The sequence below is a fragment of the Lepus europaeus genome, chromosome 11 (genome assembly GCF_033115175.1).
Source record: "Lepus europaeus isolate LE1 chromosome 11, mLepTim1.pri, whole genome shotgun sequence".
Lineage (NCBI taxonomy): Eukaryota > Metazoa > Chordata > Mammalia > Lagomorpha > Leporidae > Lepus > Lepus europaeus.
The window spans coordinates 6,264,896-6,335,243 of NC_084837.1; the positions used below are offsets into that span (position 1 = coordinate 6,264,896).

At 48.0% G+C, this 70,348-nt stretch overlaps 2 protein-coding genes and 1 long non-coding RNA gene across 3 annotated transcripts; 1 reads left to right on the forward strand and 2 right to left on the reverse strand.

Annotated features, from left to right (window-relative positions):
• Nucleotides 1-1,071: 1,071 nt before the first annotated feature.
• On the reverse strand, nt 1,072-47,580 carry LOC133769757 (uncharacterized). The gene is made up of 5 exons (XR_009867235.1): nt 47,221-47,580; nt 35,457-35,540; nt 6,807-6,890; nt 1,243-1,402; nt 1,072-1,152 (listed from the first exon to the last, which is right to left on the reverse strand). It is a non-coding gene; the product is annotated as an uncharacterized LOC133769757 (long non-coding RNA).
• Nucleotides 47,581-52,390: 4,810 nt separating this feature from the next.
• On the forward strand, nt 52,391-59,260 carry NR2F2 (nuclear receptor subfamily 2 group F member 2). Its single transcript, XM_062204935.1, has 3 exons — nt 52,391-52,867; nt 54,467-54,994; nt 57,798-59,260. Exons 1-3 carry the CDS (start codon nt 52,426-52,428, stop codon nt 58,070-58,072), a joined length of 1,245 nt encoding a protein of 414 aa, XP_062060919.1. The 5' UTR covers nt 52,391-52,425; the 3' UTR covers nt 58,073-59,260.
• Nucleotides 59,261-59,747: 487 nt separating this feature from the next.
• LOC133769738 (uncharacterized) lies at nt 59,748-64,669 on the reverse strand. Its single transcript, XM_062204900.1, has 7 exons — nt 64,447-64,669; nt 63,916-64,015; nt 63,487-63,689; nt 62,760-62,851; nt 62,004-62,403; nt 61,157-61,418; nt 59,748-59,901 (listed from the first exon to the last, which is right to left on the reverse strand). Exons 1-7 carry the CDS (start codon nt 64,667-64,669, stop codon nt 59,748-59,750), a joined length of 1,434 nt encoding a protein of 477 aa, XP_062060884.1.
• Nucleotides 64,670-70,348: the final 5,679 nt, after the last annotated feature.

A 70,348-nucleotide genomic window follows, 5' to 3' on the forward strand; every position in this document is an offset into this window, starting at 1 on the left:
GGTGTGGGGCAAATTAGAAGATTTGGTGACAGCAGTGACAGTACATGTTTTAAGCATTTTTTAATGCTCATAATATTTGATCCAATCATGCAATCTATAGGCATTTATCTCAAGAAATAATCATGCACAAATACTTGACAGTAGAGACGTTCATTGCATTCTATTAATCAGGTTGTTACATGAGCAATAACAGAGAAGTACCTTCATGATTACAAATAGAAGGTAAAATCTACTGCCCACTTACTTGTGTGACAGACAATGTGCTGGTACACAACGTCATTTAATTTATTGTTATGCTCACCTTGCAGATGAGGGAACTGAGACAGTATGTTTAATTGACCCAATCACACAGAAAATGAGTGTCAGGGCAGTCATTTGATCTCCAAGCCACTTAGCAATAACGATCTCAAATTTCTCCTACAAACTGCACTTCTTCTCTAAGCATTGAGAAATCTACAGCCACCATTGCAGTCACCAGAATCATAATCTAGATGAGTATGTGATGATACAGAAAACACTGGTGCATCATTCAGTGAAAACAGCAAGCTAAAAAAAAAAAGCACAGTTATCTTGCACAAATTGTTGGATACAAATATCAGATTGCCATGGATGTTGCTCCAATGGAGCAGTTCCTGCAGGACTTAGTGGGAGGGAGGATGTCAGGAGTCTCTGCCCCTGGAATTCAGTCACCACTTTGTCTGCTTTTCTCTGCTTCCTCTACTTGTCTTTTGAAAACCATCTTCTCCAGCAAAGCTTTAGGACTCAAGGTGCAAACTCTAATCCCACCTCGGTGTGATAATGTAGTCCCAGACCCAGAGAACATCACATTTACTCCCAAGGAAAGAACAGGAACTAACCCAGGCCATACAACAGCCCTGTTCCAATCAACTGGGATCAGGGACAAAAGTTACAGAAAACCTGTTCTACGAAACAGTAAGTGGTTTGGAGGTCAAATGGATTACCTAAGTAGTGATGCTACTTTTTTACATAAAATAATCATAAACATAGAGAAAAAAGATGAGAACGATCCGCATCTAGGCATTACTTACATGTTTATCTTCAGTGCTTCTTTTCTATTTCTCTATGTGCTAGAAATTTGTCTATAGCAGACACACATTTCTTTTGTAGTAAGAGGAGAAGTAGGGCCTAAATCTGAATGGGAAATGAAAAAGGGCTGTCAACTGAGGGCTCAGGTGAAGAGAAGAGCAGTTCCAGGGATAACGCAATGTAGAAAACACTTACCAGAAAGAGCTGAGCATCTGATCAGCAAACTCAACCTGAAAGTCCCCGGGCTGCAGCAGATCTCACCACAAAGAGGTGAATGGTGTCCCTGGTGGAGATTCTAGGCATGGTGGGTCATGCCTTCAGTCCTGTGGTGCTGTGCTGGGCGCTGGCTCCTAGGCTGAGACAAGTCAGGGCAGAGAAGAAGGGCAGGAGTCACATGACATGTGAGCGATGACTTGAGAGGGCACAGGAACACTTACTGCAAACAAGCAACTGAGGAATGAAACAAGGAAGGGCAGAGGGAAATTCACCTTTGTGGCAAAAATGGCCATGGAGTAGCAAATAAGTAGGGAAGGGGAAAAGAAGGTCAGACCATTTCCTTCGTAGAAAGGACAAAGACACGGCCAATGACATTAAGGGAAGGAGAAGAGTTTTAGAGCCACAGCAGAAAAATGTAACCGAAAGCAAGGACAAGTGGCAGGACCCTGGTGAGACAAGGGAAGAGAAGACAGGTAGTGAAAAATGTAAGTTAGCAGGAACAAACTCATGGACTTACAACAAGCAGTAAGCAGGCAAGATCACTCTCTCCAAGGTCAAGGAATGTTGACCACTGTTGTCCTATGTATCTCTGATGCTCTCCAAATGATACGTGGCCACAGGTCTTCCTGACTGTCTCCTGCCTGTGACCTCACACACGCAGGTAGACACTCGTCCATCTCCTCACTCACCTGGCAAACGGCTACTGCATTAGTTATCACTGAATACTTAATTGACTTGGATTACTTCAGGGTGATTAGGAGGTCGGGAGCAGCTGACACAGGATGGGCCATGGTGGCACTCCTCGCATCCAGAAGAGCTTCAGTGACCCACAGAGCATGTGACTCAGCTGGGACAAAACAGAAAATTCAGCTTCTACCTTGTTCTCTTCGGAGACTCATCTTTGGTGTCCTGAGTGGCCATGTAAGGAGCATGAGGATGAGACGCTGTGTGGAAGACCCTGAGCAGGTGTTCCAGCTGACAGCCTCTGCTAAGGTTGCCACGATGCCAGCATCAGCCATCAGACATGTGATCAAGGAGGCTTTAGAGAGGGCTCCAGCCTCGGCCACCACCAACCCCATGGTGGTGAAAGACCAGCTGCATGAGAACCAGCCAGTCCCCACTCAGAGCCCTGAGAGATAAAGATAAAATGCTTGCTGTGGCTTTATGGTAGTAAATTTTAGAGTTATTTATCAGGCAGAAATGGATAACTGGATCAGACATCATTGGTTCTCAATAAATATCCATAAAGTTTGCTCAAACAGCAGATAAGAGAAGGCAACATTGTCTCTTGATCTTTCTCTCCCTTTTTATCATAACTTCTAGTCCGAGCTCGCTCTCTCTCTCTCTCTCTTTCTCTCCCCAAATCCAGAATGCTCCCATTTTTCTATGGCTAGGGGAATTGTAGAAGAGAGCTACCATCCAGAGAGTCTGGGAGCTCCCCACTCCTATAAAAGGCCTCTGTTTTCTCTCTTTGGACATAAAGAAACCCAATTCCTTTTTTTTTTTTCAAAAGCAGTTATCATTTTTTCCACTCTTTCCTGACCTTAGTCTTTCTTCCTGAGTGATCTTCCAGTCTCTGCACCCTTTCTAGGTTGTAAAAGGAAGAACAAGATCCCCTACCCAGTGATGATCTTGGCTCTAATCACCCTCATCTGGAGAGCACTGTTATTTTTGGCCACCTTCAGGTCTTCTTGTAGCTGTTCCGCCCATCTGCTGCAGGAGCTCCCACTCACTTGCCTGGCCAGCACAGGGGTCTGCAGACGGCAGCTGTGTCAGGAGCCTGAGTGGGAAGGCAGCGAGCAGGGTGGCCAGAGGAATCACAGTGAGGGTGCAGCTTCAGTCGAGGCAGTGTAGGTGGGAATGCTGAGACCCTGGGGCCTGCAGATCACCCAGCTCAGAGAGGGGGTGACTCAGAGGGCCGTTGCTGAGCAACTGACAGAGCTCAGAGGAGCAGGGACCTGCAGTCGCCAGACCAGCCGTTTCCCCCACCCTCTGTGTGGAAGGGCATAATCCATCTGTGTTGCCCCTCGAGGTGGCCTGGAACATTACCATGGAATGTCAGCCTGGGACAAGCCCAGGTGGGTGCATGTCAACAGATCCTTGACCTTGCACAAACGCACAGAATTCTGGGTGAGCAGAGTGCTGCTGGGCAGAGGAATGAAGAAGCCACCCCCCAGGAATGGCAAGCACGTTGCTAAAAGGATTGGCTGGCCACACCAGCAGCAGGCAGAGCAGTATCATCTCAGGTCAAGGAGAAAGCCCCACAGCCAAAAATAGCCACCCTTCCAGTTGCCACCGTTCTAAAATTATATCATTGAAGATTTATTCTGTGCGTCTCACCTTTGCTGGAGGCAGGTCTGGAGAGGACCCACGATATGTCCTCACGTGAAGGGGCAAAAGCTCTGACATCTTCACAGTGCTTTCCGGGGATGGGAAAGGAGGGAGGTGTTGAAAGGGCAGGAACAAGGCAGAGGAAGTGCTGGTGAGGCCTGGCAAAAGGCAGCTTCTCCAATTTCAGAGTTTTACCCAGAAGAAGCCTGGCTGGCAGCAACATCATAAAACCAAGGCCTACACAAGTGCCAATAAATTGGAGCCATGCATGTAAACAATCCTGATAATTTATGCCTTGAAATGTCTTTACAATACATCATTATGCAGAGCTGCACACGCCTCTGCTCCAAATGGCCTAAACAGGAAAAAAGGTGCATGATGGGGCAATTAAAAGGAAGAGCAAGAGGCAGTGTCAGGAAATAGTATGCACCCACTGCACCACAGTGCGGTACTCAGGCCGGCTCAGCCAGGCCTCCGGGTCTGGGAAGTGCAGGCGAGGACTTTGTCTTTATGGGTAGAGGTTAGCCTGACCCCAGGAGATTTAGCAATCCACAAAATCAAAGCAAACCATCACTGCTTGAAAACCACTTCCAGCTCCTATATCACAAAGCAACAGTTCTGCATGATTCCATTTTTAAGGTCCTTAAGAAACACACAAGAATTTCAGCAAGGTAAATCCACTCAGCTTAAGCCACCTCTGTGGCAACGAGTACAGTACCTTGGCTGCCAATGTGGGCTTTAGAAAGGAATAAAGTAGCAATCAGAGAAAGTAAGGGAGGACAAGAGGAAAGCGTGAAAGACCAAAGCATGCTGATTCCTACAGGAATGACCAACATCTCTACACCATTTGACAGTTTATAGAGAACTTCTACGTAACTTTGCCTCTGATCTCCAAAACCTTCACAACAAGGAAACTTGGCTCTCATTCTAAAAAGGCCACTCTGAATGATATCCCAAGGTCACCTAGCTGGTTAGTTGGATACAAGTTCAGGTCTTGAAACTCAAGTCTTACTAGTTGCCTAAATCCTCTGCTTTTCTTACTCCAGGAGTCTTTTTTTTTTAAGATTTATTATTTATTTATTTGAAAGTCAGAGTTACACACAGAAGGAAAGGCAGAGAGAGAGAGAGAGAGAGAGAGAGAGAGAGAGAGGTCTTCCATCCTCTGATTCACTCCCCAATTGGCTGCAACTGCCGGAGCTGCTTGGATCTGAAGCCAGGCGTGAAGAGTTCCTCTGGGTCTCCCATGCGGGTGCAGGGGCCCAAGGACTTGGGCCATCTTCTACTGCTTTCCCAGGCCATAGCATAGAGCTCGATTGGAAGTAGAGCAGCCAGGTCTCGAACCGGCACCCATATGGAATGCCGGCACTGCAGGCGGCAGCTTTACCCACTACACCACAGCACCAGCCCCACTCCAGGAGTCTTTGGACAAATTTCTCCTGGATCAACTGAGTCACTCACTGTGTGATTCTCAATGCTGATTCAGCCACACGCTGAACACATAGGAGTGAGCCTTGACTACTGTGGGCATTATTCTGCAAGCAGGAGTTCACCTTCACAGAAGTTTCACATAACTGACCCCTTAGCCACCAATCACAGCTGTCACCTTTTAGGAGGGCCACTTCTGCCCATGCAATCTCAAGCGGCTCCTGCCGTCCTGTCCTGGTCACTCTTAATACTCAATACCATCTGAAATTCCATTGTTCGGGTGTGTATTTATCCTTTTATTGCCTGCTTCTCTCTCCACATATTAGGCTTTCAAAACAAAAACCTAGTCTCATTCAAGATTGGCTTTCCAGATTTAGAACATAGTAGGTGTCCAATAAATAAGCACATAATAAGTATTATCTGTCCAATAAATGACATTGAATATCAAGTACAGCTTTTTTCCCCAAGCCTACTGTTGTTTGAAATAGTATGAGAACGCGTACTTCAATCATCTCACTTAGTCAAAATCACAGGTTCCTTCCATGATTTGCGTGCAGTTTGTCCCTAATGGATTCACGTATTCGGAAGTTTGGTCCTCAGTGTGGTGGTATTAAGAGATGGTGCAACTTTTAAGAAGTGAGACTTGATGCAAGGTCATTGGAAATGCTGTTCTCAGAAGAAATTAGTGCAATTCTCCTGGAACCCTGGTTAGTTCTCTCAAGAGGGTCTGCACGAGAGAGCAGATTGGTCCCTCCTCCTTCTGACTTCCTGTCTCACGTGTGGCCTCTCTCTCATGTACTTGTCCCTGCTGTGGTACCAGCTGTCACGAGGTGACCCAGCCAAGGAAGGTTCTCACCAGAGTGGAGCTGACCAATCTTGGGCTTTGGTCCACCAAGACGGACCCAGCCTCTGGGACTGATCCACTGCCAGGATACCCAATCGATGAAGAAAACTGGGATGAAACAATAGTGAAGAAAGTGACTGGGAGAAGGAAAGTTCAGTCTGAAGTGGCTGTTTCTTGTGCCACTCAATGCAAGAACAAGGGCCATCTTGTGATGTTAAAAGGCAACAAATTTAAAACAAATAAAAGGAAATACTTCTTAAAGCAGCATATAATCTACCTGTGGAATTCATTGCCGCAGGATATTATTGAGGCAAATAGTCTAGCTAGATTCAAGAAAGGATTAGACATTTATATGAATAGGAATAATATTGGCAGTTGCACTAACTAGGTTAAAAAGTTACAAGGCATGTCCGTCCTGAGCTCCAGGGCATACGTGTTCACCAGCTGAGGTGAAGGAGGAATTTCCCCCTGTGACTGGGCATTGCATAATTGGCCAGATGCATGAAGGCCCGTAGTTCTGCCGTCTCCTGTAACTCAGGAAGGGACCGCTGCTGGGGAGTAGTTCCTGGGGTAAACGGACCAACGACCTCTAACATGGTGTTTCCATCTTCCGTGGCCCAGTCCTGAAGAGGAGGTACAGAATGTGCAAAATTGAAGTTTTCAGTTTTGGAAAGCAGAAATGGAAAAAATAACTTCCCTCTTCCTGATGAGGAAAATATTTCACAGAAGGAGATCATGCCGTGGCTGTAATCTTGTTAGCAGCCTGGCTGACAGTGGCAAGAGGATGTCCGAGTTCTTCCAAACATCAGCATGTAAGAGTCCTCGTGGAATCTCCCCCAAGGGCATCATCCACCCATTTCTCATGTCCACCTAACACATGTGTTTCCTGAGAGCACATCCGTGCCACGTGGAAGGAGGAGCCATTCATAATGCTGCCACTCACCTTGTGAAGGTTTCCTCTTTGCTGTAGATTCAGGCACAACCTTTGAGTCCTGGTAATGTGTACTGCGCATTTGTTCACTCTAACCTGGAAAACCGAAAAGGCAACTGTTAGCCATGTATCTGAATACAAGTGTTCATAATGTACAGTGTCATATGAAAGCCCTGAAACCAAATAGCTGCTCTCCTCGACAAGCAAGTCTTAGTTATTCGGGCGTGGACAACACTCAAGCAACCGTGTCAGGACCAGCGCTGTGGTGTAGCAGGTAAAGCTGCTACCTGCAGTGCCTGCATCCCATACAGGCTCTGGTTCGAGTCCTAGCTGCTTCACTTCCCATCCAGCTCTCTGCTATGGCCTGTGAAAGCAGTAGAAGATGGCCCAAGTCCTTGGGCCCCTGCACTCATGTGGGAGACCTGGAAGAAGCTCCTGGCTCCTGGCTTTGGAATGCTCCAGCTCCAGTCGTTGCGATCTTTTAGGGAGTAAACCAGAGGATGAAAGACACTCTCTCTCTCTCTCTCTCTCTCTCTCTCTCTCTCTCTCTCTCTCTCTCTGCCTCACTGTAAACTTTCCCTTTCAAATAAATAAAATAAAGACTTTTAAAAGAAAGAAAGAAATTGTGTCAATGTTTGAAATACAGGAAAAGGGTGTCCCTCAACTGAGGTACATTAAAAAAAAAATCTGCAAGTCCAAACAGAAAACGCAGTTTTAAACCTTCAATACAGCAATGAGCCTAGAACATTTCAAAGATCCCTGGATAAAAGTAAACAAATACTCAGCAAAATGTTGTTAATGCATGTGCATTTCGAGCGAGAGGAAGGGACGACAGATTCCATTCATACTTTCAGCTATGTTCTTACACAATATACATGAAGACACACCGGTCTAGGCCCCAAGAAAAGTCTCATGTGAATTCAGATAAAGCTATCTCAAAGTATTTTGCAAATACAGGCAAGACTTGTTCTCTTGCACCATCCATAAAAGTCAACAGAATAACATTAACTGGATTCTCTTAGTAAAAGATTCTCATATGGGGTCTCGTTCCGATCTAGAGGAAAGACCTTCCAAAGTGTAGGTGTTGTTTCAGATAGCTGCCTGTCATTTTACTAACAGGATGCATACAAGCCTTTGCGAGTTTGGTATTTTCTCTCGGCCTAAGCTTTCCTGTTTACTTTTTTCATGTGGTTATTATGGGAGTATAGCTTGTCTGAACTTTGTTCCTTGGTGTAGAGGGACTTCAGTTGTTAATGTTTGTTTATCACTTATATTGAACCACACATTATGAGAAAAACAAGTAATTATAGGTGAACAGTGCAAGCTCCGCAGTCAGAATGGGGCCAAAATCTCAATTTATCTTCCTGTGCCTCTCTTTTCTCATCTGCAGAACGGAGATATAATAATAATAGTCTCTGCAACACAGAGCTCACCCACGGGGCCTGTCATACATTAAGTGGACAGATGCAACCTATCATTACGACCATGCAGATTCGCCTATGTACTCGCAAGCATGAGAAGTGCATATCCCATTTCCCTATGATTGCACAGCTCTCATAAACGTTTCATGGCCCTTGGTACGCACTGCCCAATGAGTTTCCCGAAGGGTCTTGCCAACATACTCTCCCAGCAATGTGAGCCTGTTGGTTTCACCACTGCTTACAGTACAAACATTAACTGGGAATTTTTTAAAAAGTGAAAAAAGACAATGGGGAGAAAAGGGAAGAAAGAGAGGCAGGAAAGGGGAAAAAATTAAATAACAACAACAACAAGAAAACTTTTGTGCAAGCAAGCTACTGTGTTTCCAAATGTAGGGAAATAAGCTTTCCATGAATACTGTCAACCGTGGCATCAGCCAGTCTCCCTTATGCAAATTATGAATGCATCCTAACACACCTCTCAGAGCCCTCAGCCCGCAGTCACGGGCCTTGTGGCCTCCTGGCTCAGAGAAGTAGCAGGAGGAAGAGCAGTGTCCTAGTTTTCCGCCACCAGGGCCAGGGATTCATGGCTCACCCTGGGCAGGGAGCCGGTGCAGGCAGGCCCACTCTTTGGAGACCCGGGGAAGCCAGTTGATAAATATTTTCTCACGGGGTGGAAAACAGCACCGAGTGGCACAGCCCAGGTCCGGACGCAAGTCAGGGAAGGTGTAACTCAATGAGGCATGTCACCTGAGCTCGGAGGGGATCTCTCTGGAGGGCCAGTTGGTTCGTGCAGCTTTTGAAGAGACCAAAGAATAACTGGGAAGAGAGGAACAAAGAAAAGCAGGAGAGAAAGGGAAACTTTGGCCTCTGGGAGTGAATTTATGGCCTGGGCAAGCACTGGGAGACTGACAAAGCTGAAATCGAAATTTTCTAACTTGAGGAGCCCAGCTGGAGACTTCTCACTTTTTCCTGCCCTCTGGGTCTCTTGTAAAGCTTGTGAGGAGGAGTCCCTATGGGTGATGGTTTTTTGTTTTTTTTTTTTTTGACAGGCAGAGTTAGACAGTGAGAGAGAGAGACAGAGAGAAAGGTCTCCCTTTTCCGTTGGTTCACCCCCCAAATGGCTGCTACAGCCGGTGCTGCACTGATCCGAAGCCAGGAGCCAGGTGCTTCCTCCTGGTCTCCCATGCGGGTGCAGGGCCCAAGGACCTGGGCCATCCTCCACTGCCTTCCCAGGCCACAGCAGAGAGCTGGACTGAAAGAGGAGCAACCGGGACAGAATCCGGCTCCCCGACCGGGACTAGAACCCGGGGTGCCAGCGCCGCAGGCAGAGGATTAGCCTAGTGAGCCGCAGCGCCAGCCAGGGTGGTGCTTTCAGACGCCAGGTCTGACCTCCCAACTCATCCCACACCCTCTGAGGACTTAGCAGGTCCTGGCTCCCGGACAGTGGAGGACACATGGAAAAGGCTGCAATCGTGGTCATGCCCTTTCCCCATGTGTGGCATTGCTGTTGACTCAGATCTGGTGCTGGCTGAATGTCTGGAAGGCATCCATTGCTCCGAAGCAGGGAGCTTGGCATGGCGTTCTGCCCTGACTCCCCTGACACCCCCCCACCCTGGTATGAAGCACACCTAGAAGACTCATTCTGCAACACTTACCACCATGTAACCCCATGAAGGGAATTAACCTCTCCAGACCTCAGTTGCCTGGCCAGTTAAGCCTTGCAGAGGCTTAAAACAAAACAAAACAAAACAAATGTTTTATTTGTTAATTTCTACTTGAAAAGTAGAGCCACTGAGAGGGAAGGAGATGGAGAGATAGAGAAAGAAAGAGAGACCGGGGCTGGTGCTGTGGCACAGCTGGTTAACGCCCTGGCCTGAAGTGCCAGCATCTTATATGGGCACCAGTTCTAGTCCTGGCTGCTCCACTTCTGATCCAGCTCTCTGCTATGGCCTGGGAAAGCAGTAGAGGATGGCCCAAGTCCTTGAGCCCCTGCACCCATGTGGGAGACCCAGAAGAAGCTCCTGGCTCCTGGCTTTGGATCAGTGCAGCTCTGACCATTGCGGCCATTTGGGGAGTGAACCAGCGGATGGAGGACCTCTCTCTCTCTCTGACTCTACCTCTCTCTGTAACTCTACCTTTTAAATAAATAAAATAAATCTAAATAAGTAAAAAAGAAAGAAAGAGAGATCTTCTGCTTGCTGGTTCACTCCCCCAAGTGACCACAACAGCCAGGGTTGGCTCAGGCTGAAGCCAGGAGCTGGGGACTTCATCTTGGATTTCCCATGTTGGGGGCAGGGGCCCGAGACCTGAGCCATTATCTGCTGCTTCCTGGGATGCATTAGCAAGAAGTTGGATCAGAAGCAGAGCAGTCAGGACTCAAACCTGCATTCCAATAGGAGATGTGGGCATTCTAAGTTGTGACTTAACCTGATGAGCCACAAGCCCTGCCCCAGGCTTTTTTAAACACACCTCATTTTTGTGCAATTGAATGTTTGAAAATCAATTACTCCTCTCCATGTTTATAGCTCACATGATGACTTTTGAAAAATCAAGAAAGAAAGAGATTTCTTTTTTCCTCTCCAACAAAAAAAGGCAATTAAACATCAAATATTAACTGTTCCTGGGAGTAAATTTTTTTAATGGGTTAAAGACGTGGCCATTATAGACCTCCAATATGTAATTTTTAAGAAAGGACCAGGTAATATATGTTTTTAAATTAAATGGAAGATAAAATGCTAGAACCAGTGTATCTATTCAGAAAGCACTTTTTTTTTTATCCATTTTCAGTAGCTTCCCAATTGCATCATGCCTGTTAAGTGGCTCAATTTGTTTAACAGCACTTTATTTTAAACCTTCACTTGTGAAAAGCATTGATTTATGATAGGGCTGATGAAAGCAATGGTGTCTTAAGCAATAATGATTTCAATTACAGGACTTCCACCAATGTGCATTATTCTGATTTGGCTTCCATTCTTTCCACATTTTTATTCACTAAGGAAGGGGCATGGATAGGTGATGTAATTTTGAAAAGTCCCTGGACAAATTTAGTATCAGAAAAGAATGTATAGACAGATGGACTGATGAGCCTTTTTTGATTATGGGAATGTATTGTATTTTAATATGCTCTGACAAACTCCCAAACAGCTCCCCAAAGAGTTCCTACTTGATGTCATTAGGGTTATTTAGTGCCTGGATCCTGCTCAATTCCCGCTGGAGCCACACTGAAGAGGTGGGAATGTGCAGTGCAGTCACCGCAGGCCTAGTGCTCAGAGCTTCGCTGCCTCTTTCCACGGGGCCGGAGAAAACAAAAGCTCGCACTTAGCTCCTCAACTCATTCCTACCGAGCAATGACAGAAACGCACGCCGAACCCTGAGGCTGCACCTCCGTCAATAAGACAGTGGACTCAGCCTGCAGTCAAACGCAAGGGGCTCGTCCATCTCGTGCAGAACGCAGCCGAACGCCAGGGCCCTCCTGTCCTGCTTCCTCCTGGTGGCAGATTCTGAAGGAGCCCAGTCTGACGGGATAGCTACTAATTGCCACCACATGCGGTCATGGGCCAAGCAGTGCCACAGCTTCAGATGTCTGAAAGCAATCGAGAACTTCCTATCATTGTGTGAAATTGAAGTGTCTCAGGTTTTAAAAGTCAAATGAACACTGGCCAGATCCAGCCTGGACCAACTCTCTCAGGCGCCTCGGTGGTACCCAAGGGGCAAATCCATCTGGACCCGGAGAGGTGATGGCACAGCAGGGCCAAAGTTCACCAACAATGGTTTCCAGATTCCCAATGTGCATTGGTTCTGCTATTTCATAGACACTTTATGGAAATCTATTATCTGCTAGGAGTCATGGGATGACCATTGGAAACCCCCTACAAAAAGGAAGAATACCCATCATCTTCCCTCAAGAAGCTAAGAGTCTAACACCACACATACAACATGTGAACGATTCCGGGTATAAACAGGGAAGGAGAAACACAATGAGATCTTGAACTTCAATCTGTCACATTTGCTGCTAGCTAAGAGTCTCCTTTGTTCCCCTGCAAGGCGGTTGGTTCCTCCCTGTGCTCTGCTGTGATGCCCCATTCTAATTTAAGAATCAGTCCTGGCCGGCGCCGTGGCTCAATAGGCTAATCCTCCACCTGTGGCGCCGGCACACTGGGTTCTAGTCCCGGTCAGGGCACCGGATTCTGTCCCGGTTGCTCCTCTTCCAGGCCAGCTCTCTGCTATGGCCTGGGAATGCAGTGGAGGATGGCCCAGGTCCTTGGGCCCTGCACCCACATGGGAGACCAGGAGAAGTACCTGGCTCCTGGCTTCGGATCAGCGAGATGTGCCGGCTGCAGCGGCCATTGGGGGGTGAACCAACGGAAAAGGAAGACCTTTCTCTCTGTCTCTCTCTCTCACTGTCCATTCTGTCTGTCAAAAAAAAAAAAGAAAAAAAATCAGTCCTGTGAACAGAGTCCACATAGGATACATTCCCAGTAAAATCCCCAGCAGCAACTGGAGGGAAAATTACAATCACACCTTGATTAAGTTTTCCTTTATCAAATCAATGTTACAGATTTCCTAATTAGGTGCTGGCCCTTATATGATTTAAATCCAGCTCTTAATCTTACCTATCCTGTGCTGCTGTAGTTTTTAATGGGAGCTGACTAGTGAATGCTCTGTGCTTTAATCTCTCTAGAAAATCACCTTAATAGTTTATTAATCTTTTTTTTTTTCACTTTTTAAATGTATCTGATGATGGCCCTGTAGGGAGAAGCCATTTTTAAAATTATTTGTTAATTCATTTTATTTGAAAGACAGAGACAGAGATCTCTCATCTACTGGTTCACTCCCCACGTGCGAAGAACAGTCAGGGCTGGCCAGGAGCTGGGAACACGATCCAGGTCTTCCTTGCGGGTGTCAAAAACTCAACCCAGTCTATCACCACTGCTTCCCAGGGTCTGTGTTAGCAACAAGCTGGAATCAGGAGTGGCTGCAGGGCGTGAACACAGATGCTCCAACATGGGATGCAGGCATCCCAGTTGGCATCTTAACCACTACACCAAACACCCACCACGTTAGCTTTTTTTTGGGAAAAAGATGAAATAGAAGCCCCAAGATGCAAATGAAGGCATCTGGGTCCATGCAATAGATGTTGTGGCTTAGTACTTGAAAAATTATATACCAAATTCCATTGCAGAAGAAAGATCAAATCTAAGATTCTTTCTTTTAAACTTTGTTATCATTTCTCATACCCTTCCTGGAAGGGCCTTAAAAGTACTTCCACGGAAATGGACCCCTTCTCTCCTCCTTTCAAATAGACTGTTGCCTTCCATTACCTTTTCCAGTGGCACTGCCCAGAGCTAAAGGTTTAAAACATCACCACTATGGGCAGGAAATAGAAATAGCCAAAGTAGGTGGTGCCCTGTGCTAAGAACTGGGCATTGAACAGATTTAAACACCACATCTGATACATTCTGTACCTGAATAACAGGCAATTATACTAGACCTCATTTCCTTCTCTGAATAAAATTACCAGGCAAACCTCAGTCCCCCTGCCCTTCCTCTCCTTTTCGGCCCATCCCCATGGAAACCTCGTCCATTTCTTCCTCCTGAGCTTTAAATCATAGGTAACGGGCTGTACCTGCTCAGGGCACCTGATGCAGCTGAACATCTCCGTGGCTGGCAGTTTGAAAAGGTCACTGACTTTCCCTGTTAGAGGCTGAGTCTTCTCCAGAGGAGAAAAGCAGAGATAGAGTGACTGGCTCAGGGTCACACGGTTGGTCCCCACGATTTGTTTCCTAGCATTCTCTTCACTCCTTTCTCAGCCATTGTTATAAATAACGGATCTCAAACTAGGATTTTACTGAAGTCTCACATTAAATGCTAGTTCATTATAGGCTGACTATCCCTAATTCAAAATTTTAAAACCCAAAATTCATCCAAATCCAAAACATGTGGCCAAAGGGTAAATTTCCACACTTTACCTCATGTGACAGGTCACAAACAGCAGGTGTGCTGAATTATACTGATGCATAAGGTATGCATGAAACAAATAAATGAATAAATTATCTCATATTTAGACTTGGGTCCCCTCTACAAGAAACCTCTGTGTATGTTTTCATGTAGTCCAAGATCCAAATCCCCTCTGTTCCTAAGCATTTAATGTAAGGGACACTCAACTGGAGGGAAGTTTTGGCAAGTACCACGCCTGTCTCCAGAATCTGCACACGGAACATGAAACACTCTAATCCTGGTCACTGCTGAAGACCTCTTCAGTGCGTGACACAGCGACCGCTCACTCACTGAACACTGCAGGAAGTGCAAAACTGAGAGGGACTCTCTCCCAACTCCTGGTTTTACTGAGGAGAAAACAAACCCAGAGGCCTCGCAGCTACCGTTGTGTTGCGGGTAGGTCTAGAGTCCGTGACACTCACAGCTGAGCCGAGGTATTTGCATTTCAGTTCACCCTTCTCCTTCAGGATGCAACCGAGCACTGGGTCTGACAGATGACATTTATCACAGGTGTCCTCTGGGGATGGGCATGTGGCTTACTGGTCAAGACGCTGGTTAGGATGCTGGCATGCTGCATCAGAGTACCTGCGTTGGATGCCCAGCTCTGCTCCTGACTCCAGCTTCCTGCTAATGTAGGCCTAGAAGGCAGCAGCGATGACTCAAGAAACTGGGTCCTTGCTACCCATGTGGGAGACCTAGACTGAGCTTCTAGCTTCTGCCCCATCAGGGGGCCACTGAGGACAAACAGGGAGTAAACCAGCAGATAAGAGCTCAATCTGTCTATCAACCTATCATCTATCCATCTGTATTTCTCTTTCTGCCCTTCAAATAAACAAATAAACATTTGTTTTATCCTTCAGGTAGTTTAGTTCGTCACTATGCTCTGCTGTGAAGCCCCATTTCAAGTTGAGAACTAGTCCTTTCAATACCAAAGTCGACATGGGATATATCCCCATTAAAACAGCCAACAACAATCAGACAATGAACCCTGGGACCCACAGCATAGTCCCCATGCAACAGAGCGGTAGTGGCTGATAGGGATACATCCCAATAGCCACACCCACACCTCTGATTTGTTCAAAGCAAATCCAGAGCACCGATGTCATGAACTGATGTCCATACAGATACTAGGATTAGTACTGTACTATCATCCTGTTAACAAGATGCCTAGGCTCACCCCAGATATATTTAAAATACTAACTACTGCTTATATTTATATTTTTTTCAATGACTTTGTAAGTCAATAGTGCTCAATAATCTTAGCTGAAACTCTAAGTAGGAACTGGACCCATTAAAAAAGAAGCAAGTTAAATTTTTCTATTTGTTTTAAATGTGGTCTTCCAGGAAGCTGCCTCTGGATATAACTTCAGAAAATTAACACAATAAGTAAAGCATTATAGAACAGCTATTAAATGATTACACTAATAAAAACCAAATGGGGGCTTTAATTCTGCCCCTCTGGGAAAGCAGGACAGATAAAATAAACAACAGAAAAAAATATGGAGTAAAGCATAATTGATTTTAAACAATAATAATACTGATACCTCCCACCATGCTAAAAAAAAAAAAAATAGCGATCTCGATCTTCCTTTGGGGAATGATAGAAGAAAGGCCCTATTCTGCCTCACTAAGACTGAAGTTTGATACTAACAAGGGTGCCTTCGATGCTAGCAATTTAGAACATTTAAGTGGTGCTGACGGAGTTTCTTAAATGCCAGGAGCTTAGCTACAATGATTAAATTGTCTGTACCAGCAAAGTACGGACCCGCCAGTCTTCCTCAGAGAAGCCTGGATCCAAGCATTCACAACTCAAGTTCCAGCAGGGCGGGACAGGAAGTGGGGTCCAAGGGAACTCAGTAATAATCTTGGTAAGGGTCATATCAGACAGAAAGAAAGACACTAAGAATCTCCACAACCGGGGCAGCGCCGTGGATCACTTGGTTAATCCTCCTCCTGTGGCGCCGGCATCCCATATGGGCACCGGGTTCTAGTCCTGGCTGCTCCTCTTCCAGTCCAGCTCTCTGCTGTGGCCTGGGAGGGCAGTGGAGGACGGCCCAGGTGCTTGGGCCCCTGCACACACATGAGAGACCAGGAAGAGGCACCTGGCTCCTGGCTTCGAAGCAGCCATTTGGGGGGTGAACCAACGGAAGGAAGACCTTTCTCTCTGTCTCTCTCTCTCTCACTGTTTATAACTCTACCTGTCAAATTAAAATAAAAAAAGAATCTCCACAACCTTGACCAGTGTCTTGGGGCAGTTCAATTGCACCCTACAAACAACACTGCCTATTGATTCAATCGCAAACTTCTTGAGATTCTGTTGATGTCAGCTCCATGTAGAACTTCACAGTAGAGAAGGGTTTTCTCTCCATTTCTATACCTCAAGCACAGCCTGTGCACCTGCCTTCAGACACAACAGTCTCACTCAGCAAGTGCCTGCTAGATGCCAAGTGTCAAACTACATACTTTGCAGAGTTCAGCTCTGATTCTCACATTATCCTCACAAGGCAAACCCCCTCAGGGTAGAGGTAATGTGGGCTCAGGGTGATACAGAGACAGGCTCAAGGCCTCACAGTTACTAGACCTGGCTCACTGTAAAGGCACTCACAATTCTAGTAACTGATTTAACCCCACCACCACTGCTAACTGTTGCTGTTATTTCCCCCCCTCGGTCTATTTTCACAAATTGTTCTAGCTGGTTCAATCCATGGAACCAATCCTTTTTGCACGGCATTTGCAAAATCTCAGTTATTTTTACTTCTCACTGGCAAAAAGTCAGCAAATTCAAATGAAATGATAATTTCTATGTGAGAAAATAGTTTAGCATTTTCTTAAAATGTAAAAAAAAAAAAAAGATCTTATGCAAGACACTAACTTTTAGTTAACAGAAAATAGCCTGATGGTTTCATATGATTTACTAAGTAAAACAAGATTGGTTCCAATTTTTAATGTGTTGGTCTTAGAATTAGAGGAGAGCTTTCTTGTGAACTGTGGGTGTTCAGACTTGAAGGAAGCATCAACAGGTACCAAGGGGGATGTCAGTTTAGAGATAGAACACTCTTGAGGGTAAAAAGGGTCAGCCTTGTGCAATCCCAGGCAGAGCAGGCTGGGAAGACACACAACAAAACCATCAAACAAAAGGTTCAGGATAGAAGATTGAAAGTTAAATATGTCTAAAAACCAAAACTGGTCAACACTTTACTGAAATATTGGAGACATTCTTAATGAAGAGTATTTTAAGTGCTTTCTAAAAATCTAGCATTTTGCAATAAGACAGGAAAAATAAGGAAATTCGATAATTTGGGAAGGAGACAGAATGATTATTGTTTATGTGATAATGTTATCTACCTAGATGACTCAAAAGAACCAAATTGGAAAGTTATTTGACTGAGAAATCAGTAAAGTGGCAAACACCAAATGAAAAATCCATAAATAAATAATTCTGCTCAGAAAGCAGTCATAAAATAGAGATGGAAACTGCAGACACAATGGCATTCAATAACACTGAATCTGTATTGAGAAGCTACACAAAGAAACTACAACTTCACAGAAGTTCATATGAAAAGATATGTGAGAAGGCATGTTTTATTTCTACATGGAAAAAACAGTGGTAAAGACCTCAGATTCCCACCCATCAATATAGAAAGTGTATTTTCAAACATTTTGAACCTGATGAGTACTTATAGAAAAACAAATAGGGAAGTGTCACCAACAAGTCTAATTTAATGAAGAAGAATTTGTATTACTGGATATGAAAATCTATTCTTGGGACCTGTGTTGTAGAACAGTGTTAAGTCACTGCCTGCAACCCAGCATCCTATATGAGCACCAGTTTGAGTCCCAAATGCTCCATTTCTGATCTAAGTCTTTCCTATGCATCTGGGAAAGCAGCAGGAGATGGCCCAAGAGCCTGGGCCTCTGTCACCCACTTGGGAGACCTGGATGGAGTTCCAGGCTCTTGGCTTCAGCCTAGCCCAGCTCTGGCCATTGTGTCCATTTGGCAAATAAACCAGCAGATGGAAGATCTCTCTCTTTGTCTCTCCCTCTTTCTGTATCTCTGCTTTCAGATAAACAAATAAACCTTTAAAAGTAAAAAAAATATATATGTTACAATAACAAAACATGAAGATTTCAGCAAAGGTAATGAAACACAAAGATGATGAAATAAAATGTAAAAACACAGAAACAGACCCAATTACATATAATGTTTAGATTCTCAGTGAGGAAAACAGGTTTTATTAAATGGATTCTGATCATGTAGACCAAAAAATTTCCAGATAAATGAGAGATTTAACTGTTTTCAAAAATAAAAAGAGCCACGAAAGCATTAGTAGAAAATGTAGGTTAATATTGATCTCACTCTGGAATGTACAAGGACTTTCTAAATGTAAAAATAGAGGAAGACAGAATAAAGGAAAATATTTGTTACTATAAATTCATAAATATATACATTAAAAATCTATTAACATTAAAAACCAAAACATTGAGAAAATACTTGTGACATGTGATCGTGAAGGAGTTAATAAATTATATGTAAAGAACGTTTGGGTCAGGCATTTGGTGTAGCAATTAAGATGCACCTGGGACAGCGGCATTCTATGCTGGAGTGCCTGCTGTGCAATCCTGACTCTGCTCCTGACTCCTCCCTGCTAACACAGACCTCGGAGAGGGAATGATGGTTCAGGCAGTTGAGTCCTTGGGAGGTCCAGAATGACCTATGGGCTCCTGGCTTTGACCTGATCTAACCTTGGCTCTTAAAGGCATTTGGGAAGAGAACCAGAGGATAAGAAATTTCTCTCTCTGTCTCTCTCTCTCTTTCAAATAAATTGAATAAGCAATTTTTACAAAGAAAATAGAAAATAGAAAATCAACAAACACTTCCATAGAATCACAAGGCAAAAGTTAAATAAAAATAAAGACCGGCAGGCAAATCACAGAAACATAAAACAAGACAAATAGTCAAGAAATAAGAAGACAGCATCACACATAATCAAAAGCATACAACTCACAAAATAGGCCAGGTTTCTTATCTTAATGTGAGAAGAGTTCATGAAAGTTCCCGAAATCTTCACTGCCATTCACCGTGAACAGGAACATAAATTGCACAAACACTTTGGAGGGCAACTCTGCAACATGTAAGCCAAGAGAAATTTCTTTAAAATTATTTGGCTGGTGTGGGCACTTGGCCTAGGGCTGAAGATGCCAGGTGGAACATCCCCATTTCATATCAGAGAGCCTGGGTTCAAGTCCAGATCTGCTCTTGATTCCAGCTTCTTGCTAAGCACATCCCGGGAGGCAGCAGATGGTTTCTCATGTAGCTTAGTCTCTGTCACCCACAGCAGAGCCCCAGATTGAGTCCAGCCTCTGCCATTGCAGGTGCGTGGGGAGTTACCAATAGATGACAGCTAGCCGGCTCTTACACTTTCTCTCTCTCTCTCTCTCTGTCTCTCTGTCTCTCTGTCTCTCTGTTTCTCTCTTCTTGCAAGTAAATAAATAAGTAAATAAATTTATGTTTTGAATATTTTGATCCAAGATTTTCACTTAATTTATCTGAAAGAAATGGAGATCTAAGATTTTATAAAGGCAAAAATTTACACATGACATCAATTTGTGACAGGAGGTTAAATTAATTCCAGTACATACAAATAAGGGGAAATATGATGCAGGCATAAAAAATCATGTTTTGGAACAGTTTTACCACCATTTATTACAACTTGTCAAAGGGGAAAAGTAGCTTCCAAAACAGCCCCCACGGTCTCTACATTTTTTAAAATACACAAAGATGTGTGTGAAGAGTAGAGGGGAAGAGGGGAGACTGTGTTTCGAAGTGCTGACAAGGATTAAACGTCAGTGATGGGATCAGAGGTCATCGTTATTCACTTCTTTATGCTTTTCCATCATTTCCAAGTATTCTATCCTGGCCACCAAGAGAACAATGCTTTCCTGTGTCTTTTACCTCCTAGTTTGCTGGAGCTGCACAGGGAGGGTGCCTTGCCTGGAGAGGACTCTGCAGGGGCAGGACCCAGAGCGGGGGCCACCAGGACGATCCCTAAACTTGTGAGTGTACGCCTTCACGGTATTCTCACTTTCTGCCTTCTCTTTTATCTGTTCTCGGAAAGTTCACAGCTTCCAACACCATTTTATTTGCTCCTCCTGCGAGTGACAGACCGGCGTGTCCCAAGAACCCTTAATGTATTTTGTGTCAGGGGCCTGTGGGTCAGTAAGGTTATTAATAAACACAGCCTCTTGTTCTAATTTCGGTGCCTCCTCTCCTTCGTGTCTCTCCTCCTGCCCTGCTTTTCCTTTCGCTTCTCTTTCTGTCTGACCCTCTTCCCCTTCTCCCTGCTCTAAAGGATCGGCCTTCATTTCAGCTCAACGCCTGGCACATTTCCCATAACGCTTTTCGGATGTCGTTGTGGTCCTGTAAAGTTTTCATGGGGAATGTAATCTTTGAGGAAATGCCTGGTGTCCCAAATCGATTCGATGCAGGCTGATGCGATGCTATGATCTGCCAGGCGCGGGCAGCCGGGGGAATGAGTAGCATTGAGGCAAATGTGGAAGAACAAGGGGAGCACCTTGTTTGTGAAAAGAATTTCTGGTAGACAAGATTCCTTGGCCACAGAGCCAGCCCGGACTTTGGAGGCCAGCGTGATCAGCCCTACAGGAAAACAAGCAAGGCTGGAAGACAGAAGGCAGATTTGAATTGTGTTACTTGTCGATTACGTCTGATGACAGAAAGAATTTGAATACGTTTATACTCTGATACACGGAGAAGAGTGATATGGAACCTGTTTTATTTGAATATATCAGTTTGATTTCCCATTGAGAGCTCAGTGTAACATCTAAACTTATGTTTCGAGTAAGCCTTGTTTTACTTTTGATTTTACTACACAAATGGAAATGCCTATGTTGCCATTACCACTAGCAAATTCTCTCACACACTCACTCTTCAAAGCCATGGCTTTGTACAAATTCTGTAGAACTTTGTTTTAACTTGGACCATTTTCTACCTGAACTTCAAGCCAGAGAAGATCAGTTTATGGGAAAAAAAAAAAAAAAAAGCTATCAGCACACTTAAAAAAACTGCTTGTGCTCCTTCCGAATGTATTAATTTCAGTCATTACTTTCGTCTAAAAAATGCAATTTTGCATTTCCTATTTGAGCTCTTGGGGAGTTGTATGTGCCAATGGGAGTTAACAATGATAAAGAAACATTTTTATGTGGGAAAATACGTAAAAAGAAATGCGTCGTTCTGTGTTGAATTATTCATGCTTCTCAAATTAACCTATTGCACTTTTTCATATTCAGGAACACATTATTTTTTAAATGTGACCTAGACTACCTTTTTTAGAATGAGTAGAAGCCTTTTAGGGTGATGTAATTTTTAACACATAATTAATTCAACTCCAAATGAGAGTCCTCATATTATGAACTGAGGAAACAACAACAAATCTAAACTTATTATGAAGAAAGACAGTTTTCCATATCTTAGCTCATTATCATGAAACACATTAGTTTTATAGCACCATATACCAAAAAATCAAAGGATTAGTATTTGGGGTGACTATAGTTCACAACAGTTTATGATGTATTTCATTAAGGACTAGATGAGAGAAGTTTGGAGTTTCTCAGCCCAAAGAAATGATAAATGCTGAAGGAAATGCTAGCTGCCCTTTGATCCTTGCACACGGTGTACATGTTTGGAACTGGCACACTGTACCCCCTCGACATGTACAGTACACTAGCTGGCAATTTAAAAAGGAATAAGTGTAGCATTAAACATGTTCTGTTGCCGGTGCCATGGCTTAACAGGCTAATCCTCCGCCTTGCGGCGCCAGCACACCGGGTTCTAGTCCTGGTCAGGGCACCGATCCTGTCCCGGTTGCCCCTCTTCCAGGCCAGCTCTCTGCTGTGGCCAGGGAGTGCAGTGGAGGATGGCCCAAGTGCTTGGGCCCTGCACCCCATGGGAGACCAGGAGAAGCACCTGGCTCCTGCCATTGGATCAGCGTGGTGCACCGGCCGCAGCGCGCTACCACGGCGGCCATTGGAGGGTGAACCAACGGCAAAAGGAAGACCTTTCTCTCTGTCTCTCTCTCACTGTCCACTCTGCCTGTCAAAAAAAAAAAACATGTTCTGTTAATGGTGTAGTCATTTTTTATCCATGGGGTAAGATTTAATTAAGCTGTTTTTAAAGGCAGTATCTTAATATTCCAGGCTTGCATTAGTGTTTTCTTATTAGGAAGTGGTGGGGAGGAAGACCTGGAGTCCTACGAAGCACCATTTGCTGCCACAGTGGCGTGCATCCCTTCTTCGGAGCATGCAGGCCGTGCGCCGCACTTGGACGTGTTTCTGGAGCTGTCCTCAGAGCATCGCTGTGAAGAAGTCCTCGTTAACTTCAGGATGCACAGGATAAACATGGCCAAGACACACAGCTGGTGTGGCACAAAGTGAGGATTCAACTCCAGGCTCTGCTTGCCAGCCTGCTACTTCTGATGTCATGACGTCAGGGTTCACAGCAGGGTCGGCTGTGACTCTGAGGAGTGAGGAGTAAATTCTGGGGCTCCCTACAGCCAGGGCTGAGTCAGCAACACCTAATCACGTAGAAGATAGTTTTGGGCTAGTCTGACAGGGCAAAAAGGCCTCCCTAAGAGTCCCATCTGAGGACTTGCTGGAAAACAGTGTGCAAAGTCCACTGTAGCAGTTATATTATTAACATGACGACACACGTGGGCATTTCAAAAACTCACTGAGTGGCGCCGTAGCATGGTGGGTAAGGCTGCCACTTTCAGTGCCTGCATCCCATATGGGCGCTGGTTTCAGTCCTGGCTGCTCCATTTCCCATCCAGCTCTCTGCTATGGCCTGGGAAAGCAGTAGAAGATGGCCCAAGTCCTTGGGCCCCTGCACTCACGTAGGAGACCCGCAAGAAGCTCCTGACTCCTGGCTTCGGACAGGCCCAGCTCCAGACTTTGTGGCCAGTTGGGGAGTGAACCAGAGGATGGAAGACCTCTCTCTCCCTATCTTTCTATCTCTATCTCTCTGCCTCTCTGTAACTCTGCCTTTCAAATAAATAAATTTTTTTAAAAAATCAATGAAAATGGAATTAAAAAATAAGTTTATTTTGGTATAAAGAAATTTTGAAACGCATGCATAGTTTTTCACAATATGCATTTTCTTTGAACTTTCTGAAAACCCCTCCATGTATTAATTAATATAACACCTACAACAATTTGTTATTTATACAGGTTACTCTCATCACTTTCCAAACCTGAACACCTGTGTGTCCTTGTTGCATGCATTTTACAATTTCTATATTTTAAAAAAAAAAGTCATTGGTTCCAAAATGTTCCTTTACAGTTTGATAAATAAATGTGCTGAAAGTCATCTGTGGGGAATATTCACCTCACATCATAAGTTGCACGCAAAGCGTTTTCATGCCCTGTAGCAGAGCTTTTTCTTCAATGCCCACTCTGTTTTAGTTGCTTCCAAGTCCCAGTCTGGGATCCGCAGGTCGTGGGACAGGGATAAAGCGTGGTGAGGATCAGGCTACAGTTCTCAATGCTCTCGGGATAAGATTTCTTATGAAAACTGGCAGCTTTTTTGTTCTTCCTCGGCCTTTTTAACACACAGCCAGGTCTCTCTGCTTAGCTGCGCCCGCTGTGGTTGTGACTGTCCTGGGATAAATTTATGCTGCTGACAACTCCTATTGAAGTGTGTCTGTGGCAAGTACATAGGAGTTGTGTGTGTGTGGAGGCTCGCAGGCCCGGCCCCAATGTGTGTAATAGCATATCTTCCTTGGGGATTATGGATGTGATATGGGCAACGCGTAATGGATAGGGCAGTGTGTGTACAAATTTCAAATGACTCGCTACACCCCTTTAGGATGGCTGCTGTCAAAAGTATTAGCACATTACACACACAACAACCATGTCTCATGTTACTGGTGGCCCCTGCTCCTCCAGCCCGACTCCTCCCACCCCTCCCAGCAGGTAACCGCTTCAGGGCTACCTACTGAACACACACAAAGGAGAAAGGTGAGTTTTATTCTAGGAACTCCACTGTATTGCACTAGAAGGAGGAAAGTACGGAACTGAGCGTGTTCAAATTAACATGGATGGCAGGAAGAGATATCTCCGACAGGTTTAGATTTCCAACCGGATGAGATCCCTGGGTCATGTTGTGATTCACAGTCAAAGGGAGCAAAATGCAGATGGACTCCTGCGTCAGGAGCTTTATGGGTGGTGGTAGTGGAAAGGGAGGAAAATGCAAAACTTTCACATGGTGCATGATGCGTGAAACATTTATACTATTTTTTAGCATATTTTTTCAATCTCCCTGTGGCGTAGGAATCTACCCAGTTTTAAACAAAATGAAGATCTAAGAAACAAGCTTTCTTTGGTGAAGCCCTTTTTAATGCTAGAAATGGACAGCCTCCCCACTCAGACTGTGCAAGCAACACTAAGTGGGATGCTCTCTCCCTCTGAGTGGGCAGTGGGCTTCAGGGAGTGGTTTTTCTCATCTTGCACACCAAATGCAGGCACGATAAATTAGCATCAATGAAGACACTGGTGCTATCGTCATTCATCAAATGATTAGTGGCAAAATAACCATGCTGGAGTTGGTCAGAGGCTGAATGTGCACAGCTTTTCTTTCCATAGTCAAGACCTCCCTTCTCCAATAATATTGAAAACCCGTTAGCAATGGAAACCATAGCATTGGCTGCATTGGCTGCTCACACCCAGTGTCTAGAACATTGTGGAAACTCTCAATATGTTAGCCCCAGATCTAGTCCAGGCACAGTGCCAGCCTCTGGAAACACAGCTATAGAGAAAACTCCATGTCCTTCCTTAGGGCTCTTGTCTAAGTTCATTTTTGTCTATATTATGGTAAACAGTGCATACTATGTACCAAGTCCTAGTCTTCTGATTCATCTGATCATCAAAATAACCACATGTGATAATTACAGTTTTATCCCCACTTTGCAGAGAGGAAACTGAGGCATGGACAAATTAAAATCAAACGATAGCTGATAAGATGACAGACGCAGGAACTAAATGGGGGCAGATCTACTTCCAGAGACCCCTGCCATTAACCACTACAAATGAGCTCACTGAAAGGATAAATACGCAGTCATTTTCAACATAATCACTAGTGACACCAGAAAACCCAAGAATGCCTGGCGTCACCAATGCTCAATTCAATGACTGGGCAAAGCTGTATAAAAACATAGGGAAAGCGTGCCAGACAACTTATAAAAGAACAAAGGATGAGAGAGACAGACTCCAAAAGCTACCAAAAAGCCAAAGCAAAATGAAATTTAATGGGGATAAATATGAGACGTTCTGAAAGGCGATAAATCCCCTGTATAAGCCCTAGATGATTGAGACCTGACTCCAGGGTTTGTGCTCTTCCTGGTACAGGGCTGGTACTAAGCCAGTGGCATGACCTGGCGGGCAGTCACTGTCTGCTCTGGTCATGTCACTTCTCAGTGTTTTATTTCTTTCAAGACGCTTCTTAAGAGACACTCGCAAACCAAGGCAACTCGGGAGAGCAAAACCTCTTGTGTCCATGCCATACAGAGGCTTTGGGCAAATGGGCAATAAAACAAAGCAGTGGATGAGGATCGAGTATCTGAAGGGCTGTCAGAGGTAAAGGGACAGGAGTCAGTCACGTTGCCTCTGAGCACAGAGTCTAACCCAGTGGAATCCTGGGTTGGGTTTTTGTTCTATGCATGGAACAAAGCTTTCTGAGAGCAAAGCTACCCATTCAGCAGCTCTGGGACCAGTGAGCCCTTCTCTACTCTCTCTCTCCATTCCCTGCCAACCTGGCCACCTCTCCCCAGACCTTCACACATTTATGTTGCCTGCACTGGCTCTGCAAACCCTGCACCTTGCTCAGGCTGCCTCTGCTTCATGCTGCCTCTCTCCACAACCTCCACAAGGACCTCCAACCTTCCTTCCAAGGGTAGGAGTCCATCACTTCTAGATTCCTCAGGAAAGCCATGAATTAAAAAAAAAAAATGTAAAGACCAAGTACCTCTGTTTAACAAATGAAGATACACCAGAGGGCTGAGTCATCAGCCAGAATTAGAGACAAACATCTCTCCTCTCACCCTTGGATTCCTGCTCACACTTGAATAACTATCACACAACCAACCTTAGCCTTGCTACACAGCAACTTAGTCTAACCTTATTCTAGAAAATTGGTCTGGTCCCCGGTGGCCACTATATCATTTAGCTGAGAGCTTACTATCATTTCTAAGTTAATTTGTGAGTTAATTGTAAGTGTCAGGAAGCTCTGACATTGCAGAAAATGGTAAATTGTTGAGATAAACCAGGGTCAGAAAAATCCAAAATTGAATAAAGTTGGGATTTTGGCCAGCTTTTTTTTTTTTAACCAGAAAAATATGTTATGGCGGAATGGCACCACAATTGCGCTACCTCCACAGAGAGCCCCACACCGTGCCTGCTGGTTGACTGGATAAAAAGCACTCTCACACGCCACGGTTCCCAGACACTCCCCAGTCACAGCTTCACTTCTGTTTTCTGCTAAACGGCTCTCCAACCGACAAGACTTCAAAAAGAAGAATTCAGGCTCTGCCTGTGGTTATTTCCAATTTGATGGCCCAGAGGTGCTATTTAGTGCGGTTAAATCTCTAAACTCTGAACACATGCATTATGGCTACAGGTAAAATGAGGACTTGTCTTTTCAACACACTGCATCTGGCAGAGAACAGATACCTCTCATTTCTTCTCCTGGCTATTTGACCTCTGTGGTTATTTTGCTCCTGGCAAGGTCAAGCCCTTAACATCAGGATGATGTTAAAAGACAGACGAATATTTACAAAAAATTCTGGAGTTATCAGAGTTACATAAAGTGGGGTAGGAGAAGTCACATACATCTCAACTCTGAGATTTGGCCAAACATTACAGATGCCTCTTTATTGTTCACAGTACCTGTGTTTGTCACAATGTATGCTCAATCATTCTCAGCATCACAGTTTTCATGGACATAGCTTCACTGTCCACCGTTGGTTGCTGACTAACCCACAATGCATTAGAACATGGAGTTAAATTGAAGTGCTATGGTCATTAACTAGAAGACAGCGGGGGGCCCTCACTTTCTAACATATTTTGCAAAAATCATTTTTGAGGAGTGCAGAGCTGAAAAAGTCCATCGTGACACATCACACACAGTTCACGAGGCCCTTGCAAAGCAGCAGGACCTGAAGCCTCCATGCAGGGCAGCCTCATGTTACACATCTTACCTGGAAGACAGTATTCAGTTTCCCATCCACTGAAGCTTTAGGGCGAGTCAGCAGAGGGCTTTCCTGCCTGCTCTTTTCTTTACGCAGCCACACGGGTCAAGAGAGACGTCAGTGTAAGGCTGAAATTTCTGTAATTTACAATCTCCAGTTTGTGGAGCAGAGTTGAAGGGCTCTTGGCTATGGAGTGTAAACAGACATTGCCTCCTAATCTGGGTAATTGGTCCCAAATGCTGTTGCCACTTTTCAGATCGATGCTTTACATACCTTTCAAAGAATCTGGATCTTTTCTACATGGGCAAGGAAAGGTTTGGAGTGTAATTCAGTCTTTTCATCAGCACTCAGACTCCCATAAACAGCCAGGTGATTTCACTTGGGGGCCTGTAGACCGGGGAGGCTTGGGCCTCCCTCGAGAGTCCTCCTCTGTTTTCCCGGGTCCATCCCACTTCCGTGGTGACTGCTGACTGTTTGCTTACCTTGCATAGTTTCTGAAAAGCTGAGCAGACAGGGCCACCTCCTCGAGGCGGGTCAGGAGGGTTTCAGAACAGAGCGCTGTCTCATGCCAGCACAGTATGTTCTTGTCGATATGATTCTTAAGGGTGATGCACAGTCGTGAACTTGGCCTGATACCAGCTGTCTTGTGACATCATCTTCTGAGCAAAAGCATGCAGACGTGTGAGGGAAGGCAATGTGATGTTCTGGGAAGGCATCAGGTTTAGGAAGGACTCAGGGACTCTGGCTCTCTGACCCTGGCCAAGCACCACACCCTTCCTGTGCCTCTGTAAAGGAGATAAGACGTACTTTGCAAATGCATCACCACCTTTAAATGAGACAGCATAGATAGAGGTTATGGGAGCACTCCATAGGTCAGTATGACTGAGACTTTTAAACCATATTGTTTTAGCCTATCTTTCTGCTTCAGCCCACACAAGGCAAGGAACAGAATTTTCTTTTGAAGTGAAATCTCTGGCTTGGGCTTCAGTATATCCAAAACAGACTACAGCTTTCTTCGTGGGTCTTGCGAGACAATGGCCAACTCTACCGTTTCCTTCGTTTATTTTTCTCTTGGACCTTCCCCTCCGCCTCTGCCTCTTCCCAACCTCCCTCATGACACTTTTAGGCCCTCAGTTCTTTTCTAATATTTCTGTTAACTCTTGCTTGCCAAGTTCTGCTTTTTCCATTCTTTATATCTCTCCTCCCACGTCAAACTCTTGCCCTGTCGTTTTTACACTCTCTTTCTTTGAATGCCATTCAGTTTAGCTCTACCTGGGCAACAGTAAGGCATCCTATGTATAATTTAACTTTCCAACTGGAAACTTAGAAAGATTTACAGGAGATTTGAGAAATCAGTTCCCTTCCTACCTTTGGCATAAGAAGACTCGACAAGAAAAGGCTTTCTCTATTTTGTTTTTTCCCATTAGATTTACTGCTGTGCTCAGTTGTTCAAAAAATGGGGAGTCTCTGTGTCATTCATGGTCTGTAGCAGTTTATTTTCCAAACAAAACTGTAAATGTATTTTCTCTAGAGATGCGCAGTCTGGATGGTGTTGTATGTAAGTATGGAAATTCCAGAACCAGATATCTTGGGGTTCAAATGACTTTTACAAGTGATGTAACCTTGAGCAAGGTTTGTAAACACTTTGTGCCTCGTCTCTGCCATCTACAAAATGGAAATAATGGGGTTTTCCTGATGATGCTATGATGAACCAAACTGAGTTAATACACATAAAGTGTTTAGCACAGCACCTAATCATAGTAAGCACCCTAGAAACGTTAGTTAATAACATTCATACAAACTCTCTTGTTTAAGAAATCCTATGTGTATTTAATAATCCAAAGACTGGCAGTTTCCCCTCTTGGTCTGTCATATGTGGTCATTCTTTCATGTATATCATCGAAAATTTACTTCATATGCTGTTCTCTCCCACTTCAGAAGTTTACAGGAAATAAGAAATAAAATCAGATAAAACAGCACTGCAAAAAGCAACTTCTGGTTCTCTCCCCACCACCAACCCATCATGTACTCATCGTAAGCTAAAGTGGGATAAAAGTTTCATTATGAAGGCAAGAGGCAGCCTTGGTCCACCCTAACGTTAGTGATCCTGGGTTAAGTTCAGGGAAACCTGGTTTGAACTTTAGGTGAACCTCCTTTCCCCCTCTCAAGTGCCACATGAGGATTTATAGCTTCAGGTGGACACCAAATGAGATGTGTTGAGTTCCTCTGAGCTCTACTTTGAGTTTATCATTTGAATGAACTCAAATTTCATAGCGCTTAAACTAGGTTAAAATTGAGACATGCTGTTTGGTATGTGAGCAAAGAGCAAATGTTGCAGAATGCATGTGTTCCTTTGTCTCAATAATAAACTATTAAGAGGAAAATCATTTTTGTAAAAAGTAATCCACTGAGTAAGCTGTTTTTTTGCAGATTCTTCTCCCTTACTCACTATTGCATGTGTTTGCTATGAAATTACAAATTGACCAGGCAATAATTAGCAAAATTATCAATTTCTGTCAACACCTAAAGATCTGTGTTTCATCATCTTTTATCCCTGGCTCTGTTAAACTCTGTGACTTTAAAATTGAATTTGTATAATTTAAGCTTTCTCCATTTTTGCATTTCATCTCCCAGAAGTCAGAAGCCCAGACTTTAAGCCAGCTAATTTCCTCAAATTATATGCTAGAGGTTTAGGAAGATTTAAGGATAGATCTTCTATGTCAAAATGATAGTTTCACAGTCCGTGATTGATGATCTTGTACATATAAATGATAGATGCCTATTAGATAAAGGGACCTTCCAGGATGAGAAGATTAGGCAAAAGTGAGCTTAGATAAATTTCTAAATCCTCCGTTTGCAGAGACATGGGCCACACACTTCCAGTTTCTGCTTTATTACAAGACAAAATACTCTTAAACAATTTACATATGAAGATCATTGTATCGATGAGCTCTGAAAAGATTATTTGCCTAACAGTTCATTTGTCACTCAAATAGTTAAATGGAAGCATTGCTGCTACATTACACTGAATATCTGCTTTTCAATTTAAACAAAGTTATCCTGGGATAACTTTTTCATAACAAATGCAAACTATATAAAAACTCCCCTAAATACCACTGATTTCTTTCCATAAATTAGCCACATTTCATGCTATTTAAAAAATTAAAACCTTGAAAAGACAAATAAGTCAAGGGCTTTTTCTTCTTCCAATTTGTAATTCCCAAACTACTGCTCATAAAAATAAACTTTACAACATCTCTGAGAATCCCAAAGAACCCCGGTCAAGATTTGTTGGCTAGAAAAGAAAGCAGTTTTAATATTCAAAAATTTGGCTTCCCTTGGTCAATCCCCAAAAGAGAAAAATCAGCTAATCTTAGCAAGATGGTAAATTTAAGTGAGTCTGTAATCTCAGTCCTTAATCATGTTTTAAAATATGATCAAACAGTAGGAACTGGGAATAGACACAGAAAGTTTCAAAAATAACTCAGAAAAGTTGAGCATTTCTTTAAGAAGCTTTTCTGTTTCAAATTAAAGTAGCATTTTTCTGAAAAATTACAGCAAATTTTGCTAGCATGTTCCACTTGATGGCAACAACAACAAAAATGGCTATTTTATGTATTTGATGACCAGATCCACAGTACTAAATATGGGAGTTTTGTTGGTCAAGTATTCCAGATCTCATCCTAGAGAGCAAGATAGATAAATGTGGGACCTATTGGTTCACAAGCAGTAACTCTCATCAACATCCAACTCTTTCCATGTGTGTGCATGTACACACACATATACACACACATACACACAGAAGCATATGTACACAAAAAATATACATGAAGCCCGACCGGGCTCTCAGGTCTGGTTCCCTGATAACTCGGACATATTGTAAGCCCTGGAGAGAATTGTAATCGACACGGTTGGAAAACAGGGCCCTTTTAAATATGCTGCATACAATTTGTGATGGTCATCTCTGAAATGCTGCTCCATTATCCTCTTCCATTTGGAATGAATGAGGCTAATTAATTTCAGGCCATACTTGATGAGGTCAGCACCATACGAGGGGTGCGTGCTAGACATTGCTAATCTCTTTCAGCTGAGAGTGATGAATTAAAGATGAAGCATGCCTTTGCAGACCTAATTTAGAATGTATATCAAAAAACCTACAGCAAATAATACTATACCCTACAACAAAGGAAAACTTGTTCTCTCAGGCTCCCTGAGTTGTGTTGATTTTAAAGACATTTTCAGTCCCCTTTGGAATTCCAGCTGTGGATGGGTGAACCATATCAAGAAAATCAAGCCATCTCTCACACATGGCCATGTGGACAAAAAGTAGGATTAAAGGAAAGAAAGAAAGAAAACAAAAACAAAATACAACAATCAGGATTTGATCCCCTGTGTATTAAAATTCCACCTACACACTAGTTTTTTTTTTTTTTCCAGAGCTTTAAGACTAATAAGCATACCAAAGTAGCAATACCTGCATTCAGGCAACGACCACCCAGAGTGACTGGACCATTTCAAAGCAACATGGTAAATTAAGCAGTGCGTTGTTTTTAACGCAGATACCTAATGAGGCTTATTAGGTTTTTCCATGTCTCTATTTTGAAAACCAATAGAGATTGACCAGGTAGATAATGCAATACCTTTTATTAAGCCAAGAAAGAAAGTGTAATACAGATGCCTCCAGGCCAAAATGTTCTTATGAAAGTTAAAGCTAAGCCAACTTCCGAGTTGTGAAATGGGAGGTACCTGCTGATCTCAATTCTAAAGAGAGAATTAGTCATCACTTCTCAAAGATGACTATAACAAGTCCCTAGGGGTGGCCAGGAAGGTGGCCTAGGCTGGGGAATATTCCTTGCAAAAAGTGTTTCAGCGTATCCAGTGAGAGAAACCCTGACAAGTTGTTGGAACGTGTCGGAATTTTTAACTGGTGGCCACAAGAGTTCTTGACTTTGTATACCAGTAGCCCTCATTAGAACAAAGCTGCTTCGAATTAGGTCCGATCTACATGCTGTATCAATCTTTCATCCCTTTGATTGCTTCTGAAAATATTTATATTTCTTAATAATGCACATTTTGTCTTGCAACTTCTGATTAAACCCAGACTGGTGTTCCCAAAACAGGCAATGTATGTGGAATGGTGATTTGGGACAGGAAAAGAAAGAAAAAAAAAAAAAAAACCACAGGTTTTTCCCATTGGAGAACGATTAGAGAGTATAAATCTAGCAATGTTGGTTACAGAAGCATCAGAAAAAGGTTGGTAAGAAATACAGATTGGAATATGATTCTGACCTAATAGAGATTACAGAATATTCTTATTATTATGTGATTCTACATTGCAGTTTCAACCACTTGGCTGCTTAGCCTAATCAGTTCTATGAAAAATTGTTGCGGGAGAGACTTGGAGAAATGTCATTATTACAACCAAAAAAAAAAAAATCCACACAAAGTATCAGCATAAAATACAGGAAGAGTTGTAATAGGAACATTATGATCTAAAGTATGTTTTGTGGAATAAGGCACATAGCACAGGAGAGATGCTTTCAGAGGGTGGAGATTCCAGTTTGGGAAACCAAAGGAAAAGGTTCAGTTCCATCTGCATCACCAATTAGCTGGATGACCCCGAGAAAGTCCCCTGACCTCTCCAGACCTCCAGTTTTTCTTCTTGCTTTCATCTGGAAAATGAGGAAGGGAAAGGCTTCCTTGAAAGTTTTCAATTCTGTGATTTTTCTAAAGAATCCTCCTTTCTGTAAGAATAGTCTGCCCTTCAAATCTGTGGGGTCTACATGTAGAAATTCAACCAATCATACATTAAAAATATTTTTTCTAAAGACTGCCTCCAGGGGCAGGCATTTGGTGCAGCATTAAGAAGCTGCTTGGCATGTCTGCATTCCACATGAGAGTGCCTAGGTGTGAGTCCAAGCTCCCCTTCCAATTCAGTTTCCTGCTAATTCCCACTCTGGGAGGCAGCAGATGTTGACTCAAGTTCTTGGGCCCCTAGCACCCATGTGGGAGACCCAGATGCAGTTCCAGGCTCTTGATTTTGGCCGGGCCCAGGCCTAGCTGTTGCATGCATTTGAGAAGTGAACCAGGAGATAGAAGATCTTTCTGTATCTGTCTCTCTTTTCCTCTCAAATAAATAAACAAAAATTTTAAAAGTATTGCCAGTGTACTGAATATGTATAGATCTTTTTCTTGTCATTATTCCCTAAACAATACAATACAAAGCATTTACATTGTATTAGATATTACAAGCCATCTAGAGATAAAAGCATAGACCAAGATGTGCATAGTTTCTACATAAACACTATACCATTTTGTGAAGAGGATTTGAGCATCCACAGATGTTGTTATTCTTGGGGCCCTGAAACAAAACCCCTGAGGATACTGGGGGATAACTGTGGTCAGTGCTCTCTGGGGACAAGAAAAAGAAACTGGAGATCCCAGTGATGCAGAACGTCCCCAGTGCCCCTCTCTGAGAAATGGTAGCCATGCACTCTCACCATGCCTGCCTGTCACTCATCCCCACGTGTCCCTCAGAGCTGGCTGCTGCTTCTCTGCTCCTCCTTTCTTTCCTACACTTGATCTTAGCCAAAAGGCCAAGCAGTGATCCTCATTCTTTCCTATTAGGGACTGTGAATGTAGGAGCCCCCAAGAGCAAAGTCCATAGAATCATTTGGCCCAATCATGTCAGTTTATTTTACTTTATTTTAAGGCAAAGAGACATAGATGGAAACAGAGACAGAGCAAGAGAAGGAAAGAGAGAGACAGAAAAGGAGAGAGAGAGAGAGAGAGAGAGCATGCTTCTATCTACTATTCTCTCACAAATGCCTACAACAGCCAGGACTGGGCCAGACTGAAGCCAGGAGCCAGGAAATCCATCCCAGTCTGTTACATGGGTAACAGGGGCACAGGTACTTGGGCCATCACCTGCTTCCTCCCAAAATGAACATCAGCAGGAGGCTGGATGAGAAGCAGATGAGCCAGAACTTGAATCGAGATACTCCAATAGAGGATGCAGACATCCCAAACCTTCTGTGTCACAGTGGCCACTCTCCAACCACGCCATTTTAGAGATGAGGAAAATAAAGACCAGGGAGTTTAAGGCTACCTTCATAGGAATTATTAAAGCTAAAATTTAAAACTAAGTCTCCTCCTTTGCAAACCAGGACCTATTTGGCCACACTGACTCTGAGTCATGGTCCAAAAATGAGAGGGATTTCTTGTGACTATTCAGCACAATTTGAGAGTCTTGTCCTTAGAAGCAGGCACATACGACAGGGCTGTGGCTTTAACATCAGACTTCCTGGATTCAGATCAAATGTCCCCAACTTCATGGCAATGTGACTCTCAGGCAAGCCATTCATCTCTGTAAGCCTTATCTTGTTTTGTTTTCCTTTTATTCTCTTGGATAATGGAAATAATAGCAGCACCTAACTCACAGTTGTATAGAGATTAAGTATATAACACATGTAAATGCTGGTATGTGGTGAGCATTAGCTGTAATTAACCTCATCACCATCTGCCTTATTTATGCAATGATTTGAAAACAAAAATTTTGAAAGAACACAGAAGACACAGGTTCAAACTGTGAGTGTGTTCCTATGAGCTCCATGGCCTCAGATATCTCTCAGAGCCTCAGTTTGTTCATAAGCATAATGGGAATCCAAAATATCTGCCTGAGCAGGATTTCAGGAAAACTCAAATGAGATACACGTGAGAACACTTTTTAAGCAGGTGGAGCCCTATGAAAAGAGGGTTTTATGGAAACATTACTATCCTTGAGTTGGAAAGCTCTGGCTGCTTAGTTGGTTAACTCTCAACAAAAAGAAAATTCCTCTGTTTTGCTTTCCAAATAAATCAACTTAAAACTGAGATACATGAAGTGCCATTAACTCAGTTTGTTAAAAAGCATGTTCTCAGTTATTACCGTCATGCATTTAATCCCAGTCTGCCCCACCTAAATATGCAGTTATCTGATAATGTTATCTCACCAGAGCGCTAGGAAACCACTGGGTCGCAGTTCAGAAGAGCAAGTCCACTCTTTCTTTTGCCTTCCAAGTAAAGGAGAGGAAAACCTAAAAGTAAAAAGCACACATTTTATGAAAGACTAAATTCCAAGAAGCCTTCATTCCCTCATTAAAATACTGTCAATCGTTGCCATTTGAACAGCTGTCCATTGTCTGTGAACTTAAAAATACATTCATTACTGCGATATCATTCTTCATAAGCCGAAGCAGCATCCTGGCATGGGGAATTGTTTTGTGAGTGGGATTATTAAAGAGTTGGGGCCTAAAGGTGTGTGTCTATTTTAAAAAGAAATTTTCTGATTGCAGATAACTTCTCAATTTGATTTAGTGTCGAACGATAGTGATGGGGTTGATAAGTGAGCATGCATCGGTAATTCATCTTGTGCTGGTAGAAATTTACAGCAAAGCAGTGCTTTCCCAACAGTGACAAGCCCTATTAATCTTCTTCAGACACATTTCAATAGGTGTTCCCATCTGTGGCCAACATCTAAACACTGTGGCATCACTGGCGACTTGAAGACACCTTCATTTCAAGTTACACTAGTGAAAATGTGATACTAGATTGTACTCTATTTTTTAACCTAATTCTCTCTCTTCATTCAATTAGCCTTTCTTGCCTGGATTTTCTGCTCTTGTGTAACATTTCCCAGGGAGAGCTCTCAGAGATTTGGTTTCTTAGAGATGCACAATCTCCCCCAAGGTTAGCAACCAACAATTTTTTTTTTTTTTTTTTTTACAAATTAAAATTGCACCGATTCCCAGTTCTGACAGTCATCGATCGACTTGTGATTGTGAATGTCCTTAGAAGGTAGAACCTACACAAATGAAGCCTGCCAGTGCATTAAGAAAAAGAGGAGGGCTATAAAATTCATTTGTGTTAATATTTGAAATACAGTTTTGTATTCTGAGCTGTGATGCTGAGTTTCAGTGTGAAGAATGCTGGGAAAAGGAGAAGCAGGTAGAACCGGGTGGAGAAAGCAGCCTGTGTACACATTTGCCCAACATACAGGGTCCCTAGGTTGAAAATCTTTTTCTTTTTTTCCTTTTGCATCCACTTGTGAACCTGCCTTTAGAGAGAGAAATAAAATAATCTCTTCAGGGATAGATTATGTCCTTTACATCACTCCATTCTATCAGGAATGTGCTTTTCCTGGCTGCAAGTTGAGTCTAGGTGAAGACTGCAAAGGGAGTGTTTGATTTTTTCCTTTTTTTTTTTTTTTTTTTTTTTTGGATTGCACTAAAGTGCTTTTTGTACCATTTTCAATTTCATGATGGGTTTGATCTTGCAAAAAAAGTGGGTTGGAACAGCACTTTTCTTGTGCACTTTAGAAATCTTTCAAAAGAGAAAACTCTGACAGTCTCATTTTGGAAAGGTTAGCTACATCTGCATCATGGTGGAATTGTTGAACTTCACTGAAATCTTTATCATATGTGATCCTGAAATATACAAATATATATATATATATACATTTGCATGTGGTGTGCGCACATATACATAGTGTATTACTAATGTATGTTCATGATCATTTGAGTTTGTTATGGATCTCAGTAACCTTATTGTAGGTGGCAAGTTTCAATGTGCCATATTAATAACTTGTTATCCAAGACAAATTAAGTCCTTATGTGTCAGAAGCACTCGGCACTGGATTATCTACAAGACAAGTATTTATTGAATAAATGTTGAGTCCAATTTCATTTTAATGTGACTGACTCTATGTTTCAGCCTCTTAGGCAGAGATAAAAACACTCAGACCTATAACTGTGTTGCAACATTACACCTAACTTGTCTATTTCTATTATTGTCTTTCTACATACAATATGGGAAGAAGGTTTTTTTTTTTTTTCTTTTTTGGAGGAGGGGGGGTTGTTGTTCTGAAGAGCAAGGGGAGAGACAGAAAAACGGCTGGCATTCAGCCTAAAGAGAAATCATTGAAACAAATTAATCCTATGCCGTTTAAATTGACATGGTAATCCATCATCAGAGAAGGCAAACTCTGAAAGCAATCTAGAATCTGCCCTGCTCTTTCCCTGGCCCTGGAGGCACAAAGACAGATAGTAAAAGAAGGAGGGGGGAATCATAAAAGTTAGGAATGCCTCAGAAAAGACTAAAATCGCCTGTATCAGCTCTCACTGTTCTGGCTCTGCAAGCCTCCATTGGAAAGGAGAGGTTAACTTTCAACAGTTGCTTTCCCAAGTTTCCCTGTTTAGTGGTGGGACTGTGGTGTCCAGCTCCAAAAGTCTGCTGCCAGGCAAACCCCAGCCTGTCGCGTCTCAAAAGTTGACCAGCTGGGAACCTGGGCAGGACCCACTCTTACACAGAAACTTTCCCAAAGTGGTAAGGGGCTTCTTTGTGGGGGTCAGGATTGGGGTTTGGTGTTGGCTGGCTTTGACTGTTGCTGTTCTGGAGTTTTGCTTTTGGTTTGTTTGTTTTTTGTTTAGTTTTGGTTTGGTTTGGTTTTTGTTTGTTTTGTTTTTTAATTTTTTGATGGGGGAGGGTGGGAAGCAATCTTTTTCTTATTTTTTGTCCTCCTGGAATCATCTCATTTTGTACTCCATGACACGGCATATTATGATAACTTTGAAAAGCAGGCTCTGATAGCATCCCTAAAAATGAAGGTGAGCCCCCCTGCCCTGCCACGGTCTTCTTTCATCTTGGGGGTTTCTTTCTATAATCTCCCTTCACTTCAAAATGCCTGTGATGGTGGATTGTGAAAACTTGCTGTAAAATTCAAAAATGATCTAATATAAAACTGAAACATCACATCTTGGGGACAGTCAGGATGAGATAAAACCTTATTAAGGGTTCAGCTGTAAAACCAGTGTGCCTGTATTTCCAACACACTGCACCCTGAGAGTCAGCGTCTCCTTAGGTGATAGATGTGGTGTGCTCCTGTTTGTCCTTGGGGGAAGGGGGCATCTTGCAGGCATGCCCTCCTCCATTGCTGCCCGAACACATACTTGGGAACACAGGAATGCATCTTGTTTTCCGATTCAGCTATGCACTCAGCCTGTAAATGTTGAAAATATATTTTAATTTCAAAAACTCACTCTGTTAACAACAGACAGTGTGTGAAGACAAAAATCCAAAATAATAGGACCAAAGGCCAACAGCAGAAGGACATAAATATAAACTGCTATACCCAGCAGCTGCCCCATTTTAATTTATCTGGAATAGAGTTTCCTCCAGCTTATTCAGAAAACTTTATATATTGCTGAAACTTTAGAATAGACATCACACCTCTTTCCTAGAATTAGAATTTTTATGGTTTTTTAAAAGGGAGTGGATAATTCTTGCATACTGACTAATGCCTTTTAAAGCACATAACCAGAAAAGACAAATGAAAGGCATTTCTAGGGCAAATAGGAAAAGAGAGTTAAAGGCTCTTCCATTAAATATTCATCCACAGCCATGCCAGTTGCAATTGTAAGAGTTGTTAGGAAAGAAGAACAGGTTGAGGTGTTTGCTTTTAATAGAACCTGGGGGATTGCAAGAGGAGCTCTTCAATAACTGAGCTTTCAGTTGCAGTTCCTGAAAAAGATCTGATGCTGTTGAATTTGTTTTCAAGTTATAGACGATGTGGACATTAGCAAAATAGCATATGATTTAAAAAGCCATTAAATTAACCAAAATCACATGAAAGAAAATCAATGAATCAGGAAGCATAAAAGTTTATCATTCAGAGGAGACTGTGAAGAAAAATATCCTTTGTAAACTTCCCTCTGTTTGGATTCTACAATACCAGCTTCTTTTCAATTATTTGGTAAGGTGGCAACCAACTCTACGAAACAAACACAAAAAATGTACAACCTATCCTTGGAAGCAAATACCTAAATTAACGTACATTCTGCAAAGAAATAGCCTTCCCTAATCTTTTAGCCTGACATGTGATCTGATGTGGTCCTGTCAAGAAATGCCCAACATGACATTTCTCACTGAAGTCAATGCTTTAATGTCTTCACTTTTGCTTTAACTATTTAAAGTGACATCATCTCAATCAATTTACCTCAGTCAAGTATATAGGAATCGCTTGGATAAGGTTGATTAACTTATAATAAATTGTACTAAGTGGATAGGAGAAGTACCTTTGTCTGCCCTGTATTCAAATGAACAAGACCATTGTAAATTTCACTGAAACAATACACTTTGTAAACCCTCAAGCTGATGCTTCCTTTGATCAGGGAGCTGAATATGTTAGCAGCACACCTCCTCTTAATTTTGCACAGAATTTTTAACTTTAGTTTTTTTTTAATCATGTGCCTTCCCATTTCAAGAAATTAACCTTTTAAGAGGAGAAATGAAGTTGGTAATTTAGTTAATTAAGTCTTTCTAAATTTATACATAATGCTTTTCTATTGTGGTATCGTGTCTGTCTGTGACCATCCAGTTACTCCCCTAATCAGATGCTTTATATGTTTTTTGTAAAGCTTTCTGAAAACCAGTGGTACTGAAATTCCTTCTTAAATTATTTTTCTTCTTCTGAAATTTACCTTTAGTTTGTGGTTAAAAGCAATTAAATCCAATAAATCCCCTTAGTTGTTCTGCTTGTATTTTCTTTAAGTACACTGATGCAGCTGATTAGCAATATTAATTTATCTGGAAATTTGCCTAAAACCTTCACATTTAAATGACTGGCACTTGATATCATTTGATTAATGCTTTTTTGACATACCAAAAATTAACTGTCCTCAAGATTTCATTACCACCGTCTTAAGAAAGAAAAAAAAATAAGAAAGTCAACCATTCCCCTCTCTGTCCACTTCTAAATGGGACCTGATGTCCACATGGCTTTCGATCTCTTCAGAACTTTCTCACCAAGGAGTTGCTTTGCAATATAACATTAATATAAAAAGCGTGTAGAGCCCCCATCAGACCTGGCTAAATGGGCAGAGGACTCCCTGATGCCACCCTCTCCAGCTACAGCCTCAGTTCACCAATCTCCTGAAGAGGGAAATGCAGGAGTGTAGCCCTGAGCTTTTAAATAACAGTAGGGAAAAGAGGCACAGCTTTTGTTTAAACACCCTGCCTAAGCTACCAAACCGGAGCTGCTTTTTTACCTTGAAGTGCCATTCTATGGGTTTTGCAAGCCACAACAGCTTTAGCATCACTAGGTGCCTGGATTTCCACAATAGTGAGTGCAAGGAGCTCATTCACAAACCTTTTTTTTTTTTTCACTGCTTTCTGCCAGACTCCCGGAATGCATGGGTGAGTGACAGACTCTATCTAGTGCTTGAGTATATGAATCTTGAATCCATCCAGGGACTTCTAACGCCATGGAAATGTCCACACACCCATGTGCATACACCTTCCTGCACGTGACTGGTGTGTAACCGTCCACTGAAATGCCACCCAGTGCGAAGCCAGCAGAATATATTCTTCTTATCCCCTCCAGACTTTATGGCTATAATTTGACCCCTGGAGGAAATATAAATGGGATTCTATTTAAATGAATGAAGGTAAACGATGCAGTGGGGTCTTTGTTTTACTTTTGAAAACTCCCTCTCACAATAATCTAGCGCTGTCCACACGCTGGATATATGTTGAAGGTGAGCTGGGCGGCCGGTTAGAATGGAAGGAAATAGCTCCCTGCGTTAGGTCCCCTCTCCTCCGAGGTCCCTCATCGTGGAGCCGGCGTGGGGATGCGAGCGACAGCTGTGAATGGAAGCTGCTCTCACGGAAAGGCTGAGCCCTACAACCTTTGCATTTCCCTGCCCTTCCCCTTCCTTCCGCCCTCTCTCCTTTCCTCCTCTCCTCCCTTCCTTCCTGGTGTGCATCATGTTTGCCACAGTCCCTTTGGTAGATCAGTGTAGTTAACCTACGCCCTGGCCAAGACCGACAAGGGTTAATGGAGACCCGGCTCCTGACACCGCCAGGTCAGCGACGCTGGTCAGCTCCCAATGCAGGAATGAGAGGATTACTGAAGAAGGAATTCCGAACACGACCTCCTCACACCTGAACAGAACGCTCCAATCCATTGGGATTCATAATCATCATTAGGAAAAAAAAAAAAAAAAAAAACTCCCTTCTGGAAAAACGGTTAATTGGATCTGCGGTTATATTTCCTGTTGCACCGAAGCGCCAGGCAGGCATCCTGAACTGAACCCCTCAAGCCGCCCAGAACATGAAGCAGTGGACAGGGGGAGGGGCCGACCGTCCCGCGCATACACACACATGCATGTGCACACACGTACATACATGTAGGGCGCTATCAGTTTCCTAGGGAAAAGAAGATTTTTAGGAGAAGGTCAGGAGTGGGCAAAGGAAGAAGAAACGAAGAAGGTTCTCCTCTCTCCTCACCCTCCGCCCCTCCTCTCTCTACTTGGTGTTCTGCAGCTGTCTTGAACCCCGTGGCGAGCGAGCCTCCAGCCACAGAAGCGCAAAGCCACGACCTCGCCGCTGGGGTGCCCTCGCCAGTGTCCCCAACCCGCCTGAGTCCGGCCAGCCTGGACACCTCCGCCACTTAAGGTCCCTGCACCAGCCTGCACCCCCCTCTCCCCGACAAGTTTCCACCTCCATCAGGGCTGTGGCCTGATGCCCCCAAAGCTGATTTCCCGCCTTGCAGAGCACGGGGACCGCACAGGGGGCACTTCTCCTAGGAGGTTCCTTGCCCCTGGCCTTCTTCCTCGGCCGCAGACTTCGCCGCACCTGCCCCGAACCGCTCCAGGCGCCCCGCAGTACCCGGCGGCCTCCTTCGACGCCGGATGGCTGGGAAGGAAAGGCGGCGAGCTGGGCTGGCTCACCAGGTCCTCTTCGGAAATATGGGAGGATTTAAAGGGACTTAAAGGGGAGAAAGCTGTGGGTGCGGCGGGACACGGCTGGCGGGAGCCCCCCGAAATGCTCGGGGGAGGAATGCAACTCGTGTGGGCCACACCTGTCCTCCTGGGCGCAGCCCGGACAGACGGCGCAAGGCGCACGCTCCCTCGAGGGCGCGCCGCACCTGCGACCGCCTCCCGGGGGCACCTGGCCACCGGGCTCGCGGCGCGGAGCCCGCGCAGCTCCCGCGCCCTGCACCGCGCGGCGGCCGGCGCGGCCCTCACTCGGCGCCGGCGCGGCGGAGCCGGGCGGGGCGGCCTCCCTGCCGCCGGCTGCGCCCTCGCGTCTCCCGTCGAGGAGAGGGGGAAGCCGGCCTGCGCCCGGAGCTCTCCGGGAGCTGGTCGGGCCGCCCCGCGCGAGGCCTGCTCCCCCCTCCCCCGGCAGCCTCGCCAAATCCCTGAAAGCCCCGTCCCCCTCGGTCACCCCGGGGGCTTCTAATCACTCCGTATCGATTTCCCTAACTCTTTTCATCCCGTTGAAGACACATCTTAAAACACTCCAGGCCGGAGTGTGCTCTGGGCTTTATCCACACTAATAAAATGATTTACCCTTCTCTCCGCGCTCTTCTCACAGAGGAAAATCGTTGGAGCCCCGGCTATTTGTGTGTGATCAGTAAATATTTAGTGCGGTGACATCCTCGGCTAGGCTGCGGATCGATCCGGGGCCCACCGGGAGGTGCGCACGGGCCGGGCGGGGCCGCGCCGGGCCCGCCGAGGGGCTTCGCCCGCCCTTGCCGCTGCCGGCCGCTGATTTACGGCCTCGGCAACCGGCGAGGGAGGGGGCTCCAGCGCGACTGGAAAATCAGCTTTTCCACCTTTTTACTTTTGACGTTCAGCCACTTCCCTGGGCTCCCCCCACGCCGCCCCTTCCGACGGCGCCCCGTGCGGCCCTGAGGCCCGGGGACCACCTATCACAGCCCGAGCGGGGGCGGCGGGGAGGCCCCAGCCCCTGCCCCGGGGGTCACCTCCTTCGTGGCGAGCTGCTCTCCACCCGCCCACAACCTCGGAGGGTGGAGAGGAGGGGGTGGAGAAGGCCAGGGCTGCCCTTCGCTGGACCTGGAGCTCCGCCGCTCGCCACCCTTTCTCGGACCCTCTCTGCCTTTGCCCTGCTCCCGCGTCGGCGGGTCGACGCCCCTCTGGCCGGGATGGAGTCCAGGGCGAACTTTCACTTTCCTGGCACAGAGGCGCCCCTTTCCTTCGCTTCGGGAAAGCGCCCGAGCCTGGAGATGTTATGAGGACTTCTGCCCCAAGGCTGGGGGGCCGCGGCCGGCCGGTGTCTGCGCCCCCTGGCCCTGCCGGCCTCCGCCAGGGCTCACCCCGTTTCGTTGCTGCAGGGCAGCACCGGGGACCTGGGACTCCAGGAAGCGGGCCCGACCCGGAATGGGGCCGGCACTTCCGACGTCCAACGGTCGAAGCCACCTGAGACTGCTCTGTTTCCAGGGGAGGAGAGTGAGGGACACCAGCCCCTCGGGCTCCACCGCCCTAGGGCCACGGGCACCGTCCTGAAGGTCTGCAACACCGCCACCCACCTGTTGGCAGGCCTGTGCCCCTTTCACCTGGGGCCCGGGCCTCTGCAGTGTGCGACCTTGCTGGGTCCACGCCCCCCTCCCGGACGCTGGCGCCTTCTCCTTTGTCCTGGCCAGGACCCTCTCAACTGCCTTATCTGCAGACTCTATCTTTATACTAATGCATACTTAATTGGTCCGTCTTGACTGTCCATATAAAACAATTTAATTAGGGTGCTTTCTTGCTTTGGAGGGCAAAAGGAAAAAAAAATCTGCCCAACGCTTATTGTATTTAGCACCAATACAGGCAGAAAATGTAGCACAAGTTTTTGGTTGAAAGAGCACCTCTGTGCCCATTGAAGGGCGTTGATCCGAAAAGACAGAAAGGACAAGTAAAATCGATTTGAAGCGACCCTCTCTGTCCCTTTCACACCATTCAGAAACTCCATTCCTTCTAAGACAAAGCCCAGCGCCTTGGGAATTCTCAGGGGAAAAGAGGACCCCAGTCCCACAAGCCCAGGGCACTTTTTTAAAAATCGGCAATATTCCACTTAAACCCCACACTCGGTGCCGTGCCCCCCACGGCTCCTAGGCATGTGTGGGTTTCACCAGCGCCCCCTCAAAAAAGGCAGGCAGTGGCTGACAAACTCCCAACTCCACTGGCCACTTGGCTTCCTGGCCAGGGCAGGCCAGTCTTTTAGGGTTAGTGCAGCCCTCACCTTTGACCCCTCCAGATCTAAGCGGCTGCCAACCCTGGCCAAAGTTAAAAGAAAATGGCAACAACAACAAAAACAAAACATTTCTCTGCTCCTCAGGCCAGGGAATCCAGTTCTGGTTCATCGACCAGAGCCACGGCACCCAAGAGCCACCTCCATCCCTAACTCCCACCCCACCAATGACCTGCTCTAGCCACCTCTGACCGCAGGAGGGAACTCAAGTTGTCAGGGTGGCACGGCTGGACTGAGGCGTGAGCTGCCCGGTCTGGACGGTCCCTACCAGGAACCCGGAATGCCGGGTTAGGGGCAAGGAGCCCAGGTGAGGAAGGCAGTCCTCCATCAGCCCTGGCGAGAAAGGGAGGAGGGAGGAGAAGAGCTGGGGAGGGGGAAGGAGGGGCAGGCCCGCTGCGATCACCTTCACCTGCCCTGAGCTGGCCTCCTGGTTCAACCAGCGCTCGACCTTCAGCTGGGGTTGAAGGGGCGGGGCGCAAGGGAGGGGCACCCCCCAGTTACACAAGTGGCCTCCTTCTACTCAGAGAATGAGTTCACCCCCTCAGGAGCCTCACCTTCCACCCGCTCCTGCAACTGATGAGACAAACCGCAAGGAAGAACTTCTGCAGCCCGTATTTATGGTATTAATGAATAGTTAAAAAAAGATTTACACTTCTTATGATCAATATTCTGAGTTATTTCCCTCAAAGTATATAATTACAGTGTCTTCAGAGTTTTCATCATTGTTTGAGGTGGCAAAACCATTTGTAATTTTCATTAGCCAGTAAACATGTAATTAACATTCAGCACTGTGTTTAACTTAATTCCTGTTTAAGACAAGGACAAGAAGCAGCCGAAGAGCATTATTTCCATTTGTCAAGTCTGACATACATCTTACCATAACAGTCTCCCAAAATAAAAGATCTGTGTTTCCCCATTATTCTCCTCTTAAAACAACCCCCCAAAAAAATCCATTACTTAAAACCGTTTTAAAAGTGTGAGGAGGCAGTCTTAGTTTATTCTCAGTTTTTGCTGGTTAACAGTATTCCTGTTCCCTCTATTCATTTCGGGGAGAAGATTAAAAGAGGGGGTGAACTGGGCATTCATTCTATGGAGGCATGAAATGGGGAACCCCTCCCCCCCAAAAAAACAGAGTTCCTCTTCAGGAAAGTTCTAGAATGGGGACTGGAAAGGGGGAGAGACACAAATCCAGGGGGGAGGGGGGACTCACTGGGGGGAACTTGAGTTAAAAGTAGGAAATGAGGAATCCAAGGGATTCTTAGGAAAAAAACGTTGCCCTCCTATTTCAAGTTCTATCTTTGATCCAGGGCAAGGGGAGCCTGCGTGCCAGCCTGCAAGGCTGCTGCTTTTTCCTCTCTTCTCCCACCTCTGTTTTTTCCAACTTGCTTTAGGATTAGCCTCCATCCCTCTGGACCCCAAACAGTGGGATCTGGCTGCGCCTCGGTCGTCTTGCTTTGCAGTATCGCCCATAGTTGGTGGCGGTTTTCTGCTGAGGCAGAGCCGTTTGCTCCAGCCTCCGACTAAACTCATTAAGTTGGGAGATTTTTTTCAATTGGACGGGTGTTTTTAAAGTCTCGTCTTTCCAGCCCCAAACAAGGTGTAACAACGCACTCTTCCTTCTAAGGAATGAGATGAGAGACAAGGATCACTCCAGACATCTCCTACCTACGGTTTGGGGTTTTTTTTCTTAAAGGCGAGGCTTGCATTCCTCAGCAGCTGTGTACAGACTCCCTGAAACCTTGTCTCTCTAAAGTTAGTGTGCAGGGTTTTCCAGGGCTGAGAGCTAGCGCCTAATACATGGGGAAGCACTTCCTTGAGGTGGAAGATCTCTCCCGTCACCTTTCCTCGTTTTCCCTGCAGGCTAGTGCCTACTTTTTATCAGTTTGCACAATCGCTTAGATAAACACCGAGGAGGCGATTCTCTTTAATTATCCAAGACACATCTTTTCAGGGGGCCAACAAAGCGTTTATTTCCCTCGCCAAACTAAAGGAGAGTTATTCCAGTTTAGAAGGAAGATGCAAGCGGTTTGGGACCTTGAGCAAGGCAAATATGGTTTTGGTATGTTTACTTACAGTATTTTTCTCTCCTCTCTCTCTCTCTCTCTCTCTCCTTTCTCACTTTCCTCCTTGTGCTGTGTGGGGTTGGGGATGACTTGGGGGCTTTTCAGAAATTCGGTTTGCTAACGTGTATGGAATGCCTAGGACTGTGGTTTAAGGGGTTCTGGGGAAGGGGGGACAGAGTCAATTCAATGCATTGCCATGTTTTATTACATGTGTGTGGTAGGAGAGGTGGTGCAGGGGGAAGAGGGGGGAAAATGCAATTGCAAAGCTGCCAAAATATGATTAAGCCAAAGCATAAAGACTGCGGTGCCTCCCATCTCCTCGTCCTGTCTCCTGAAACTCATTTCCTTCCATAGAGAAAGCCGAAAACCAGTCGGAGAAGCGTGGCTTCCCAAGGAGCAGGCGACTGGGTTTTCTAGCGAAGGAGCTGCCAGGCTCGCGCTAAGTATACGAATTTACTGTTGGATTTGTCTCTGCGCTTCGTTTTGCAACCTTGTGCAACTGACAGGCAGGCAGGCAGGCAGGCAGGGCTCGAGAAAAGCGGCGGCCGGCGCCCTCGGCCGCCGGTCGGGGAGGCGAGCGCCCGGCTAAGCCGGGAGAACCGCGACGAGACGGGGTACTCACCATCCGGCGGGGTGGCGGAGCTGGCGTGCGGGTTTCTGGCAAACGTTTACCTTTTGGCTGTCTATTTGCAACCGCGCCGGGCTGACTTAAGCAGCAATTCTGTGCTCTGTCCAGAACGTTCGGGGAACCGTTCCTCATTTTTAAAAAGCCAAGGAGAGAGACGACAGAGACAGAGAGAAAGAAAAAGAGAGGAGGGGGTGAGGGGGACTCACATAAACCCAGTTCAAAAAAAAAAAAAAAATCATCACCTCTTCACCAGTGACTCGGGGAACGCAGAGGTGGCGAGATCCCAGTGCAGTCCAACCACGCCAGAGCCAATTAATTTTAAATCCTGAAGAATTATTCAGATTAAAATGTACAGAAGTTTCATTCTGCTATGCCTACGTGAGCCCAAAGTCGTTTCCCTTTAAGAGCTCCTTTTCTTTTAAAGTTGAATTTTAGGCAGCGAGGGCTCTTACACTAGGGGGCAGACAGATACTGTACTTGCTCCAATCTTCAGCAATTCTTTCCCTCCCAGCATATGCTCTGATTTAGCACTGTAAATTTTTCAGAGGACCCAACTCTGACAGCCCCTGGTGATTTTCAAAGTACCACAAGCCAGTGGTTAAAAATTGCATTGACTTGGAAGTTCAGAGGGACACAATGGAAGCCCCTTTCCCTATTCATGGAGCTCCAGTGTGGTGGAAGAGAAAAACACACACGGACGAGATTGGGGGAAAGGAGGAATTCAATGAATCCTGGTGGACAGAACTGGTTTCCACTGAGTTCAGAGTTAAACTCGGCATTTGCTGGGGCCTGTATTCATAGTGTGATTTAATCTGTAAAGAATTACAGCCCATCCAGCCACTTTCCGCAAAAAAATCATATTCCTGGGTGTGTGTTTGTTTGTCTCCCCAGATTAAAAGAAATGCTATTCCAGCTTTCTCCAGCCAAATTAAAGCTTGTCATTCCTCTCATTAAAATAAATTTACATCTGCAATAAGAGACTGGCCTGGGTTTTCTTTAAAAAGAACAATATATTGATATTTATTGGTTAGCCTTTGAGGTTTTTAATCTTGGCATCAAGGCAAGCGAGCATCTCTGAAGAAGACATTTTAAAATATTTTTGTTTCTTTTTCCTTTGCAGTCTGCCATACCTATGTCTTCTTCTATGCAGTAAAATTTACTACAATTCATATGGTGATTTTGAAAACCTTTTTGACAGCACTTCCATGACTGAATGAGTCTCAAAAATACAGAAACACCTCTGACTTTATGGCAGCCCTGTGGTCGTGTGCCTGGCAGGCTCCAATTTCACAGGAGAGATGGCTTGGGAAATTCTTTATTTTCAATCTAAGGCCATCAGAGCGTACTTCAGATTCCAAAAATCTCTACATGACCCATGGAAGCTGATCTCCCTTTTTTCTTTTCTTTTTTTTTTTTTAAATAAAAGGTGATGTTGCCGTGGACCGCTCCGCACTCAAGAGTCAAGATTAACATTTCCCTATAATCAATTATTCTCATCTATTAAATTGAGATGAGAATACCCATTAGATTTCCCATCTCGATTCCAGTCCCACTACATCTAGGCTGAGTTTGCCCCTAATTAACTGACGTTTGCGGCATTGGACAATTGCTCGAATCATAGAGGTTAGAAAGGAAGAGGAAAAAACCCAAAACTGTCTCCTTTGAAATGATTTCTTTTCCATCCTTCTGGTCCTCTTCAGGAGAAAGTTATATTGTGTCTCTCATCAACCTGAAGTTCTCAGTCTGGCTTCACTCTGTGGTAATCTTATTAAACACCAGGTTTATCTTAGTTGAGGGTCCACTCTAGGGTGTTTTTTTTTTTTTTTTTAATACTTTCAAATAATCCCAGCACCTGCAGCTTTAGCGAAAAGTGTGACTTCAGTGGAGAAAGAGTAAGGGCTAAGGAGTTTCAGGAGTAAAGTTTAAGTGGGATTTTTCCTTCCCTAAAAAACCAGCCCCTGGTTGCTTACGTCTAGTTCGTACCTCCTGTTCTGCCTATGTGTGTGCAAAGGGAATTGAACACAAACTACAATCTACACATGTCAATTAAATGTGGCGTTCCCTCTTTAAAATACCTTATCTCACCAATTTTTCGGGCTACCAGGGATGTGTTTCTGCAGTCGTCAATTTACTCCTTATAAGTGTTCATTTTTTTCCTAGGGCTCAGCGTCTTTTGTGTAAAATATTTTAATTGTTCATCAACCTGGTTGACTGGCGGTTTACAGTTTTTCTCGGTGCAGGGTGTGTCTGGTGGAATCATGATTTTCTGGTATCAGTATGAGAGAACCGTAGCCCAGGAAAAGGCTCGCGAATATACAGTGTATTCCAGAGGCGCAATTGTATATATCTGATGTTTAAGACCAAACACCCTGGAGCTGAAAGACACGGGCCGCGGTCGGTCGATAGTTTTCGCACATGGGGGAGCAGGCTTTGAAGTTGTCGCAGGGGCTCTCCTGAGGGAGAAGTCTTGGCTTGTGCGCGGTTGCTGTGAGCCTTGGGCTGGTCTCACTTCCAGTTTGGGGCAGAATCTCTGGGTGTGTTTTAATGACTGTATGAATGCTTAAAAGGGAGCCGAGGAACAATGAGGTCCGGCCTCAACTGTTCTGCGACGGAGGAACACAGTCGCCGAATTCTTTGTCTGCGTACATTGACAAATGTGCATCCGATGCGTGTGCGCGGCGAGGCTGCGGCCACCCCCGCCTGTCCGTCAGCCGGCCGAGCGGCCTCTCCCCTGGCCCCACGACCGGGCGCCAGGGCGCTGGCTTCGGAGTTTGCAAAGACCAGCGAGAGAGGATAAAGTTGGCGGAAACCGACTGCACTTGCGCCGTGACCAGGCGAGGAAGCCCACTTCTGCTTCTCAGCATCCGAGATGCTTACTTGGAGCAGTGAGATGTCAGGCCACCTACCCAAGAAACGTTAGCCCTGCCGAGAGCAGACGGGCACACCAGGGCTTCCCCACCCCCACCCCCTTTAAAAAAAAGAGAGAGAGAGAGAGAGTTGGGGCGGGGGTGGGGGTGGGAAAAGAGCCACCTAACCGAGCCAGAGAACAGAGCCGACCCAGCGAAGGCTGTGCCACCGCCCGGATTTGGCCAAACCTTCCGTGTGGGGAACGCCCGCGGGCTCCGGTCGCCTCAGCGTCCCGCCCCCGCCCGCTGCCCCTCCGCGGAGAACTTTTCTCCGGCCCGGGCGCCACAGGCCACCGGGATGCGCCGCGAGTCCCCGGGCGGCGCGCCGCGCGGCATCGCCAAGTTGCGCGAGGCGAAGTCCCCGATTCCCTCGCGAGCCGCTCGCTCGCTCGCTCGCGGAGCCTTTAAGAGGCGTTGTGTGTGTGCGCGCCGCGCTCGGCTCCCCGCCGGGGCGGAAACCTCGGGTGCCGACCGCGCGGAGAGCTGGGGGCCGCGCTCCCCGGGGCCGGCGGGCGGGCGAGCGGCCGTGCGCCCATCTCCGCGTCCCGCCCCCCCCCACTCGCCCAGCCTCGGCGGCCCCGCCACGGCGCGGCCCCCGCGTCCCCGCCCCCAGCGCGCCCCGCGTCGCGGCCCCGCCACGCCGCTCGCGCTAGGACCGGGCTGCGCCCGCGGGCCGCCATGGCGGGGCCGCCGCGCGCTCCGGCCAATGACGGCGAGGGGGCGGCGCGCGCGCGCCTGGCCAGGCCAACCCCGGCGGCTGCCTTATAAGGCGCGCCGTCGCCATGGCAACGTGCGCTAAGTTGCAGCAGTCGTGTCAAAGTTCACTATATAGAGAGCTCGGTGAGCCGATCGCGGAGAAGCCACTTCTGCCAGCCCCGGCGCCTATAAATCGCATTCCCTCCCGCGCCCCCCTTTTTAGCATATTTGATCACTTTGATGCTCTGTTCTTTTCTCTCCGCGGTGTGTGTGTGCGTGCGCGCGTGTGTGTTCGCCTCCTCCTCCTCCTCCTCGCCTGCTCCGGGCGCCGCGCTGCCTCTTCTGCCCCTCTCTCCCTCTCCGTCTCTCTCTCCCCTGCGCGCACCGAGGATGCGCTTCTAGGTGGTGATCTGCCCTCCTTTCTCTCCTCTATCATTTCTCCCCCGCCGCCGGCGCCTTGACTCTTTCCCTATGTGCGTGCGGCGGCGGCGGCAGCGGCAGCAGCAGCGGCTCCGGCGGCGGCAGCAGCAGCGGCGGCAGCAGCAGCGACTTCAGCGGCGGCGGCGGCGCTAGACGCGGCGGCGGCGGCTCCGGCGGCTCCGGGCCCGACCCGGCGGCGGCTCCGGCGGCGGCGGCCCGCGGGGAGCGGCGGCGGCGGCGGCGGCCTCCACCCGGCGACAGCGGGCGGCGGCGGCCGCAGCGAGCGAGGCGCGCGCCGGGCGCCCGGGGCAGGCGGCGGCGGCGGCGGCGGCCCAGCGCCAGGACGACGCCGCGCAGCGCTCGACGCGGACCACTTTCATGCTGATTCCCCCGGACCCGGGCAGCGCTCCGGCCACTCCGCGGGCCGCCGGCCTCCGCCCCGGCCTGCCGGGCTCCCTGGGCGCGCCCGCGCCCGGCGCCTCTGCTCTCCCAGTCCTCCTGATTTCGATGGCTTTCCTGAATGGCTGACTGTGGGCTGCCCTGGACTTGGCCCCCGGACAGTCGCCTCTCCTCCTCCTCCACCTCCTCCTCCTCCTCCTCCTCCTCGTCCTCGTCCTCCTCCTCCTCCTCCTCTTCCTTCTCCTCCTCCTCCAACTCCTCCTGGGCTGCACACCAGCTCTGAGAGCGAGAGAGTGAACGAGAGAGGGAGGGAGAGAGTGAGAGCGAGCGAGATCTTTGGAGAGATTTTTTTTTTTTTTTTTTTGCCTCCTACTTCTGTCTTGAAGCCAGACAATCGACTCGCAGCTCTCCCTCCCCTCCCTCTCTCCACGCTCTGCTCCCGCTCGCTCTCCCCTGTCCCCTTCCCCTCCCCTCCCGGCGGAAAGCCCCCCGAAACCAACAAAGCTGAGCCGAGGGAAACAAACAAAACAAACACACCGGGCCAGACAAGCCATCGACACAACTTTGCAAAAGCAAAAACAAAAAAGGAAAAACTCACCAACCTCCACCAACTAGCCCTGAGCCACCCGGGGCGCCCTCCCGCGCCCTCTCGCACCCTCGCACACACAAAAGGCGGCGCGCAGGAGCCCGAGACCCGGGAGCCGCCGCCGCCGCCGCCGCCCCGCCGCCGCCGCCCGCAGCCAGGGGAGCAGGAAGTCCGGACGCAGCCCCCATAGATATGGCAATGGTAGTCAGCACGTGGCGCGACCCCCAGGACGAGGTGCCCGGCTCCCAGGGCAGCCAGGCCTCGCAGGCGCCGCCCGTGCCCGGCCCGCCGCCCGGCGCCCCGCACACGCCGCAGACTCCCGGCCAGGGGGGCCCGGCCAGCACGCCGGCCCAGACGGCGGCCGGCGGCCAGGGCGGCCCCGGCGGCCCGGGCGGCGACAAGCAGCAGCAGCAGCAGCACATCGAGTGCGTGGTGTGCGGGGACAAGTCGAGCGGCAAGCACTACGGCCAGTTCACGTGCGAGGGCTGCAAGAGCTTCTTCAAGCGCAGCGTGCGGAGGAACCTGAGCTACACGTGCCGCGCCAACCGGAACTGTCCCATCGACCAGCACCACCGCAACCAGTGCCAGTACTGCCGCCTCAAAAAGTGCCTCAAAGTGGGCATGAGACGGGAAGGTATCGGCCTCTCCTTTCTCCCCCTCCCCGGGATCCCGGGCCCTGGGTGCGTTTGGCTGGGCCCTGCGCTCGGGTGAGGACGCGGAGCCGGCGCCCTGGAGCCGCGAGGTCCGCGCCGGAACGCGGACCCCACAGCCGCATGCTTGGGCCAGCCGAACTCCTCTACACTCTCTCTCTCTCTCTCTCTCTCTCTCTCTCTCTCTCTCTCTCTCTCCTCCCCGGGCTGTTCTCGCTCCCTTCGCTCTGATCGCGAGTTCACTCGAGTTGGCCTCTCCGCGAGGGACGGGTGGTGTTTGTGCTGTTGTGGTGGTTGTTTTCAAGCCTGCTTTACTTCTCTGCCTCTCCCTCTCCAGCTCTCTCTCTCCCCTTGTTTTTCCTGCATGTTCAACATATGTCCCTCCTCCCCAGCCCCCACCCTCTCAAAAAAAAAAAAAAAAACCAACAACCTGAGATTGTACTTTTGCACAGGAGGTTCAAATTACAAATGGCAATTTTATGCACTTCGCCGTATTAACGCTGCCGCCCCGGCAGCGCTCATGTGACCCTCCGTAGATTAACATTCTGCTAAAAAAAAAAAAAACCCTCTGTTTTCTTTTCTTTCTTTTTTTTTTTTTTCTTCTTTCACTTTTGAAACGGGGAGCGAGCGATAGAAGAGGGTGGGCGAGGGGCCTCGGGCGGCCGCTTTCGCTCCGCGCGAGTTGGGTCTTTGTGATGTGCAGCCCGCCGAGCGCCGGAGCAGGGCTCTGCCAATGGCGCGCTCGGCGCGGGGCGCGGGCTCCGGGCCGGGCCGAGCCGGCGCCGGGCTTCCTTTGTGTTTCTGCGAGAGCGACTGCCCCGGTCCGCGTTCAGATTAGCAACCGAGCCTAGCCGGCTCTTCTCGATCCCCCTCGGCCCTGCCCGGGCTGCGTGGGCGCCCGCCGCCCGCTCCCTGCCTCTTCCCGGCTTCCTCTCGCCGCGGCCGGCCGGCCTCTCTCTCTCTCTCTCCGCCCTCTCCCTTCGACCGCCTCCTCTGAGCTCACTGGCTAGGCGGACGCCAGACCTGGGCCCTCCGCACGCCTCTCACCGGGGGCTCCCCGGCGGGCTAGGGCTGGAACTGCGGGCCTTGTGGAGCGCCGCTTCGAGGTGGCCACAGGCCGGCCCCTGCCAGCCCTTGTGTCTTCTGCAAACGCGTCTCGCCCTCCCCCCCACCCCCCAGACTCGCCCCTCCCGCTCCCTCTCCTCCAATCAATAAGAAATATCAGCTGTTTAGCAGTAAGGAAGAAAGATGCCCCCCAGAATGCCTCCTCCCGCCCACAGCGCTGGGACACCCCCCCCCCCCAGGCAAGGTGGCCAATTCTGGGTCCTTGGCGAAGCAGCCCCGAGCGGGCCTAGGAGGCAAATGTGCAGCTCTGGCGGCCGGAGCCGGCCTGGGTGGCTAAGCGAACCGAGAGCTGCTGGTGCCCGGCGGCGCCCAGCTCTGCGGGAGGCAGGCCTGTCTGGTTCTTGCGCTGCTCCGGGCCTGGGGGCAGGTGGGGGTCGGGCCGGGGGCCGACCGTGCCGGGGGACCTGTGGGGACCGAGTCTGGTCATTAACTGCGGAGTGTCTCTTTTCTTCCCGCAGCCGTGCAGAGGGGAAGGATGCCGCCCACCCAGCCGACCCACGGGCAGTTCGCGCTGACCAACGGGGACCCCCTCAACTGCCACTCGTACCTGTCCGGATATATTTCCCTGCTGCTGCGCGCCGAACCCTACCCGACGTCTCGCTTCGGCAGCCAGTGCATGCAACCCAACAACATCATGGGCATCGAGAACATTTGCGAACTGGCCGCGCGGATGCTCTTCAGCGCCGTCGAGTGGGCCCGGAACATCCCCTTCTTCCCCGACCTGCAGATCACGGACCAGGTGGCCCTGCTTCGCCTCACCTGGAGCGAGCTGTTCGTGTTGAATGCGGCGCAGTGCTCCATGCCCCTCCACGTCGCCCCGCTCCTGGCAGCCGCTGGCCTGCACGCTTCGCCCATGTCCGCCGACCGGGTGGTCGCCTTTATGGACCACATACGGATCTTCCAAGAGCAAGTGGAAAAGCTCAAGGCACTGCACGTCGACTCGGCCGAGTACAGCTGCCTCAAGGCCATAGTCCTGTTCACCTCAGGTACGAAGGAGCCCGTCTGGCATGCTCAGGGGGCCTTGCGGCCCATCGGCCCACCGCTGGGGCCCAGAGAATTAGCAGTCCCCAGGGCAATCCCAGCCTCCCCCTGATAGGTCAAACTGTTGAATGCAGCCTCAAATGGGCACTGTGTGCAGCTGCCCAGGCACCATTAGGCCGGGCCCGGGAGAGAGAAGGTGACTGGGCTGCAGGAACGATACGTCCAGCAGAGCCTCCCCAAATGGTCCACAGGGCAGTCTCTGGCCTGTTCCCCTTGTCCACCGGCCCTGCTGGGTCACACTCTCCTCTCCCTCTCTGAACCTAAGGCTCCCCCCACCCCCCCACCCCCGTGGACCTGCCAGGCCCTGGGGGCATCCCTTCAAGCTTTCTCTGTCACCCTGGTTGAGCCTGCAGGAGATGCCCCCTGGGCCTGGGAGCAGCAGCCCTGGCATCGTCCCTGCAGGGGAAAAGTTCGCCTGATATCTCAGTAGGAGTGGGAGCTCCAGACAGAACCAACCCGAGGGCAGAAGTTTCCAAAATCGTATTCTTACTAAAATAATGCAGACTGCCTGGAGAGGAGGAAGTGCTGTCAGAGGGGCAGGAAGGGGCAAGGGGCCACCATGACCCTGTAGAACAAGTGCAAGGGGTGAAGACCCTGGCTGCTTACTTCTGCTGCCCAGGCAAACACTGGAGGCAGTCTTCAAACAGCTCTAAGTACATGCCAGCTCGGGCTGGGCATGGAGTGTTGCTGGAGATGTAAAACCATCATTGCCTGCATTATGAAATCTAATTAGTTTGCATGTAGTTTAACCTGTGTGAGTAATAGATCTGATATTAATTAACTCTTGAGGCCAAATGATTTTCTGAAGGTGTCTGGCTTTCCATTCCAGGCCACGCCTGATCCTCTGGCTGCCTCCAGGCAGAGTTCAGGGTAGACCAGGTGGGTGGGAATGGAGCCTCCCCACCCCCTTCCAAACACACACCCCCCCCCCCACATTCTTGGACAAGTTGTCAGCTGATCCCTTTGTCATGGCTGAGAGGGAAAAGGGGTTCCCAATGAAAGGTAACAAACATTTGGGCATTGGCAGGGCTTGGAGCCTGGTCGCCTGCCTCAGTTGGTGTCAGCTTGTAATCAGGAAGCTAGGAGAGATGCGTAGTTTCTGTGACCAACAAAAAAGGCCCACAGTGCCTTCCTCATTGTTTGGAAGAAGTCTGGGGAACTCAACCCCTGCAGGTTCACCTCCCACCTGTGTCCTTTTGGAGGTGGTTGCTTTTCACTTGGAGTCTTGCCCCACAGCCACCCAGACGATGCTTTCAGAAGTCCATAGGTAATCAATTAGAGGGCAGTGTCTGGGCAGGCGAGAGCCCTACGCAGGGGCTGGGACCTGGGTGATTTTTTCTGGCAAGCCAGTGACATCTAGAACGCCTGCCAGATGCAAATGAACAGTCAGGGTAGTCCCCTGCCCCACAACCTGACACCCAGCCCGCGTTCTCAGACCAGGGGCAGTGGGTTGTGAACAGCTCGGTCTCATTGTTAGCTCTCAGCCTTACCCTCGGTCTTCCAACAGAGGAAATGCCTGATACTGTCGTACCAGCTTAATTTATTACTATTTGCAAAATGTGGAGGCCTGTGTGGAGAATGCAAATCGCCTCACAAAGAGATAAAGGTCCCTGTTATCTGATTCAGAGGGAGACTCACAGTACGGGCAGGGAGGGAAGGAGTCGTAAGCAAGGAGACCTTTTGATGCCTGACCACAGACAGCTCTGCAATCTGTGGCCACGCAGCAGCACAGCAACTGTAGGCATGCACACACACACACACATACACGCACACACGAGGAGGTTGCATGTGTGTTCTGGTGCTGTGGTGGAGGTGGTGGTGGCTGTTTTGGAATATCTGTCTTAATGGTTCACAATATGCATGTGTTAACCCCAGTCTTGTCTGGGGAGCCCCCGAAAGGTCAGGTCACAACCTGAACCGCCTTCACCAAGAAGCCTCTCATTTCAAAGGCACTTATTGTATTTTCACGTATCAGAAAAAGAAAAGTGTTTTCCTGAAGATAACAGGGAGGGGGGTGTGCTTCTTGGAGAGACCTGGGTTTAAAAAAAAATAAAGGGGGGGTGGGAGAAAAGGGAGAGAGAAGAAAAGGGGGGAAAAGAAACAGCTCAAATGAACAGAGAGATCACAGTTTGCATGGCTGCTTTTCAATAGGCTAAACTGACAAGATCAGTTTTAAAGGGCCACTTAAATCAGTTTCAAAGACTGAAGAAAAATGAGTCGCCCTCTTCGGGGAGAATCTGAGGCTGGGTCGTGGACGCCATTGCTCGGTGCTGGGCCAGGTTGTTGCCCCCCACCCCGCCCCCCAGCCACCACCACCACCACAATGTATAATTATGAGCCAAACTATTATTTACAGAGGAGGAGGAGGGGAGGAGCACAGCGGGTTGGGCTTTATCTGTTTTGTCTGTTTACTGAGTTGGCCCAGAAAGACCCAGTGCACTTTTGCTTGGGCCTCTGAGTGACGCAGCCTGAGGACTAGGGCAGGGAAAACCTGTAGCACCGGGAGCAAAGACGGCCGGACCATCCCATGCCCATTCTCACTGCCCCAAACTACCAGCTCCAGCAACAGCTCCAGCAGCACCAGGTTTCAGTGCACAGGCACTTGCGCCTGCTCCGGTTGGGGCAGTTTGACAGAGCACTGTGCACACACCTCATGTGACCCATTTCAAACCTCTTAATCTGATGACTGAATTCTTCCTCTTCTTCTTCTTCTTTTTCTTTTTTTTTTTTTTTTAAACTTTCTTCCAGATGCCTGTGGTCTCTCTGATGTAGCCCATGTGGAAAGCTTGCAGGAAAAGTCCCAGTGTGCTTTGGAAGAATACGTTAGGAGCCAGTACCCCAACCAGCCAACGCGGTTCGGGAAGCTTTTGCTCCGGCTCCCTTCCCTCCGCACCGTCTCTTCCTCAGTCATAGAGCAATTGTTTTTCGTCCGTTTGGTAGGTAAAACCCCCATCGAAACCCTCATCCGGGATATGTTACTGTCCGGCAGCAGTTTTAACTGGCCCTACATGGCAATTCAATAAATAAATAAAATCAGAAGGGGGAGTGAAACAGAGAAAGAAAAGGCAAAAGACTGGTTTGTTTGCTTAATTTCCTTCTGTTAAGAAAGGATATAAAAGGATGTTACAAGTTTGCTAAAAGAAGAGAGGGGAAGAATTTAATGGACTGTGAATTTCAAAAAAAAAAAAAGACTGTCAAATGAACTTTTACAGAATGCATTAAAAAAAAAAACTCCTGTGTCGGTCAGAACAACTTGCTACTTATCATTTTTGTATAAAAAGGAAATTAGTCTTTTTCTTTTTTTGGTAAATTTTTGAAAAATATTGCTAAAAGTGCATTTAAGGAGATTGGGAGAAAATTAGCAGAATGGAGAAAGTAAGTCTTTTTTTTTCCAAATTATTAATTGTCCTGTGTCTATGTACCTCTAGCTGTTCTTTTTTTGTACTTTTCTGGTTCCAAACCAGTTTATTCTGTGGTTCTATAATAAGTTTTGATATAATCTTGGCTTCTTAAAAACTGTGTATCATTAAAGTATATGTTCTGCAAGAATTAAAACTGAGTCCATGAAAATATCATAGGAAGACATAAAACTTTTGAAAGGCAACTCAGAGATGATGGAAACGCACTTACAAGTGGTGACCAAAAATGTTAGGTGAAGTTGAGCACTCTTAATTAGAGAACGGGAGGAACCACAAACAACACTTAACTGCCCCCAGCCCCTCCCCCCAAAGACATGATGACAAACCTAGCTTTTTAAAAATATTTTAAGAAAGAGAATGAACTGTGGAATTTATTGGCAGCCAAGGAATGTGTCCAAGACACATGCTGAGGTTTTGAATAAAAAGTGAACTTTTGTAATTTGAATTGGGTCCCTGCTTAGTTCTTGAATTGTTATGAAAATCCTATATCTGTTTGTATATTTGCAAACCCTTTGTATTATAATTGTTGATATTTTCCCTTTTTAAAAAAATACCATTGAAATCAGCATGACAAAATAACACTGTTGGCACTTATAGGTAACGTGATTGATTCAGTATCTTAGAGTTTACAGTTTGTGTTTTAAAAAAAACTGAAGGTTTTTTTTTTAAGTGCAACATTTCTGTATACTGTAAAAGTTATAATAACTGAACTGTTTGGTCGAGTCTTTGTGTGTTATATTCCAAGGAAAATTGAAAGTATTCAGAAATTAAAATATTATTTGATATCTGAAACCTGTTTGGCTGTCCCCAGTCACTGCTTTGCATCGCAAAGAGCCCCTTTAAAGCTCTCACTGAGCTGGGCCGGGGGTCTCCATTTGTTTACTCCCGTCAGACAGTTTGTTCAAAGGTGGACTAGTGTATTTGCCTGTTTAATTTGGGTGTGTTGGGGGGGGGGGAGAAGCTGAAGTTAATGGTTTATCTATGGTTTAGGAAGTGCCATACTGATATAGTAAACCACCCCAATTCACCTAATCCTCCTTTTAATTAAAAATGGATTTTCCAGGAGAAAAAAAAAAGGGGGCCCTTATATTTGTCACACTTAAGTGCCTGCTTAGGGAAGGTATTGTGAAAAGTATTAGAAATCTTGAGATCAGTATCTATTTTATGATCAGAAAAAATACCCTTTTGTACATTTCTGACAGTCATGCAGAAGATCGTTCAAGCAAGTTAATCACAGCCTTATAAATAGAGGACAGTTGTTTGCAATGAGGTTTATTCCTTAAGTAGGTGCGATTTTTAAAAATACTCTGTGGTTCTCGTCCAGTGTGGTTGTTGAGAGGATCTCACATTCAGTGATGGAGCGCTGAAGGGTCTGTTTTTCATGGATCTGTGATAACTTGGGCCTGCCTCTCCCCTCCCCCTCTACCTCCATTCTGTGAGAGCAGGAGCACAGGTCAAGGGAATCTTTTCCATGGGAGTTATGTACATAAAAAACACTTCGACATTTGGACATTTCAGATTGTGTAGATACAATCTGTGCTGGTCTTGGGATCCTTTGTCCTTAAGAAGCCTAATTAAGAAAAAGCAGAGGAGGAAGGAAGGGGAGAGGGGGGAGAGAGAGAGAGAGAGAGAGAGGAATGAAGGAAGGAAACTTTGCAGGCTGTGGTGATTTGGAAGTAGTAACTATCTGTTTCAGTCTTTATTGGTGCCCCCACCCCACCCCCTTCCCCCTGCTACTTCGTTCTCAGTGCTGGGAGCTTGCAATTTTGCTCTTCAAAATAGGTTTTCCAGGCTGCCCCCTCCAAACCCTTCACCGTGTTGTGGTTTAGCTCTCGGAGGGGGAGGTGGAAGAAAAGGGGATCATTTTACAAAGTGTGTTATGAACTTTGGTACTCACTGGGAGTCAGGACGCGGAGGACCGAGAACTCCGAGTTGTGCGCCCGAGCAGGCCGGGCTCCGGCGGACCCTCAGCTCCGCTCCCTAGCCAGAGCTGCCTTAGCCTGAGTGCTCGCGGCGCAGCGCCGCTGACCTGTGGGTCGAGGTTTTGTCGGCGGTTGTTTATTTTCTCCTCTTGCGAGTGCTATCCATATGAGTGTGAAGTTGCTCCACCGAGTAAAACACAGGCCCTTTTCCTTGTTTGTTTTGTGTTCGTTTATTGTAAACAGCCATTTGTTGTAAATTATTATTGGCATTAAATTATAATTTATGATGTTCAAAGCAAAAGACAGTCCCTGTTTTATTATGCTCGAAGCATGTGTTCCAGGCGTTGGAGCTCGCTCCTCTGTGTGCCGCTAAGTTTCAGCCAGGACCTGGGGGTCTGCAGGCAGGAGCAAACTAGGACTCATCCTTCTCCAAACGGCTAAAACAAAACCCCTTGTATATGTTTAGAGTGACTGGAGGAGGATCTGTTTAGAGTCTTGAGTTCGGTTTAAGTTTATTGCATTTAAAGAAAGTTTTTCTTTTCACGCTGAGTTAGAACAAAAGATCTTTGCTGCGACTGAATTGGACAAAAGGCGAGGGCTGGGACCCAGTGAGTGCGTTCTGTGTGAAATTGACGAGATCTTTAAAAAAAAAAAAAAAGCTGCTAAACATGGCGACTCTTTCCCTGTAAGTGTCTCTTTTTCCTTGCTGGTTTTTTTTTTTTTTTTTTTTTTTTTTTTTTCCTCTCTCCATCTGATCTGAGCTCGCTTTATTTCTTTTCCCAGCCCCGCTCCCCTCCTCCCCTTGGCGCTCGGGGGTGTGTGCGAGCCGGGTGAGACGCGGAAGGCAACAATAGTGGGAGCAGGGCGAGGGGCGGCCGCTGCCCGGGCCACTTCGACTGAGCCCCGGGCCGGCGCCCGCTCGCGCGCCTCGCAGCGCAGCCCGCGCCGGGGGCTGGGGGCTGGGGGCCGCGGGCCGGGGCGCCCGTGCGGGAAGCGCCCGCCGCCGTGCAGCGGGAGCCGGCTTGCGCCTGCGGGGAGTGCGGGGCGCCGGGCGCGCGGAGCCGCGGCTCCGGGCGGCGCGGGCGGCGCGGGCGGCGGGCGGCGGGGGCGGGGGCCGGCCGCGGGGCTGAGCGTGAGAAGCGGCCTCGGAGCTCGCGGTGGACTCGGTGCTGTGAGCGCAGCCAACATGGCGTCTCCCATTGCACGGCGAGCGCCGGCTGCCAGGCACGGCAAGGGCCGGGTAATGGGAAACACATTGGTGACCAAAAGGACAAAAAAAAAAAAAAAAGGTGTGGGGGGTGCAGGCGGGGGGCGGGGGCCGCTGCAGGCCGCTGCGTCCGCAGGCAGAAAACCCTGCACTCCTCTGGCTAGCCAGGGAGCGCGGCCCTGGGTGACTACGTAATTAAAGTAGCCCGGGTCGTAGGGGGAACGCTGGCACCTCGGACCCTGCCCCCAGCCCCTCCCCAGCTTGGCTTCCGCGGAGTTGAATCCGTGTCTCCTCTCCCTCCGCCCCCCCCCCCCCCAAGAACCCAGGGAGAGGACTACAAGTCGGCCTCTGCCCAAGATCCTAAGTGTTGGCGAGCTGTAGGGGGAGGGGAGAAGCCGGTATTTACAGACCCCGGCCCGTGGCAGAGCGCATCCACGCAGGGGCTGCGCCTGGGTTTTGCGCGGGCCGGAGCCAAGCTGCGGAGGGGGGCGGGCCGCGAACCCCGCCGGACGTGGGCAGGACTTGCTGGCGCGAGTTGCCGAGGAGGAGCGACGGCTAAGGGCTGGGGGCTGGGGGCTGGGGGCGAGCGCCAGCCGGTTCCGGGCGGGTGGTCGCAGGCCCTGGGACCGTGCGGAGCCCTCGTGGACTGCGCCCCTAGCAGGAGCGCGTGTGCAGCGGAGGAGAGCGGGCGAGGGCGCCCGGGGGACGGGCCTGGCCTCCCGGAGAGGGTCTTCCGAGGGCCTCTGCAGAGACAGTCGCTGGGGACCGGGCCGGCTCTCGGCCGACCCGGGTTGGCTGGACTCACCCTATGTGTCCAGTTCCAGCCCCAGCCTGGAGACCCGGGGAGGGGAGCGAGGTGCTCTCTGAATTCCAGGCCTCGTCAAGATTTATTGAAGTTAGGTTTAAAAAACGTGCTTCAGATGATTTTTCCCATTTTCTCAGATTTCAAAGGCTCCCTGCAGTGCGGCTGCCTAATTAATGGTGAAATTCAACTAAATCTAATTATGCAGTAATTTTAAAGCAGTTAGTGCTGGGCGTTGGTTTGTAATAGGACCCCAGTTTTTTAAAGTTTGCTTACTGTGTTAGTTTAGGGGAAAGCAATCTTTGTGTGCACAGAGAGATGGGCACCGGAGTTGTCAACCAGAGTTGCCCCCTGTCTCACCTCCACCTCCGTCTCCAATTCTAGCTGGTTGCTCTCCTCTCTTTTTTGTCTCTCGGAAAGCTGAGCGAGTTGCTCGCCCAACAAGGAGACCCCTGATTATTTCGAAGAGAAGGGGGCATCCTTCATACCGAGACACAAAGGGCTTGGTGTCAGCCCTCCTGGACACATCTGTACCTGACCTAAAAGACGGGGAGCGGACTCTCCTTTCCTCTAATAGAGAACAGATTTCCTCCCTTTAACATCCATTGTCATTAAGACGCAAAGCTGACTCTTGGAGTTATAAATCTTACCGTCCTTCTGATAACACACTTGTAATAAGTTAGCGTCCTATTCAAACTGAATTGTAAAACTGCCTCATTTAATATGGCATCTGTGTCATTAAAACTTTTATTTTTTTTCTACACCCCCTTCTGCCCCCACCTCCCAGTCTTGGGGGTGCTCAGAGGCCTCTGCCTTCCAGGCCTCTGGGGTATGGGGGGTGGGAAGAAAGGTGTGAGTGATGGGCCGCCTACACTCAGACACTGGACTGTAGAGTGGGGTGAGAGACGTGAGGCAGAGACCTGGGTGGGGGGTGATGTCCCCTTTCCCATCACCCCCCCCCCCCAGCCACCCCCTTGAAATGAGGTTCCTTGCAAGAAACATGCTTGTGATTAGCTAAGCAAACACATCTGCTTTCGGAGTTGGGCCTGCGTTAATTAGCCGAACAAAGGGTCGTTTTGCTTTTTACCTTTTGCTGGGGGAGAGTGTGTTATTTCAGGAGTGTCGCGGGCCCTTCTCTTTTCAATTGCAGCCACGACGTTAATTTTATTGGGATTACTGATGGGAAATGAGGTGGCGCAGGCTTCCGAGAGGAAAAGCTTGATCATTACCCCCTTTGGAACTATATTTTTCCACCCAACCTCCTGCTCGCGAGGAGGGGTGGGGGGCGAACTGCACAGCAAGTTGGGAGCAATTGGAATCAGACTCGCCGTGCGCTGATCTCGGCTGACAGAGCGTGTGTTGAAGCTGAACTCTATAATTTGCGCTTCTGTTCCTTTATTAGGCCTGGACAACGAACTAATGAGCTTTGGCCCAGTACAATGTCACTTGTATTTATTTTCTTATGGCAACTTTGAGATAGCGGAAGTGTTCCTTACCAAGAGCCAGGGAGTCCTACCGGCTGCTGTCCCAGCCCGGGTCCGCGGCTGCGTCCCCGGGGAAGCCAGGCCGCTCTGGCTGTGCACACGGCGCCAGCGGAGCCAGGAGACTGGCTGGGCCTTTGGGTGAGGTCCACAGGACGCTCAAAAAGGCACAAGGCCCTTTGCAGGGTCAGGTGTCCCTGCCGGCCGGGTTCCGGAGGAGGAGGTCGAGGGGCAAGTCCTGGGCAAGTGTCCAGGCACTAGAGAGCGAGGAGCCCAAGAGTGGCCGGACGCCCTCCTTGTGCCTGGCGGAGGAAGACCGTCCAGCAGAGCCTTTCGGGCCAAGGGGCCGTCAGAGCCCGCAGGGCTCCTGGGTCGGGTGGGCCGGACATCTGCTGTGTGCTCTGTGGTTGGGGGTTGGGCTGGAGAGGCTGCTTTGAAGGGGTTCTTGGGGGGGGGGGGCTGAAGTGCTGGAGTCTCCCTGTCCTCTCATTCTAGCCTGGCTACTCCAAAAAAGAGAGACGCAGTTGGAAAGGCCTGAACTAAAGTAAAGGAATAGGAGACTGGACAGAATGGGTCGGCGGCGAAGGCAGCGGCGGCGTCCCTTGTGCACCGACTGAGAGAATAGGAGAGGGGCTTTGAGGGACAAGGGGAGGGCGACCTCGGGAGCCGCGAGGAGCGAGCACTGCTCCGCTCGAGCGCGGGAGACTTCCTGTGGCTCTCCCCTGGCTCCCCGCCCTCAGGCAGCCCCTGGTAATAACGCCCAGGCCCTGCGCCCCCCGCCCGCCCCATCTCTCGCCTCCTCTCGCTTCATCTCCCTGCCTTAGCATCCCTCCCCACCTCTTCCTTCCTTCCTGCAAAAGGGTGTTAACGTGGGTCTTTATGTTCTGTCTATAACTAGGATGTAATCACGCGCCCCATGCCTCTCTCTAAAAGCATTTAATAAATGTCTATTAAAGCGCTACAAATGTAAGATGAATTTAGTGGCGCGGCTGCCTCCCAGAATCCGAACCGTAATGATGGATTTATCAACGGGGATTCGCCTTCAGCACAGCGAGGGAGGGTTACTCAGCAAATATGTCGGCGAGCACCCACCCAGATACAATCATTTGCCCTCCCGCGGGCGCTAGCGCGGCGCCCCTTCCCTCCGTTAGGCAGGCAAGGAAGGCAGGGTTGTCCGGGGCCAGCGCTGGTCTGGGAGGACCAGAGGGACACCTTGCCCATCTCTTGGCCTCTCGCCCCCTTCTCTGTGGCTTTCCTCCGGCCTGCGGGAGTAGGTCTGGAAGCACCAGGGCGCACGAGGAAGCGCGGGCCTCCCTGGGTTCCCTGTAGACTTCAGAGGGCACCCTGCGCCCGTGCTGGCTTGGCAGAGGTGACATTCATTCTTGAGTCTGTGGGCGCGCAGGTGTGTCCTGGGATCCCCGCCGGCTGCGGCCCAGCCCTGGACACCTTCCTGCAGGACAGCCGCCTCAGGTCCCTAGGCCCTCCCAGGGGCTCGCGTGTACCCAGAGCTAGGGGCCGTTGCGTGCTCGTCCTCCTGGGGGCGGGGGAGCTGGCCTCCACCACGCCAACACAGAAGTCGAGGAGACGGGGGTGGGGGGCCAGGCGTAAAAAGTCTTCCCCCAAACAGATTGGGCTTCTGCCCCACCTGCCTCCGCCGAGCCCACCCGGCCATTTTAAAGTTTTTGTGGCGAAGGATTCTGAGGATCGGGCTTGGGCCGCGGTGGCTAACGCCCACCACCTCTTTCTCTCTGTCTTTTATCTTTCTCTCTTCTGCAAGGGGAGGGACGCGCCTGCCTACTCCACCAGGCCCAGTTCGCATTCGCTTTGGCCTCTGATTTCTCTTTCTTCTTTGGAAATTTCATTGAGATGTCTCTGTACTTGGCTTGTCAGTTATCTTTGTTCCTCTTAAATAAAGGGCTTTTAAATGGACTTATTGCTCCCAGCGTGGGTTCCTCTCTCTAAATGTTAGAAAATTGTGCCATCTACCCGCTACGCTGAGTACTGTCGCACTCGGAGACCTAGGGGACCTACGGGCCGGCTTCAACACTGCAGTGTCAGGGGCCGCGCGCCGCGGGAGGAGGGGGCGGCTCACGTGGATTTTTACAGATCTCCGCCTGCGGCCGGCCCGCGTGGCCATGCCAGGCCACGGCCCGCGACGCGCGCAGCCGCCAGCCCCGTGGCGGCCTTGAACTCGGCTGCAGTGGTCGACTCCGGACCACATCGCAGGCGTGGCTGGGACGCTAACCCCGCTCTGCGGATGCCACCGGCCACCAGGGTGCCCCGGCTGGTTTTTATAAGATGCGCACGGCCGCTCGAGTGCGGGCTGCGCGGAGGACAATGCGGGAGTGGGCGCAGCCGGGGAGGGGCAGAGTGGGACTCTGGCCGCGGCCGCTTTGGAGCGCTCTCGCGGCCTCTCCGGCTCCCCCTCCCCTCTCTCGCGCTCTCCCTCGAGGAAGCCGCGCAGAGGCCAGCGGAGGACGCCGCCGCCGCGGGGCGACTGCCGTATCCCCTGGCACGAGAGCTCGCGGGCCGTGCAGTTCAGCGCGGCAACTTCCCGATGCACACGTCTCGTGTGCACCAGTGGCCGGCGTCTCTGGGAAGGGCAGAACTTCTGTCCTTAAGGGAAGTGTGGTTGCGTCGGGGCGCGTCAGGTGCCTGCTGTCCGGTCTCGTCTGCGGAACGCCCACCCGCGACCGCAGGCTCCTTTGAACGAGTTAAAATGGATTAACAGTTTAGATTTTATTATGTGGCTACCCTTCTCAGAGGCCTTTTTTTTTTTTTTAACCTGTTAGGAGTATTAGCTAAGATTTCCAAGTGTCAGTTGAGTATTTATGCTTGTGGGGGGAAAAACATCTCCGATACGGTTTATGACTTTTATTACATGTTTCACACTGTTCGAGAAATGGAGTTTTAAGCAACATACAATTAAATCTATATTGCTCTTTGGAGAAGGGCCAAGGAACTCGGCAATCAATTAGTTTAGATCTTTTGATACTTGTTGCTAAAAATCAAAGTATAAAACGCTAACCCCTAGGTACAGCTGGTTTTTCGGCTCTTTCTAAAGCCAGGGAGCTACCAGCGAGGAAACGCTGTTGCTTTTTCCCCCAAGTTTGCCCCCCCCCCCATTCTTGGGCATAGATTCTGCTTTAAATAATCAGACTATTTTCTGTGCCTCCTCTCCCTCACTGCAGTAGCTCATCTCCTGCCTTTATCTGCCTGGTTTGGTTTGTTTAAAAAAAATGAATTTATTTTAATGTTTATTATTTGAAAATAGATTTTCATTCACCACTCCCCTTGCCTGACACTTAGAAGTGAAACCGTGGTGCTTAATAACCGCAGTAATACAGCGGTTTCGAGACAAAGGCAAAATTATATTCTCCGCAACCACAACAGAAAGGGTCCCTCTCTCCCCTCCCCTCCCCCTTTAAATAAGCAGTTTAGGGAATAATCTCCGGGCCTGAACAAAAAATGCTTCCTCCCCAGAATCACGATGGTTCCCAACCCCCTGGCTGTCCCTAGGCTGCCGGCTCTGGCCTACTCTCGCCCTGGTTGGGGGTAGGGGGGGCTAAGGAAGCCACCGGACAGAAGGAGGTGGCGTGGGGTCCGGTTTGTTTATATGCGGCCGCCGCCGAGGCAGGGCTGATAACAAGTTCTATAGAGGGGCTGTTAATTTATTAAATAATTCTTACTTCCCCGCAGCATAATTCTACATGCGGCTCCCCAGGAGAGGGGAGGAGGCTGGGGCTGAGCATACCCCCTCCCCCATGTCCTTCTCTGAGGCCTGGGCTTGGCGCTAATTAAAAAGCCCGGTGGCTTTGGGACCGAGCAGGCCGGGCATTGAGCTGCCTTTGCCACCAGGCCGGGAATTCTAGACCACCCCTCCTTCGCACCGAATGAACTGATGGGGCGGGGCGTCAATAGTGTCTCTCCAGAAGCTTCCCTTTCCCCCTGGGGAGGGAGCGCCCCCAGGGCAGGAGGGAGGGTCCTTGGCCTCTCCCGCCCCCAGGGGTCCCCGGTCCTACGGGGTCACGGCCTCCCCGCTGTGGACCCCGCTTTTGTGCCTACCCAGATGCTCGGCCCTAATTGTGACGAAGGTCTGGGAAACATTTTCTCTGTGCTAATTTTATATTTCCCCTTTCCCCTTTCCGACATTAAACATAATTTTGCGCTGTCACTGTCACTAAGATTGCGGTTTGCTGATGTCTCTACTTGGAAACACGACCTCTTCCTGCGCCTCCAACAGGCAGGCCTCTTGTGCGCCTCTGCGGCCGCCCCTCGCCACCGGGGGCTTCGGGGCGCGAGGGGGTCGGAAGGGAGCCGAGCACCTTTAGCGGCGAAGGCCCGAAGGGTCCCTGCCGGAACCCCACAGTGGGCCCGAACCCCCTTCTCTGTGTCGGCAGGAGCAAATGTGTTTTGATGTGCGCTTGCTTAGTAAAATCCCCATGTGTGTGGTTTGTGATGAGAACCACTTTCAAAATTCCCTTTTTGTTTGTTTTTGTGTCTGCCCTCTCCAACTTCTCCTAGTCCGTTACCTCCCCACTCTCACTCCCTCTTTCCAGCTAAGCCACAGTCCTCTGGCCCAGGGGCCAGGGTCCTGAAGATCAAATCCCTTCGGCCCTTGGGCCACCCGACTGCGGCCCAGTTAGCCAGAGCCTTGGGTAACAGACAGGTCTCGAGTCCGAGGCCTTGCGCCTCCCTTCCTGGCCCTGCTCCGGAACTGAGCACATGAGCCCAGGTCTCCCAGGTTGCTTCCCGGCCCGGTTGTGGTTCCGGTTGCTTCTCATTTGTTTGCCTTTTCTGGGGGAAGGAGCTGCCAGTTGCTCCCTGCTCTCCATGGCTGGGTTTAGAAGTGTGTTTGCACCAAGGCTCCTGGGTTTCAGAGCGATTATCTCATTTCGCTGGTGCAGGGGGAAGCTGCTGGCAGCCCCTGGGTCAGACATTCAGTGGAGGGCCCATGTCACAGACCCAACCCGAAGGTTAATTTTCCCTCATTAGCATCTCCATAGTCTGTTCCCTGCACCGGCTCTGGGGTAGGAGCTGCTGTTTTCTCTCCGCTTCCTTCTCACTGTCTCTGGCACATTCACTCTCTCATGGCCCCCTCATCACAGCCTTAAATTCTGCCAGCTTCCTATCGGATAGTAGACTCTAATGGCTACAAACCCATCTCATCAGTTTCTAACTGGTTTGCCTATTTTTATCCAAGAGCACCCCCCCCCCCACCTTTCATGTGGCTCATTTATAAATGTGTTCTGCTTTATCTGAATTGGTTCACTCCTTCCCTTTTCCCTTCTCCCTTCTCCCTTTATCCCACAAGCAAAAGATACAAAATGACAAAACTGGGGAGTGTGATGGGGATCGTCCCAGCCACCTGAGAAGGGGTTGGAGCTCTGTCGTGACAGGAGAAATGACAAAGAGGAGAGGAACCGCATTTGTAGCCTAAGTGGGCGAGTGTGTTTGTGTGTCTCTGTCTCTGTGTTTTTAAGATTTCTTTGACCCGATTTTGTGCTGACTCGGCAGAGGCATTTGTGGAAGCTATTCGCGGCGTGGAACTTTGAGTTAACCTCTTATATCAAATGAATCTTTTCATTTAGAAGCCAATAAATCTCAATCTCTAGCTACCTTTTGTAGACCCAGCCTGGGCTCAATGAGATGAAACTAGGGCTTATAATAAAGCCCTGATAAAGTTTGCTAAAGTTAGTACTCCCCCTCCATTCATTTTAGCAACCTAAAAAAAAAAAAAATACCCCCATCCAACAAATGAAAGTTCAGGAAGTAGCAGCTGTTTCTCGGAGAATAGCAGGTTGGGGATTTCTGTAGCTTTTCACAGCAGGTTTGTTGACTAAAATGCTTTTCCAAACTCAGACGCTGAAATGATTTATAGTTTTTGAAAGAAGTCACTATTTTGGTGTGTTGTTTAGGTGGGGCTGAGACAATCTAATAATCCATGTAGGATGGGGTGGGGGGCTGGCATGGGCGTGGATTGTGTGTGACCAAGAGAAGACTTAACTCCAGCAACATGAAAGCCAGTCCGGTCTCCAGGGAAGGAATTTGGGAAAGAGCCTGCACACGTCTGCTCCTGGGCTGTAAAGAAATACATTGTTAACAGCAACAAAACAGACAATGCCCTGAGCTCTGCCTGGATTCAGAGCTGAGTTACTCTCAAGATATTTTAGCAGTACTGTTCATTTGGATGGGGTTTCTGGGCCATTTGGAATTCCACCTTTAGCCAGCCTACTCTTGGAGTATAGCTACAGAATTCATTTTTTTTTTTTATTTACTACCCCTCCTTCTGTATTTTCTTTATTTTCTGATGGCCTCCCATAGGGTTAATCTTTTTTTCCCTTTCTTTTATATTTTCCAGTTTTGTTCTCCCCACAAACGACTCAGTGTTTTTCCTGTTCCTGCTGATCACTCATTTGCTGCCTTTCTCTCCTTCCTTCCTTCCTTCCTTAAGAGACAGTAAAATAA

Bases quoted from the DNA above. Each gene is read 5' to 3' on its own strand.
- LOC133769738 (XM_062204900.1), bottom strand. From the start codon at position 64,669: ATGGGGCGGGCGGGGGGCGCAGGGCCTGGGCGTTATTACCAGGGGCTG. The intron at 62,404-62,759 runs GTGAGACAGGGG...CTGGACACATAG, and splicing joins AATTGGAGACGGAGGTGGAG to GGTGAGTCCAGCCAACCCGG. The intron at 61,419-62,003 runs GTAAATACCGGC...CACTCCCCGCAG, and splicing joins TCTGCCACGGGCCGGGGTCT to GCGCAAGCCGGCTCCCGCTG.
- NR2F2 (XM_062204935.1), top strand. From the start codon at position 52,426: ATGGCAATGGTAGTCAGCACGTGGCGCGACCCCCAGGACGAGGTGCCC. The intron at 52,868-54,466 runs GTATCGGCCTCT...TTCTTCCCGCAG, and splicing joins AGTGGGCATGAGACGGGAAG to CCGTGCAGAGGGGAAGGATG. The intron at 54,995-57,797 runs GTACGAAGGAGC...ACTTTCTTCCAG, and splicing joins CATAGTCCTGTTCACCTCAG to ATGCCTGTGGTCTCTCTGAT.